This window comes from Populus euphratica, unplaced genomic scaffold, assembly GCF_000495115.2.
Source record: "Populus euphratica unplaced genomic scaffold, PopEup_1.0 scaffold98.1, whole genome shotgun sequence".
Taxonomy (NCBI): Eukaryota; Viridiplantae; Streptophyta; class Magnoliopsida; order Malpighiales; family Salicaceae; genus Populus; species Populus euphratica.
Window position 1 is genome coordinate 244836 of NW_011499986.1, and position 51026 is coordinate 295861.

At 33.1% G+C, this 51026-nt stretch overlaps 4 protein-coding genes, 1 long non-coding RNA gene and 1 pseudogene across 18 annotated transcripts; 4 read left to right on the forward strand and 2 right to left on the reverse strand.

The window, feature by feature from the left end:
- The first annotated feature begins 1377 nt into the window (after nt 1–1377).
- On the forward strand, nt 1378–5741 carry LOC105140111 (tRNA (adenine(58)-N(1))-methyltransferase non-catalytic subunit trm6-like; annotated as a pseudogene).
- Nucleotides 5742–6467: 726 nt separating this feature from the next.
- On the forward strand, nt 6468–10964 carry LOC105140110 (uncharacterized). Of its 13 annotated transcripts, XR_845131.1 has the most exons (8): nt 6468–6936; nt 7188–7385; nt 7488–7524; nt 7898–8070; nt 8247–8995; nt 9107–9157; nt 9236–9284; nt 9716–10964. It is a non-coding gene; the product is annotated as an uncharacterized LOC105140110 (long non-coding RNA). The 13 variants fall into 13 exon arrangements; XR_845133.1 differs by lacking the exon at nt 9716–10964 and having other exon boundaries at nt 8247–8877; nt 8943–8995; nt 9107–9427; XR_845130.1 differs by lacking the exon at nt 9716–10964 and having other exon boundaries at nt 6469–6936; nt 8247–8304; nt 8728–8995; nt 9107–9427.
- Nucleotides 10965–12694: 1730 nt separating this feature from the next.
- Nucleotides 12695–15337, reverse strand: HVA22G (HVA22-like protein G). 2 transcript variants are annotated; one of them, XM_011046808.1, is made up of 8 exons: nt 14982–15337; nt 14740–14794; nt 14611–14651; nt 14429–14527; nt 14287–14343; nt 14127–14190; nt 13823–14032; nt 12695–13356 (listed from the first exon to the last, which is right to left on the reverse strand). In XM_011046808.1, the coding sequence occupies exons 3-8, from the start codon at nt 14640–14642 to the stop codon at nt 12937–12939; spliced, it is 882 nt and encodes a 293-aa protein (XP_011045110.1). In that variant the 5' UTR covers nt 14643–14651; nt 14740–14794; nt 14982–15337; the 3' UTR covers nt 12695–12936. The 2 variants fall into 2 exon arrangements, with proteins under 2 accessions (XP_011045110.1, XP_011045109.1); XM_011046807.1 differs by lacking the exon at nt 14740–14794 and having other exon boundaries at nt 14982–15336.
- A 4409-nt stretch (nt 15338–19746) lies between these two features.
- On the forward strand, nt 19747–21308 carry LQY1 (DnaJ/Hsp40 cysteine-rich domain superfamily protein). The gene is made up of 5 exons (XM_011046809.1): nt 19747–20009; nt 20107–20190; nt 20277–20328; nt 20552–20708; nt 20969–21308. The coding sequence occupies exons 1-5, from the start codon at nt 19842–19844 to the stop codon at nt 20988–20990; spliced, it is 483 nt and encodes a 160-aa protein (XP_011045111.1). The 5' UTR covers nt 19747–19841; the 3' UTR covers nt 20991–21308.
- A 2173-nt stretch (nt 21309–23481) lies between these two features.
- On the forward strand, nt 23482–26725 carry GH9B7 (glycosyl hydrolase 9B7). Its single transcript, XM_011046810.1, has 6 exons — nt 23482–23896; nt 24219–24502; nt 24869–25303; nt 25627–25765; nt 25887–26053; nt 26145–26725. The coding sequence occupies exons 1-6, from the start codon at nt 23686–23688 to the stop codon at nt 26478–26480; spliced, it is 1572 nt and encodes a 523-aa protein (XP_011045112.1). The 5' UTR covers nt 23482–23685; the 3' UTR covers nt 26481–26725.
- Nucleotides 26726–36284: 9559 nt separating this feature from the next.
- On the reverse strand, nt 36285–38747 carry LOC105140116 (cytokinin riboside 5'-monophosphate phosphoribohydrolase LOG7-like). Its single transcript, XM_011046811.1, has 7 exons — nt 38461–38747; nt 37951–38048; nt 37838–37868; nt 37618–37717; nt 37303–37373; nt 36858–37001; nt 36285–36764 (listed from the first exon to the last, which is right to left on the reverse strand). Exons 1-7 carry the CDS (start codon nt 38587–38589, stop codon nt 36669–36671), a joined length of 669 nt encoding a protein of 222 aa, XP_011045113.1. The 5' UTR covers nt 38590–38747; the 3' UTR covers nt 36285–36668.
- Between the last annotated feature and the right edge of the window lie 12279 nt (nt 38748–51026).

Here is a 51026-nt window from a genome sequence, read left to right on the forward strand (position 1 = left end):
GTGCAATGTGGGTGTAATTTAAAAATATATATATATAAATATTTTAAATTAAAATTAATTTTAAAAAATATATATTTGATTAAAACTATTATTGAAATTAAGGTTGAATAAAAATAATTTAATTTGTTTGGTTAAAAAAATATTTTTTTAAAATTATAAAATAATTAAATATATATATATATTAATGGTTTTTAATTTAAATATGATAAATTTAATTATAGTTATTATATTATAAATATTATTTGATAAAATTTTGTAAATATTATATCATTAAGTGATTTCATTTTAATTTTTTAAATAAAATATAATTAAAAAAATTATTTTTTTTAATTAAATCAAACCTAATTTAATATATTTAATTTTAAACCGAACATAATCTGCCCAGAACAATAAAGAGAAAAGCCAAGCTTTTTCCCCTGTTAACACGCCCCCCTCCCCTCCACAAGCATATTATATATCTCTTTTTATCTCTTATCTTTCGTTAATCATATCTCATATAGATCTGGGTTTTATTTCATATGATTTTTATAAATATAGATGAGTGATATTAATGTTCAACACGGTGGTTGTTTTTCTTTCTTGTGTACATTGATAATGATGACACCAAGCATTCAATATTCGCAGGTGGCGGGAGGAAACTTGACTATGGCACCCATATAACTGTTTTTTTAAATTACTAATACAGAACAAAACGCAACAAGAAGTATGAAAAAGTTGTTTTATCAAAACCTACGGTCAAATCTTTTTTTAGTGGGTTCCATAAACCAAACCACAACTACTTATTTATAACCAAATATTAGTTTTGTTGAGTTTTTAAAAAATACAGCAGACATTACTTAGCCAAACACCCTTTTATTCTAAAAAAATACTTCAAAAATATATATGATATTTGTAGCTTATAAGTCATTGATTTTTAGCTAATATGAAATATTGGTATTATCATTTAACTTAATTCTGTTATATCTTATTTCTCAAAAAATATTGTTTTATATTTGGATTTATAATCTCACGATGAGTTTTATCATAAAAATACATATTTTATAAATTATCTTGGATGATATGATATAAAAACCGTGGGATTTAGGACAGAAATCTTGGTCCAAATTTGTTTAGAGAGGGCCGATGACTTAACGTGACCATAACTGTACAAGCCCATACCATGAAACTTGAAATTAGTCCGGGCCGATAAATAAAAGTTTAAAAAAGCCTTTTTTATTTTTTTTAAGATGAAGGGCCGGCTTGTTATTATTTTCTTAAAGTGTTTTTATAAAAAAATTGATTTTTTTTATTTTTAAATATTTAAATATAACAATATCAAAAATAATTATTAAATGATAAAAATACTTATATTCGAGAAAACAATAACTCTCATCACCCCCCGAACGCAGTCCTTTCCTAACTAGCTTTGAACCTTCCAACGGTTAATAACGAAAACCCTGAAACCCCAATACTCTGGGTTTTATGCCGTTTTTGGAAAGTTCGAAGAAATCAGTTACCACCACTTCAGTGCTCCATTGCAGAAAATTCTAGCCATAGAGAGTAACAATAAGGGCCAAACATGTCCCAAAATAACATTCAACCAGATTCAGTTCAAAACGCTAGAGTAACCTGGGAAGGTTGCAGTGTCTTCTCGACATCAACGCTAGAGTAACCTGGGAAGGTTGCAGTCTCGACATTAACGATGGCGACCGTCTGGTGTTTGCCCGATTAACGGCTGGCTCGTAAGTTTCCTGTACTTTTATTTTTTTTGCTCCATTGTTAAAATTAATGAATGCTTAAGTTTTTATTTTTTTCTCAATTTGTAGGACCTTGAAAATTGGAAATAAGAATTACTCTTCACGGCCCTTGATTGGATGCCCATTTGGCTCTTCTTTTTAAATCGAGAATGGAACTGAAGGGCCCTATTCATCTAGGTTTATTACCTCCACGGAAGGTATTGTGCTTGACCCTGTGTTTAATTGCTTTATCATTGGTTAATAAGAGCTTTGTTTGGTTTACTGATGTCTTTGATGAACATTTGTTGGTGGGTAATAATGATCAAGAAAGAGAAGGATGTCAAATAGTGGACGAATGTAGGGATGATCGAGCTATTGTTGATAATAATGAAGCCCAAACCCTTACTAGTGAAGACATGGACGAAATGCGAGGTGAATTGCGTAAAAAAGTTTATGATTTTATTTTGAATACGGGTTAAAACATCGATGCTGTAGCCTACAGTTCTATACAGCATCAATGTTTCTTTAAGATAGAAATTATAAACTTTGTTTGGTGCAGGCAGGGTGTGAAAGGTGACGAGATTATTGAAGCTCTCATTGCCAACAGTGCAACATTTGAGAAGAAAACAGCATTTTCTCAAGTAAGTTTGCTGTTTAATAAATGAAATTTTGGTCGGCCAAAAAGTCATTAATTGATATGCTGTGTCTCGTGTGGTTGCAGGAGGAATATAGGATTAAGAAGCAAAAAAAATATGCCCCTAGAGTGCTTTTGAGGCGACCTTCTGCTAGAAGGTAATCTCTTGCTTCATCGCTTATGAGTTTATTTTTTTCATCACCTTGTTGGAATCGGCTGAATTGCTCTTAACTTGAGTCCTGTTCTGTACTTCCATGATAAGCTTCATCATGAAAGAAGTGGCCTTAAAATTTGATGAATATTGTGTGAAAATGTTCGGTCACCTGACCTGATTCTATACGCTGACATATTATCATTCCTGTTTATTTCAGCATCTGCGAGGCTTACCTCAAGAAATGCCCAAATAGAATCGGGTACTTTTATATTCTATTTAACTACATGATTTATTTTATTTGATTTTGGTATATAAAAATATTCTTTATTCAGGATTTTGTTAGTTAGTTTGATATCATTTTGAAGCATTTTATTTTATCATGCTATATTTATTCTCTTGAAGTTGAACATTGCAAGAGAGATTATCTAGCTTAGGGTTTTTAAGTAGTTATATGACATGGTTCAAGCAAAAATAAAATTACATCATAAGTGATGGAAGAGTGAAAGATCACGGCAACAAATACCAGCATGACCATTTGGGTATCTTAGATCAATTACCTTAATAATGTTTTCTATAAAAAAAGAGGATTGAAGGGCTGAACAGGTGTCTAATTATGTAAATAGGAAATAGCTTTATGAATATCAGTAGGATTAAGTGATGGTTTTTGGTTGTTCTCATTTAAATAGATGCAGTCTTTACTCTTTAGTTGGTATCTGAATTCTCTGCCTTCGATTCAGATTCCTGCGAGTATATGCATTATCCTTATTGCTTTCACTTCCTAATGTTTCTGCGAACTCTGATATCCTGTTAGTGGATATGGTTGGTGGCTTACTGGTGCTGTGGCGGAGTGTTTAGGAGGTATGATCTCTGTTTTAGTCTCAAAAGCCCTTAGAATTCTGTAGCTTTATATGCTGTTAGCTTTATTTTGTAAAAGAAAAATGCCAACACAAAAGGGAAGATCATGTTTGCTTTAATTACGTTTTGGTTACCCTTTCTTTAGGTTTCAGTATATTATACCTTTTTAATCTAAAAAAAAAAAACCCACTAATCATGAATAATTTTATCAAAGGAATGTATCTTCTTATAAGTGTTTTCTTGGCTTAAACCTCTGTATTTTGTTAGCTGTGATTTTTTACTGTGAATGATGTTATTTGTTTAACAGGTACAGGTTGTGTTTGCAATACTTATCTTGGAAGCACACCATCTCCTGTGGAAATAGTTAGAACATTCAACTTCAATAATGAAATTTGCAAAAGGTGCTTCATGTTCTGAGTTTCATTATAGATTCTGCAAGTGGAAAAACTTTACTCACTTATGAAAAAAAATTGATCTATTTGATTGCCTCATTGTTCAGAAATAGTTGAGAAAGCATATTATTTGCATCTGAAAAATTAGTAATTTGTCATACTGATTCCTTCAGGGGTTGTGACTCCTGTGTAGAATTGTTTGATTTCATAGCCCTTCCTGACCTGTGACAGGTAATTTAGTATGCATAGGATCAGCATACTCTTGCTAAGCCTTTTCCAAATCAGAGAACTCATGGATTCAAAGTTCCTTCTCATCTTTTGTTTTTGGTGTATTCTGTTGATTGGTCTTGTTTTTAAATTTAATCCCCCACCTGGCCACCGCCCATCCATTTCTCATTATTTTATTCTTCTATTTAAACACATTAATTTCATTTAAGGGAATTAATATGTTCTGTCCAGAATTGTGCGGGATCCTCTGCGTGACCTTTGTTCAGACCAAACTGGAACAACTAAGAAAATTGACTCCTGTAATGCAGAATTAAATGCAAGCAAGATTTTGCTTATTGCCATGGTATATTTTTATCTTGCACTCCAGTAACTGTTTTGGAGAATCAATACTTGTAGGTCCAAATTTCATCTATCAGCATGGAAGAAATGCCACTTCCATCCAAGCATGAGGCTGCAGATTCACAGACTATTGTCTCTCCACAAAGCAAAATGGGCAAAGCCCCTAAAGCTGGAGAAAAGGCATCGCAAGAGGCACTTATGTTGTGGAAGGAAAATGGGTTCTCTAGGTAGCTGGATATGAATGATTGGTTTATTAGTCAATAGAATCTGTAATTAGATTAAAAAATATATATAATTAAAGCTCAATGGGGTTTTTTCCTGGATAGCTGATAATTCTTGTTCAATCTGTGTGCAGTCTAGTAATTGCTGCTCCGGATGCAGATGCTTGGAACTTAGTTAAGGTTCTCCTGCCACTTCGATCGTATTCGGCACTGTTTGCTATCTACCACCAGTATCTTCAGGTCATTTGATTCAAATTCTTGAATTTTCTCCAACTTAATACTTGCTTATACACATTCATTTCTATTTTAGATGTCAGTTTATTAATAATAATTTTTCAGCCAACTGTTTGTTAGTTAAAATGCAGTTTTTGTTACTGGATATTTTTTATAGCATTACATTAATAGGCTTTCAATCATAGTGGAGTAACAACTTAACTGCTTTTCCTGTTTGAATACAGCCTCTTGCAACATGCATGCACAATTTACAGCAAAGTAAAATGGCAATTGGTATGCAAATTTCAGAACCTTGGCTACGTGAATATAAGGTTTGTTGGCTACATTTGTGATAATTTTCAAAAACATTTCGGTCTTTTGTTGGCTTAGTGTTGTGGGTATCTGTTAGCGTTTTAGTTTCAAGTTCGGAATTTCTGGGAGCAATAGAAGTGGAAGTTTTCAAACAGTATATTTATTATATGTGCTTCTTTCCTTTGATATCTGTTCTTGAGGGGTGAAAGCAGACAGTCTAATTCTTGACGGGGATTATTAAGATGCATTGGTTTGATATTCCCTTGTGTTTTCTGATGCAAATGCAGGTTCTTCCATCGATGCAGGTGAGTTCCTTTGGGGGTTACATATCCTTAGTGGGACCAAGATATGTAGCTGCTAATCCCTACTCAAAAAGAATAAAGGGATCAAGCCAAGCTCCTTCGTGCATGTTAGCAAGCAAATAATTGCCTGCCTACCCGAAGGTACTTGCATTGTATTCATTATTCGCAATCTCTTCCCATTTCTGGGTGCAATTTTGTGAAGTTACCTGAAATGAAATTCTGCAACCCTGCATTCTGAGTTTTTACAAGGAGGGGTAGCAATGTGGTTGCTGTGACCCATTTTTTTCTGCCCGATCTTGGTCTTCCAAGATGTGGCAACTTGATGTTTCATGCAATTTATGCTTTGTAAGATAAAGCGGGAACAAATCCTACTTTTGGAGCTAAATTTAATTTCTCGGAGTAGTAACTAGTTAGCGTCGCGATCCCTCTTCTGCCTTCCTTTCGTGCCAGCATGACAAGTGGTTAGTGTCAGCGTGTCACGATCCAAAGTTCATGGAACAAGATAGAGAAAGTGACAGCACGGATAAAGGTGAATTTGCATCTGTTTTGGGCTGCAAAAAATCTACAAGAGAAAATATGCGGCCCATGATCTTGGGCTTCTCAGATTCTAATTTAGTTTCTTCACCTAAAATAGAATGATTTTTGTTGGTGGTTGATCAGTGTCCCACCAATACACAAGGAGCGTTTATAGAAGAGATTAAAATGTATTTTGCTGGCGGGATATAGAAAGTTTATAAAGTAAATTAATCCTTGAAATAGTTACTCTGTTTTTCTTGTCTATAAATATTACAGTGAAATCTGGTCCTATAACAAAAAACAATACTAGGATTAGTGTGTTTGATGTTGTTGTGGTTTTTTGTGTTTGTTGTTTAAAAATAGTAAATTTTAAAAAAATAATTTGAATTTCTGTCTTAAAAAATATATATCTAATTAAAATTATGGAAAAATAAATTTTTATAAACAAAATAAATATAAATCAAGATTTTATATAAAAAAAAAAAATTATTTTAATTTCTACCAAGTCATAAAACATAAACAAAAGCTAGTTGATATCCCAATGGTAATTTCTTCGTGGTTCAAAAGAAACAGAAGCAACTATAATAACCTAATCAAACAGAATAGAAATAGAAAAAAAAAAAAAATGAGGAAGATGGGGCAACAAAAAGGCGGGCGTACACGCATTCGGAGCTCCCTTGCTCAGCGCTGCTTCTTCTCTACGATTCTAAATCCTTCTATCCGGTCCACTACCGTATTCTAATCTTCCCCTTCACTAATCCTTCCTTTCCTAGATAAACCAATCTTCTTTCATGGCGAATAGTGGCGAAGATCCGACCCGGACAATTAACCCTTCGCAATTTCACTTTCAGTTGCTTCACTCTCATTCTCACTTTCATAATCAGAATTTATTTTCTTCTTCACATAATTCAACGCCTTCAAATCGACACTTCCTTCCTCTTTCCGTAAACCTCACCACTCGCCTGTCCCTCCTCCTCCTCCTCCTGTTAACAATAACACTTTTCTCGGCTTTCAATTCCAGTTCCAACACGCACTCTGCATTCCGTGAAGTCGCGGTCAGTTCTTTTTACTCTCTTTTTTTCACTATATTTTGTTGATTGATCTTGATTTAATTTGTTTTTATTTTTTATATATTTAATCTTGAAATAATTACGTGTTGCGCTATGTTCTTTGATGAATTTGAGACAACTGCTATGTTTTAATGAAGCTGTATTAGAATTTGTTGGTCACAGATCATGCAATCTTTTGAATTTTCTTTTTAATTAGGTTGTAATTATAATCTGAATTTGTATGATAATTATTACAGTTGGGGACGAAAAGTGAAGGTGATAATCCTTAGTTTCAGACTGCTAGAGATACAGCCATGAACCATCCGTGCGCAAAGTGATATAGTTACTGATCAAACACTTGTTACTTGCTCTCTAGTCATCTTCTGGGGGTAAGCGTAGAAGTAAGTCAAGGGTTCCGAAACATGGCGAATCAATGACTGAAAGATTGAATGCTGGTAATGTGTCACATTTTCAATTGGTAAATTAATGCTTGTTATATTATCGAGCCGTCTCGTTGGGGATGCTGAATGTTTGGTTAAATTGATATTTACTTTCAGATTCTCTGAATTCAGCTACGACGTAAAAGCTCTCTACGTATGTCAAAAAAACATTTCAACCTAAAAGCTCCAGCTAATTAGGCTCTAAAATATAGTTTATATTATTTTTTAACATACCCCTCCTTCAAGTGAGCAAAAGACTACACTACCTTGTGTTTAATTATATCAAATAGAATGGGATAGTAAAATTCAAACTTGTGACCACTTGATTAATAAGGCTCTATACCATTTTAAAGAATCATCTTAAGCTGTTAGATGAGACCTTAAATATGATTTATGTTATAACAAGGCAAGTTGGGATTGATTAGCTTTTACCATCTTTGTTAGTTTAGAATATTCCTAGGTTTATTCTATTTGAACACATCTCTACTTGCTGTTAATTTGGATGGCTTTAAATCTGTTTCGGTGAGGCTTGTTTACCAAGAAATTTGTCAAGTTGATCTAGGAGGCTCAGGATGGGACACTTGATCTGAAAAAGACTGTAGGAGTGTTGGGGGTTATGGAAAAGGAAAATGTTATGTGCCATGCACACATGCTGCTAAATAAGAAAATTGAATTGCTCACGCTGGAGGGTTCACATAAGGTTTCTTTTTTCCCCCATTGTAGTAGCGTGTCTCCTTTTATCTTATCACAACTAGTTAGAATGTGAAATCACATGTGATGTTTATTCTGTGGGTAGCATGAATATCTTTGCTATTAGCATTTTCTTTGTTGTTTGCTTTTGATAGCTTGCAGTCGACTGATGGACCTTATAAACAGGGGATATGTTGATTTTGAGCAAAAGATAATGGATAATCATGCTGGAATAAAGGTATTTATGCTGCCATTATATGTTTTTCATAAGTTGGATGCTTTATGTTGGTTTCATTCTTGCTGCACTGATGACTTGTACACATACAAAATGGATCGGTAGCATTGTTGCAAACAAGCAGGCATAGCATTTGTTTGAATTTCACAAAATTCAAGATTCAAATTCAACTTTTTTTATGTGCTCTAGATATGGGTGTTGCTACAGTTTTCTTAGTTTTTAGGTTGTCAATTTGAATTTAAAACCAAGTTTTTGCAGCTGAAAAGTTGCTGGAGAATGTTATGATTTAAGTGGTCATATTTCTAGGAAGTGAAAACTGGTTGTTGGCTTTTATGGGCTGGATGCTTTCATTGTGCTGTATGATTTAAGTGGTTACATATTTCAGGGAATAATGAGCTGACATTAAATGACCTGAAATTTCACTCATTAGGATTGAATGTTGTGGATTCCTGATGAATTGTCAGTGTGTGGAAGATGCAGTGAGCATGTAATGATCTGTATATACAACATAAAAGATAAGTGATACTCTGTAGTAAAAGGACCATCCATCAGTTGACTTTTCAGCTTTCCAATGTTTAAGAGGTAACACTATAACATGTACTAAATCATTGGTCTTCATACCTGTTTATCTTTTGAGATGATTACAGGCTGAAGTTGAAAGTTTATATACTGAAGAGTTCAGACTCTATTAATCTATAAGGTTAGTTGAGTTAATTTCAGTTTGAGTTTTACACCCCCCCGGCCCCCCATTTTCCATATGGTTGACTTTACCTCTGTGGTGAGTTTAGCTGTTATCATGTTCTCTTTTCAGGGATAGATGAGAACTTCTGGGAGGCCTGAAGGAAGATGTGTGTCGTGAAAAGTATGCTATTTCTCCCTCAGATTTTATGGTGTCAATATGAATTGGTTCTTGATTTATCTGCCCACTTGGTTTTGTTAGTTATCTCGTTGTAATGGAAGAAGATATTAGCAGCCTTTCATGCTTCCAGGTACACAAATCTGGGAATTTCTTTGAAATCTCTGTGGTATCCTTTCCCAAATTCGGTGACACTTTCCAGGTGGTTACTTCGTGCGTGTTTGATATGGTGATGCAAAGTGATTTTCACTTAAAAATATATCAAATGAATTTTTTTTAATTTTTTTATATTATTTTTTACAACAACATATCAAAACCATCGGAAAGCACCGAAAAAATAATTAATATGATGCCATTTCAAGTCAGACACATTTTTTAAACGCACCCAAGCGCAAAAACAAGTAGTGTGTTGGCTGCAAAACCAAACACTTCTGCAATGAAAGCTCCTGAAGCTAGTTATCTGGAAGTTCCTGATCCTGATGATGTATCAAGTGTGGACGCGTGGAGCTTTAAAAGTTGTTGAAATGTATTGATATCTGACGTAATGCTTTTTCACACGAGCAGGATATTGGTTCCCCTCGATACAAAATGACTGTTGGAAACACCGATGGATCCATTGATGTGTATTCACAACAGATACGCAGTTTCTTAACGCCCACTTATTGATGCTTTTAGCAAATCCAAACAAGGCAAGGATGTAACTGTTGAGCATGTTGAATCAATGGATCCAACTGCTCGGAACAGTATTCAATGCAGAGAGCAAGATGCAGTGTTGTCTTCAGAGTGTCAGGGTAGCAAAAACAGTCGTGAGACATTCAGCTCACTAACTTTAGAAGCATCTGGGATTTATAAGTTAATTCCTAGACCATGCAAATTAAGCATTGGAAGCTTCAAATTTGCTTCATAACAGTTCACTAATATTTAGTTTTGCTCCTGCACATAGACTTCTATACGCGTTTTTTGGCGTTTGGTTATATGGGAGGGAAACTTGACTAACCTGTTTGCATGGGATCCATACTGTTGCAGGCTATTGATTATTATTGGTTCCCAACAGATGATTCAGTCAGCGTTTCAGAATTGTGGTTTTATAGGTTCTCTTAACACTTTGTTTGATTCATTAAGTTCTGGTTTTTGAAATATCTGGATCTGCCATGAGGAATCTGGGGGCGTAACTTTATCATTGCTGACCTTCATATTGTTTATCACATGCTATACCACTGACATCGAGGATTTTTTTCCTCTTGGATGGCCTCTTTGTCGCTTCTGCAATGAACGTCAAGAGAAGTTCATTGTAAATGAAAATCAGGCAGTAGGCCGTTCAAGATGCCCGGAAGGCTAATTTTATATCCCCTCCACTTTTGCAAGTCTAAATTTTACAGCTGGATTTTTTTTCTCCCTTTAATGGCAATGATATTAATTTTTTAAAAGATTAGTGACTATGTTGGCGCTGCCCAACAGAATCTAATCATCATGCAACGCCATGTGAAGGACCGTATCTCGGCCTTGGAGATTCAAGAGCCAGTGGGCGTTTAAACATCTAGCTGCTCGTGTTGATCAGCTACCAATCCTTGTTGCAAATATGGGCCATTTTCTCCACGGCTCTGGTGTTGATGGGTCATAATTTAATAGCTGAGGGTGTGGCTCCTGGGCTCTCGCATCCGTCAGCAGCCTCACCTTTGTAATTATCACTGAATTGCGCAAAAATTCATTTAGTTTTCATGCCATATTCTGAAGAATTTCCATATCCTGATTACTCCTCTTCTGGGGTAACAATTGAGAGCAGATTATTCTTATCAAGATTAAAGCTTACATCGCAGCAGAGCAGCTTGCAGAAGCTGTCCTCATCACCGAGAGTGAGTGTGCTCAACATTCTCTGGATAAACAGCAGTCGCACTGCAAAATATCATTGCCCCAAATGAAGGCTTTTAGCTTCCTAGGTCGCTTAACAATACCTCCCCGAAGAGGAAACTTTACTGTAAATGCTGAGCCCTGTTAAAGAACGTTTAGGAATGCAGTGACTGTTTTTTTTTAAGAAAAAATTATATGTTTGGATTGTTTTAATGTTTTAATTTAAAAAATAATTTAAAAAAAATATTATTTTAATATATTTTATGACAAAAATTCTTTAAAAACCACAGCTGATTATTTAAATGCCAGGGAAGTTCCATCCCAGATACTGACTCTACTAGCAGACCAATGAACTGTAGGCAGTACCTAGCGAGGCACGCTCGAAGTTTATTGAATAAAAATTATTAAAGTACGAAATCAAGCCCGTGCTTATACTAAAATTACCCAGTAATCACAAGCCACGCCATTTACAAATCGTACCTTGTGCACTGTGCATGTCAAAAGTTTTTCAAATTCATGAAAGTTCTTCCTTTAGGTATTGTTACCGTTATAATTATTTTCGATATGCTTTGGAGGAAAAGTCAATGGCATGTTAGAAAATTTTGATTTACTGTTATGAATCAGGGAAAGTTAAATTTATAATAGCCCTTCCTTTTACACTAAATTATTTTTGGAAGATCCTGTGTTTGTCGTCCTTACCTTTCAAGGAACCGGCCTTCACCTAGCTTGTTATTTTTCTACTTTTGATATTAAATTGCTTAAGCAGACAGCATCATCAAATAGCATGATCAGGCATTTCACTTTAGTTGAGCCTAAAATAGACATTGGAACTGCAATCTTTCAAGATTCTTGATGCCTTTGCTTTATGTTTAGAATTTGTGGTTGTGCCATCATCCAAATTTCCGTCGAGCATGCCCCATCATGGGACATCAAAATCTCACCATGTTTACTGAGGTCGATGCCAATCCATAGCTCTAATTCTTGTCATAGATAGGTCCATATGGCATGTAGCCTCCACCAAAACGCAGACTATACTGGTCCATATAAAGTTTTGGGGGTGTGGTTGTATTATATTTTTTAAAAGCTTTCATATTAATATATTTTTTTAGTAAATTTTTTTATCATTTTAATATATTAATGTTAAAAATAAAAAAAAATAATATTAAAATAATATTTTAATATATTTTTAAATAAAAAAAATATTTTTTAAAACAACTTATATCAATATCAATAAACCAAAATCAAATTTTAATAATAAACCCTAATCAAATCATCAACAGTGAAATTTGTTAGCCACATCAACAACCGGATCTCTAACCCGCCACCATACCTAAAGAAAAACCGACCAGCTTAGAATATTCTTTAACATGAAAAAATTCATAGCAATTCTCTTTGGTAACCTGGTATGCGTGCACTCTCTTTAAAGTGTTAATAGCTTGATTGTAGTGTAGTTATTTTTTATGTTAAAATATATATTAATAATTTTTTTATTTTTTAAAAATTATTTTTAATATCAATACATCAAACCAATTTAAAAATATATTAATTTAAAATAAAAAATAAAAAAAATTAATTTTTTTAAAAATATTTTTAAAATGCAATAAGAAATATAGTGAATAGGTGAATTGCCGACAACCATATGAGTTCATCACAGGTGTCATGCAATTATTTGAACTTGCTTTATTTACCATTTTCAACAGCTTAAATTTTCGTAATTATTTCATCACTTTTTAGGGTTGCATCAATCAGCTCTTAATTAACCCAAGACCCTTAAATTTGCCAACTTGAGTTCAAAAAAATAAAGCAAATGGAATTAGTAAACAGAAGGTGACAAATTTACAGCAATGTCACAAAGGATCCAATACCCATCAACATCAACCAACTGATTAAATGCTAGTTCTGAGGGCTAAATTGGAGGAGGAAACGGACAGCGCTCTTCAACGGCTTGTTCCAGAACGGGTTTTCCTCAATCTGCCACGTGTAACCCGCATTGTTTGCTCCATCACAGTCTCCTTTGGTGCAGGGTTTTCATTTTCATTTGCTGAAGATGATGGCGGCGCTTCTCCGGTCTCCACCGCTTCTTCCTCGGTTGGTTTAGGCTGGCTGGAAACCTCAGACGCAGCAGCATTTTCTTTTTGGGCATTTGAAGAAGCTGTTGCAGGAACTGCTGCTTCAAGTACTTTTGAAGGACCTGCTGCCACCTCTGCCACTTCCATTTGGTTTTGACTTGAAGACGTGCTAGAAGTGGGAGATGGAGGTTCCTTGGCATCTGCTTGTGCAGGAGTTGCCTGGCGGTTGGTAGAAGGTTGACGACTGGGAGCAGGAGGCTGGCGAGCCCTAGCACCTTGCTGTTGTGGCTGTGATTTAAACAGTCAAAATAAGTACAAAACTGATAGTGTAACAGCATGTATAACTCAACAAGACAACATGGATCATTTCAATCACCACTCCACAATTGCAGCTTCCCATCTCCTACATGCAAGGTTCAAAAAGGACAAAAGTTCATATTTAATTCCACGTTATTTACTAGCCGCGCAGCGATTCATCAATTGATGCTGATAGATCCTTGTCAAACCTCAAAGAGAAGTAGAGGTGGTCATGCCACGAAAGGCAGCTACATGATTGCATCTTATAAACCAGAGAGAGAACACCTTTCAACTATAATTTACATGCCCCTATAAGAAGTCCATATTTGAATACATCTATTGGATTGCACGTTACCTCGGTTGGCTAGTTTAATTTACATGCCCCTATAAGCACAATGAAACTGTATATAAGAGATAATGGCAAGAGTATAACATCATATACTCCTAATTACATTACCTGAGCAGCGCGAGGCCTTGGTGTTGACTGTGCAGCAATATACTGCAAAACATCGAAAACTCTCGTCTGACCGTAACTTGCAGCTCTTTGCCAATATACAACTGCCATATCTCCAGCCCTTGTTCTCAGTTCCAACAAGCTGCGATCTATTTCATTCTCATGCTTCGCAACATATGGTCTGAAGAAGGAATCATACACGTAGCTAGTTCCCTGAAACAGAGAAAACAGGAGGGGCAATTAAAATGAAGATTAGGATTTAAATACATGAGCTAAACATTCTTATTAGCACTTTATAAATACATACCTTAGTTTTAGGGTACCACAAGTATATGTAAAACGCCAACTTAGCTTCACTGTACATTGGAACCCTTCAAGACACCACCAAGACAGAAAAACAAAATGAAAATGCCAATTGACATGTTGAACACAGAAATTGCAAATAGATTCAAGCTAAGAATCAATACCATGAAATAAAAGCATCTCCAAATTTCTCACAAACTGTCAAAACAGCCACCAAAATCCTGCAACCATAGAGAAAATCAAACCTAATCCTAGCACTGAAAAATACACTCAAACATTCACAAACATCAAATTACAGTGTAATACCAATACTGGCACCAGAAGCGAAGTTGCTCAATCTCCGGTTTATTCAATTCAACAGTTTTATAGCACTCATAAGCTGGATAAGCATAGCCAAAAACCATCCTGCCAATACATTATAACCATTTTAGTTCTCATATCTAAAGTCCAAATGCGAAAATGAATTAATTAGGTCGCCGGAAACATACACAAGCCCTCTTGTTAGAAATGATCCAATCATCTTGTATACCTATCACGCACAAAAAAGATTACATTGCTTAAAACACAATGCAGAAAATAGATATATCAAAGATTCAATTTTAGCAAAAAATTAATACCTTTTTATGACGATTAAAACCCTGAAATTCAATTATCTAAAACTACACTTGATCTCTATCAAAATCGAAAACAAAAACAGAATTATACTAAAAATGGCTACAAAAATTAGGCTAAAATCCAACCGCAATGCCGATATCCTCTCCAAAACAAAACTTAAAACCGCAACGATCTATCTAGTATAAAAATACAATTCCATTCAGATAATATTAAAAAATAATGATAAAATATGAATATTCAATACCTTTTTAAGACGATTCTTATTATCACGAATTTAATTTGAGGCGCACACAGAAAAAAGAGTGATATCAACAAATGTGAGTTAGTAAAGAGAACAGAACGAGTTCAAGAGATCGAGAAATGGAAAAGGATGTTGAGACTCCTCCGTAGGGAAATACCGTCGCCGCCGTTTTACGACAGCGAACCGTTAGGATGTCGGCTTGGCGATAGAGATAGAGAGCGAGAGAAAAAAAATATAGGAGGGGGAAGCGAGAGAGTGAGAGACCAGCGGAGTCGTTTTTAAAAAATTTCACTTGCTTTTGATTTTAGCCGCAGAGAGAGAGAGAGAGAGATATGTTTTTGTGTGATCGAGATACACGAGGATGGTGTAGCTGTTAGGGCTCGATCACCGTTGAATATGAACGGATTGGTTACGTGTTCTAGAATCTGAGAGGGTTTAACAAGTGTAAAGTAACGTTGTTGTATGCTATAGCTTCTCTTTTAAGTTTGAATTGTTTTTAATCTTTTTTGGAGTGTAGGGACGACGAGACCGTCATCTAGGGGTATATAGCAAAATTAAGTTTAAGGTAGATTTTATTTTAGCCCCTGTAGATTTCTCATAATTTCACTTTGACCTCTTTAATTAAACTTCGTCATATAATCCTTTCTTCCTTGTAGTTTCGAGAAGGTTTCACCTTGTTCTTCTATAGTTAATGGAAATAAATTGCGAGACCATTATTTGATTTTATATATTTTAGTGGTTTTGAATTTTAAGATTTTTTTTGCAAAGCATTACCATAAACATAAATCAAGTGTGGAAAATGAATTTTTGTAAATGTTGCTGTCACATCTATAAATATAAATAATTTTTTTTTTTAGGTTTTCATCGCTTATTTAGTATAAAGTATTACTCTAAAGGCATCCACATCTATATTTTTTAATTCTTAACTTTTTTTTGTTAGAATAACTAAAAATTTATTTTAAAAAACTATCACATTCATACTAGTTACAATAAAAAATAATAAATATTATCTTATTATTTTTATAAACATTTTAGTGATTCACTGTACTAGTCTTCTTTTACTAGAAACACGGTTATATTAAACTAATCATTTCTTATTTATTTTCATATGAGAATATAAAATATATCAACATTATTAATAATAGAAGAATAACATGAGTAATGTTATTAGAATTGAATTTTGATAAGTACAGCAATATTTATTATATTTAGCAAGCACTCTTCACATATCGAACGCTCCAGGTAAAATATATTTATGTTATCTATGATAGCTAAAGGGCTTTACTAGAGAGCACGGATGTGGACGCAGACTTGTTGATATTAAGGAATTTCAATTTATAGGAACCAAAATGTAACATGCATGGAATTACAGGGACTAAACAATAGTTTATCCATTGCAAAAAAGAGGTGTGTTGACTTTAGTCAGACGGCACTTGCTTCCGGATCTGAACCATAAATAATCTAATCGTGAGCCACGTGACCCAAGACAATCACCAGCCAGTGATTTTATTTTTAGTATAAGCAAAAGTGTTAGAGAATAAATTGCCCAAGACAATCCCCAGCCAGTGATTTTATTTTTAGTATAAGCAAAAGTGTTAGAGAATAAATTGCCTATTAATGAGTAAAGTATTTTATCGTTTATGGATAAGAGAAAAACTCTAGAAGATTACAAAGTGGGGTCTATAGAATAACGTTAGCCTCCCCTATTATTTTAAAAATGCTATTGTGCCCTCCTTTCTTGAGGTGAAGGTTCAATTCAATCCTATTCTTTTCACTCTTTTTGGCTCCTTGCTTTCCCTTTACTCACACATGAAAAATGCTAAAGTGCATTGCCTCCTATCAAGAATCTTGCATATTTTAATTAGATCTGTCGCATTAACTTTACGGCTAATTACATAATTAAAAATACAATTATAATTGTAGTGTAATTTGTATTCACGAAACACTGTTGATCTAAAAACATAAATTGTATCATAGTTGAGTTTGCGTTTTAAAATAAACTCTAAATATACATAATATAATTTTATTTTTTTCCATGCTTTATGGGACTGCCTATTCAGAAATGGCATTGAATTATAGTCCCTGAGGGTGGTTTGGGTAGAATTTCTTCCCCGTGGAGTAAATAGTAATTCTCCCTCTTTTATTTCCATCATTTAATTGGCAAGGGAACCAGTCACTGCACCAGCTGACATCAAACTAATCTCTTGTTAATTTATTTCTTAATTGCTTTCTTGTCGATACAGATTATCAAGCCCACTATTTCATATATAGTATTGTGCAATAATTTGAAGCATGACATGTAAAGCACCTGCAATGATACTATGGCACCAAGTTTAGTTTTTTTTCTTTGGCCGGCCCGTGAGGGAAGCGCTTTAAATCTTGCTCATGGAATTTTACTTGCCCGCATTCATTTTTGTTGAGTGCCCGTTAATTTGCCATCTACCAAGAACGTCTAGAGGTTCTTGATGCCTGCTTGATGATGTGAGTTTGGAGATGGCATTCAATGGCTAGTTAAATACTAAGATATAGTTATTAAATTTAGTCTTGTTTTAATGATTAACCTGAAAAACTTATGATTTAAAATCTGATTTGAACTGTATTTTAATTGAAATTAAAAAATAATAATCTAGATAAGTAGTGTATATTAAATTCAATAAAGTAACATTGTTTTAACTAAAAATTTATTCACCACTATGTGACCTCTATCCTTTAAGGCTCCCAGCCGGCATATGACTTTTGCTTTGCCTCTTTTACCTGGATATGATCCATGATCTCCAGACACAGCTTTAATTGGTTCCTATCTTTTAATTTTCAAGCCCTAACTGTACTGAAAGGTGATATCTGTTTATCTATCGCATATGATATCTGTTTATCTATCACATATTGGCAGATAGATAGTCATTTACTTATCTGTAGTGTTGTGAGGGTGGTTGGATTGACTAGCTAGTGCCTTTATTCACCTTAAGCACCTACCAGGGCCATATGGTCCCTTGGACAAGAGCCACTGTGCGCCTTTAATGGAACGTCACGGGCAAAGTTCGGTCCATATTCCACCAAAAACAGGGTAGGAAGCAAACCGACATGGTCATGTGTTTGGGCACTGAGGATTAGCTAACCAAGGAAAATGTTCTATGATGAACACAGTCTACACCAATTTAATTCTTGAAATACCAAGAAATGGCATCGATGACTATGTACCAGCTAAGACAGTGGTGCTACTGTATGGGAAATATGCAAGACTTCTGACACGAGTCCTCATCTTTGCACAACGCCGCTGTCCCTCAAGGCATGGGAGATCGATGGCGTGTCAACTACAAGCAAACTAAAAGAACAACTCATAAAAGTAGCCATTGTTGAGTGGTGAAGAACCAGATGAAAAGCCAGAAGAGACCTCAGGGACGATAGAGGAAAGGGAAACCGAGGATAAAAGGAAGCATGTGGGGAGGGAAGCTTCCAAGGCCTTGGATTCTACGTTTCTCAAAGTAAATATGCTGGTCCATCACCACGTCCATTTTCAAGGGACAAGGGTCCAATGCCATGAGACCCAATTCAACATCATGGTCATTCTCTCATGTGCGTCTAATTATTTCTGCTTGGTGGTCTGTCTCTGTCACTCTCATTTCTCACCCTTTCCCAGCTCTCTCTCCCCCTGCACGCACGCAATGATAACGGTAAAATAAAATGAATGCTCTGTGCTTCCCTAGCGTATCCACGAGCGTTGAATTCATAACTCATGAGACCATTATTTTTTTTATTGTTTTTGAGTTGTTTTGCGGTAATATAAAAAATAATTTTAAAAAATAAAAAATAATTTTAATATATTTTTAAATAAAAATATTCTGAAAAGCTAAACATCATACTCGTACAAGTATTCTTCTACTCCGTGCCAAGGTCAAAATAAGACGACCCATTGCGTTTATTTTTATGGCCGTTGGTCGTGGGATTGCCAACAATCTCCCCGTGATGTGTTCAACAACTATTCAACGTCAACTATTAGTGGCCTTAAAAAAATCACTCTCCACTAAAAGAGTGTGAGGAATTATTACAAATAAACCAAACCACCCAACTACAGGCATCTGCTTGAGCAGCTAGCGGTAAGGCTAGATTTTGCTACACCAATCAAACTATTTTTCTCCTCGAGAATCTAGTTCATATAATAATTTTCGGGTAACCCATTGATTCTCAGTGAGATAGTTTAATGATTAATATTTAGGTCTTATATTTAACCAATTAGTCGAATTTAAAAAAATATAATTTTTTTATAATATTATTAAATTCGGTTTGATTGATAGATGAAGATATAATTTAAGTTTTAAATTAAATTACTCCAAACATATTTTTTAAATAAAATTTTTAAAATAATATTTTATTTTTTTAAAAAAAAACCTGAAACGGTGTAATCTTGAGTTAACTTGTTGACTTGCCCTGTAGACCTAATAACTTCACACCGTTTGTTTGGGTCTCCTAATAAATAAACAAATAAAATCGCACTCATCGAGCTGGGTTGCGAAAGATCGGCCTCACTATAATTGTTGAAACTCTGATTTGAAATCCACATGTTGCAATCACAGGGCTCTGGGCCGTTGAGCACTGCAGTCACAAGCTCATGGGCTCTGAGAAATAGTCCAAAAGTCAAAAAAGAAAAAGAAAAATAATATCCTCCATAGAATGAATTCCACGTGGACAGCGTGTCTGATGGACAACTCACTCCACTCACAACCGTCTGGTGCTTCATGCTTAAGGCAGTTCCCACGTATCCAAAATTCCTCAGAGGCACGTGCCAGGCTGCAATTGACGAAGCTTTAGCATGCTATCCACAGAGCAAGCCAGTCCATTGAAAAATGGAGAAAACAAGAAACAAAAATGCCAGTAGCACCTTCAATCCCTCGTCTTCATTCACCATTTTTATGTTTCCCTCTTCAAGAGATTTCTTCTTCTTCATTGTCATCCTTCAAGTCTCCAAGAAACAATCATCAACGGTCACCAGTATCTCATCCATGCACTAGAGCTGTTGATCTTGATCAGAATACGGTTCTTTCTCTATCCTTACCCCCTCCTAATTTTTTTAACATGTTGTAGCAATGTTATGAAGAATGTTAATTCTGGAAAAAACAAAAAACAAAACCAGATAGTTGCAATTTCTGTCGGGGTCGTGAGCATTGCTGTTGGGATAGGCAGTCCAGTTATCTATGAAAGCCAGATTGATAATGCTGTAAGTTAGTCTTCTTGTAGTTGCCAATACAGCATGATGTCATATTTCAGACACTAAGTCGTACTTATGGTTTTATTTTGTTGCAGGCAAAGCGAGAAAATACTCAGCCATGTTTCCCTTGCAGTGGTAGTGGTGCTCGTGAGTATCAATAATCCAAATTTGAGATATTTTTTATTTATTTATGTGAGCTGTGTTATTAATTAATTTCAATTAGAAGAAATGATGGGATGGTGAAATTCAAAGTTAGATTTAAATTCACATGAGAGTGGAGGCATAGCTGAATTTGGACGATTGTATGCACATGATGTTTTCATGTTCAGATTTTGATTGTTGTTCTTTGTAATTGGATTACTTTTTCCAGAGAAATGCAGATTTTGCCTGGGAACTGGCTCAGTGACAGTGGAGCTAGGTGGGGATGACAAAGAAGTCTCTTCATGCATCAATCGTGAAGGTGTAGGTTCTTTGACATGCACAACATGTCAAGGCTCCGGCATTCAACTCCGGTCTCTAGATCGCAGGTACGAGTCTAGCAATCACGTCCCTTGTACACAGAAAAAAAAGCACTAATGGCTGCTTTGAATATTTAAATTACTCTAATTAATCCCATCCTTGCAAACATCGGCAAGGAAAAATCAGACATTGTTCTATAAAATTCTTTGTTGGAAGTGACAAGAAAACTCTGTCTAAACTAGTTTATACTATCCCAAGTCAGTAAGTTTGCGAATGCTGTAAGTCTGCATTGTGTTACTAACATAATTGTGTATTTTATTTCGAACAGAGAATTCAAGGATGATGATTGAAGCTCTGAAGGAGCAGTAGTTTTGAAGTTGATCCAATCAGCTTGTAATGAGAAAGACTAGATGATCAACATTCTTTGTATCAAACCTGGCTAAAGTAATGCCAATAGGCCCAATGCATGGCTTCCGAGAAGTTAAAAGCAGCAAAAAGAACGAAAACAACTAGCCAAACGTCCAGCTGCCCAGAATGACACATCACGCTGTTCTTCACATGTAGTAGGTGAATAGGAAGAGGATAGTCAGTGATGGAAAGGACAGAGGATAGTCAGTGATGGAAAGGACAGCATAGCAACACTGCAGCTATATTAGACGGCGATTCTTGAAAAATTATCAAACTAGCAACAGCATAGATGCTTGGAATGATAAAACAATGCACAAAGTCACAACCCTTCGAGTTTTCAAATTATTGGTATCTGATGATGTAGGAAAAACTTCAAGGACGATGAGTCTTCTTTCACATGGGATTCCTCGTGCTGCTGTGCAGGTCTGTTCATGTCTGTGGCTTTGAGGATAATCCTCTACAATTCTGTTATTGCTAGAGTGCTGATTATTACTTTTCATCTATGGCTCAGAGGAAAGAGGCAACATGAAGCACCTACTGGAGATTTGAGCAAAATCGTGGAGAATCTGGTGAGGCTCACAATTACTTCACTCTCTTCAGGATCAAGTGATATACAAATTCATATTCTTTGTTTATGGACGTCATACTTTTATCCGCTATAGTAGGAAATAGCTTAGGACAGTGTGTTACATGCGCATGGACAGATCTCAGATCCTGAACTGTGTCCGCCGTATAATGCAAGCACCGTCTGTCATTTTCCTCCCACCCAACACATGGTCTCGTGATACCCCACGTCCTCAAATGCGAGAATACACGCTGTCTTTTACCAACCAACTTATCTGTATTTTGCATAGGTGGTAAATCAAACCCAGTCGGATGGTTGGCTAAGAAAATCCAAGATTTAGACTCTAATTTAGACTGCGTTTTAAGTTAAATTAATGTAATCAAAATCTACTCAACTGGTTAAACTTGATTTGATTTGGACCGGTTGGATAAACACCGATAATGTTTTTTGAAAAATTAAAGTGATGTCGTTTTAACTAAAAACGAAAAGTCAGGATCTTTTTACGTGCTAGATCCTGGGCCAGGTAGCTATGTATGTTGTGGGGGCTCAAATCGGACAACACAACGGGCTTTTCAGAGTATATACACAAAGCCCATGGGATATTACATTTGGGCCAAACATCTCTACATAACTTCAATAGAACCATGCTAATCTTCCTGGACTTCATCATTCACCACCAAGCAGAGGGTCACACTTTACCAACTCTAATAATAATAATAATAAAAAGAAGGCTCCAATCTTGTGTCTCTTTCACTGAAATGGACACCACAACATCTGACCCCAGCTTCTTGCATTGAAGCCTATAGCCAGGTCTGGTGGTTGGCTGGTTGCTTCGAGAACACAGATCATCCACCAATCAGCTTCGAAGAATAAACAGATCGACGGTCTCTCTCAAAAACCAGTTGTCGGTGACCCATTTGAACGGTTCATATCAAACCGTCCCAATGGTTCAACGGCAGATATGAGTCCGTACTCCATTGACCAAGTCAGCCTCCATCTCTTGCGCAAATCCGGCCCTTACGATCAGTCCATATTTGTGACTCGCAATGCAGAAACTTTCTTTTAAAAAAAGAAAAAAACATATTCTTTGGTCCTTGTACATTCAGTAAAGTCTCATTTCAGTCTGTACAGTTTATAATTTATCAATATTCATTTTCTATTATTAAAAAGCCAATAAAATAAAAATTATGATATAAAATTTTCATCAATTATTAATTAAATAACATTCACAAATTAACTCCATCCAAATTATGAAATAAAATCTATGTTGTGTCTTATCACAAGCATAGGAGTATATAAGAGAACATTAGAGAAAATAATGAAAAAGAAGGAAGTGTTTAACAAATCAAATTTTTTATTAATTTTGTAATTTTTCAGTATATTAATAGCTAAATTAGGACTGGAATTGAAAAATATTAAACTACGGGTCGAAATGAAACATGGTCGAATCATAGTTTTAATGAAAAACAACAATAATATTGTCACATGTGTAAAAGCAAGGAAGACAGTAAGAGAGAATCGGATGAAAAAGAAGGCCGTGTTTCATAGTAATAATGTTTTGGTTAATCTCGTAAACTACTCAATAGTAAATAGCTAGATTAGGATTGGTATTGAGAAATACTAAACTATGGGGACCGAAATGTACATGGTTGAATCATAGGATTAATCAGAAACAGTAATCTTGTTGTCGGTGTCTCGTTTTGAGCCAACGATTACAAACAAAACGCTCTGATTGGGCCAAATGGCTAATATACCCTAATCAGACCTAGATCTACCTTAACCGTACCTTAATTAGGATTGCTGGGGCCTAAAGCAAGCATTTCTAGCACTAAAGTTTCGCTTCCATGTAATAACAAACACCCTTGAACACCCAAAAGCCAGCAAAAGGAAAAAAAAAAAAAAAAGGAAACAAGTTGCAGAGTCATTTCTGCTCTCTCTTTCTCTCAAAACCCCAGATTTATTCCTGGCATTGCTCAATGCAAGCACATTGGGAGTGCCCTATATCTTAGAATTTCATTTTCTTCAGATCTGGACGTTAAAGATTTGATCTTGATTGATTGATTTGTGTTAAAATGGGAGTGAAGCCAAGTTCTAGAGGGTGCTTTGGGTGGTTTATCGTGGCAGTAATATTGGCATTGATTATTGGTGCCATTGTTTATACAGTTAAGAAGAAAAGTGAGAAGTCTGAAGGGCCTGCACCTATTCCAGGGCCTCCTGGCGCTCCTGATAAGAAATATGCTGATGCTCTCAAGATTGCTACGCAATTTTTTGACATTCAAAAATGTAAGTTCTCCCCCTCTGTTTTTTTTTTCATTCAATATAGTATAAAAGTAATTTATTTCTTGAACACGAGTTCAATTTTGATTCTTTAAAATTAAGATGCAATGTAAGGAAGGAAGGAAGGAAATCGACTTGGGTTCAGTTTTGATTGTTGTTGTTTCAAATTGATAACACTAGTTAAGATATTTTCTTGAGCTTATTCTTTGAATTTTTTAGTCTTGATAACTCCGGTCATGTCTATTTTTATTGCATTGCAAATTTCGTACCTTGTAGTTATCTTTTTTGTTATGATTGTTGGCACTAAGATGATATTTGATTAATCCAGCTGGGAAGTTGGTAGACAACAAGATCAGTTGGAGAGGGGATTCAGCTCTTAGAGATGGAAGTCAAGCAAAATTAGATCTTTCAAAAGGCATGTATGATGCTGGGGATCATATGAAGTTTGGTTTGCCAATGGCTTTTACTGCTACAGTATTGTCATGGACCATCCTTGAGTATGGAGATCAGATGGATGTAGTAAATCAGTTGGAACCGGCGAAGGATTCGCTCAAGTGGATCACTGACTACCTTATCAATGCGCATCCTGAAGCGAATGTGCTCTACATTCAAGTTTGTTCATATACCATGGCCTCTAAATGTTTCTATTTTAAGTCATGATGCCATTTGCAAGCCTTAATAAGCTATACCCAGAACCCTTAAAGTGGAATAAAATTTAAGCTGATTGTCTGGAGTTATTTGAGCTCCAAAGTTTTGGCATTCTTTCATGCCATTGTCAAGGTCTTTCCCTGAAATAGGACCCTTGCTGAAAAAAGATTAAACCAATGTAGTTATGTTATTTGATTAAGGTAGTAGTGATGAATCATGACGTGGCCTGCAAACTTTCCCAGAGCTATGTTAGTATACTTTATTTTTTATATGCAGAATCCGACCTGTGAACTAATTTAATATATATGATTAGTTATCATTTTGTAACAGGTTGGTGACCCTGATACTGATCATGGTTGTTGGGACAGACCTGAAGACATGACCGAGAAAAGGCCACTTACTCAGGTTAATACATCTTTTCCAGGGACAGATGTTGCAGCTGAAACTGCAGCAGCTATGGCTTCAGCATCTTTGGTGTTTAAATCCGACTCCACATATTCGAGCGCACTTCTTAGGCATGCTAAAGAGTTGTTTACGTTTGCCGACAAATATAGAGGTTTATATAGTGAAAGTATCCCTGAAGTTGCCACATATTACAACTCAACAGGATATGGAGATGAGCTCTTGTGGGCAGCTTGTTGGCTCTATCATGCAACGGGAGATAAATCATATCTTCAATACGTGACTGGGCAAAATGGTAAACTCTTTGCTCAATGGGGAAGTCCGACATGGTTCAGTTGGGATAACAAACTTGCGGGAGCGCAGGTACATTCATACGAATGTTTGTATCATACTAATTTCATTCCAAGACAGAGTTATTTTCTTTTCCTTATAAAGCATGCCAAAATTTACAAAATTATTGGTGTAATTTGAGTTCAATGAGTTTTCTTTCCAGAAGATACCATCTCTAAAATGTCTCAAGTCAAGATTTTCTTTTGCTTGGAATGCTTTCAGATACATATCACTGTCTAATTTCTTGGGAAACTAAGACGTGTTACACTTGGCCTTGAACTGTGAATTAGAATTCTTCAGCAACATTTGAAATCCATGTCTTTCTTAAGAGAATGATTCATTTATTTTGGATGCAGGTTTTGTTGTCCAGACTAACTTTCCTTGGCAACAAAGACACCTCAAACTCAGGCCTTCAAATGTATAAGAAAACGGCTGAGGCAGTTATGTGTGGTCTCATCCCAGATTCTCCAACAGCCACAAAGAGCAGAACAGATGGTAATGTTCTTTTTCAGAGCCATCAACTTTTCTTCAGATACAAAATGGGTGGCACATGTTAAAAATTTTAATAAAATTTTATACCCAATTATTGTGGCCTCATTTCCAGTTATTGGTACAGGTGGTCTTATATGGGTCAGTGAATGGAATGCTTTGCAGCATCCCGTTGCTTCTGCATTTTTAGCTGTTCTTTACAGCGATTACATGCTTAGTTCAGGAACTGCAAAGATATCCTGCAATGGAGATTCATATAAACCTTCAGATCTTCGGAAATTTGCGAAATCTCAGGTACGATGCCCATGTTCTATCTGTTTTTACACATATTATAGACTACCATGATACCTTGCAAGCATAATAATGCAGCATTTTTCTCTTCCAGGCTGATTATGTCTTGGGAAATAATCCTATGAAAATGAGCTATCTTGTCGGTTATGGTGAGAAATATCCACAATATGTGCATCATAGGGGAGCTTCAATTCCAACTGATGCAACAACTGGTTGCAAGGATGGCTGGACATGGCTTAAAAGTAAGGAACCGAATCCCAACGAAGCAACTGGAGCACTTGTTGGTGGTCCCTTCTTAAATGAAACATTTGTCAGTAATGATCGCAACAACTCAATGCAGGCGGAACCAAGCACATATAACAGTGCTCTAATTGTTGGCCTGCTGTCAGGTCTTGTCACCACTTCTTCTGTGGTTCAATCTTTCACCTGAATCAATCCTAGTATATAATTAGGTACACACTGTTTGTGTCATATTAGCCGTGATTGTGAGCTGTTCAACACAAAATAAGTGTCCATTAATTTGTTTCATTATCATAGAATGAGGTTTGAGATCAGGTTCTAGGGCTTGGAGCTCGTTTTCCTTGTTGAGGGAGTGCCTTGAATATAAATGTTATTCTTGCAGTTGTTTTCTGCCAATTTTGTTGGAATCATATGGTATTCTGCTTTTATGCTGTATATTTTGTTTCAATTTGTTGCTCCTTTCTAGTTGAAACTTCTGCTGTCGAAATTGAAACACAAGACAAGATGTTTAAAGAGCAGGGCAGCACAGCATGTTCATTATTATTATTTTATTTTTGATAAAACGAGATGAATAAAAAAAACAGAACAAAAGGAAACTTACTCACAAATTAGAAACTAAAATTAAGTGCTGAAACATGTGGGGGAATCCCTTGGTGTTTAGATCAAGGGTGGCGTTTGGTTCATGTAAAGGAGCACGCCATGCATCAGCAGGAGAGAACCATTCTAGTTTCCCTTTTGAGAATTACGTAGGACAAATATTTGTTACATGTTAATGTCCCTCCACCCTCCTCGACGAAAGCAAGCTTGAAATCCAAGTTTGTTTTTCTGTTCTATATATATATATAAAATAAATTCAATTAAAAAACATTTTAATATATATATATATATATTAATGTTTTTTAATTGAATTTATTTTATATATATATATAGAACAGAAAAACAAACTTGGATTTCAAGCTTGCTTTCGTCGAGGAGGGTGGAGGGACATTTTTATTTTTTTATATATTTTCAGATAATTTTTATATACTAATATTAAAAATAAATTTTAAAAATAAAAAATATTATTTTAATATATTTTCAAACCTTTACAAAACTATTAAAAAATAAACCGTGCATTTTATTCAATAACAAGTTTTGAAGCAAGAATCTTAGCTAGGAGAAAAGTTGCGTCTTCTTGAGAGATTCGGTGATATTTTTTGGTACCAAGCCCATGACTCATGTACATGTATTGATGTAGACTCCCTACGATCATGAATACAAAACTCCGACATGACTATCAAGTACATGCTTGTCCGAAACCAGAAGGAAAAAGAAGTTGAAATGGATACTCAAGTGAGCTGATTGAAAAGAAATGTCTGCAGCTAGAGATCTATTGACAAGTATTTTATTATTAATGGCTAACAGCTACCATCGCCACCAAGAATCATGACCCGCCATTAAAACTGGTGGTAACTATGGACTACAAAAAGGTTCTCTCCACAGCAACTGTAAATGTCATTTCCACGTGCACTAACAAGTACATTGTCCCCAGGCCTTAATCTAATTATAGCAACACAAACAGAACCATCACCGAGCTTAAAGGACAAAGTAACAATACTCGGCACCATTCCTTTCCTCCTTCCTCCTTTACTCGAGTCACTAGTCCATGGCCCTTCTTGGTACGGTCCAGGACAGATGTCTTTGTGCCTTCAATTACTCAATTAAACAACTTGTTCTTCCGAATCCTTTGACTCCGAAACACCCCACCTAGCCCGATTCCTGTGTGAAGCCACCATCTTGATGAAAAAAAAGTCTCATCTGTGAACCCACATCTGTTTTACTTTATCACAACCCTTACGTTCGTTGGGGCTTAACATCCAAGATGTCCTCGAAAAGTGGTTCTGCGTAAAAAATGAAAATCCAATTTAAACCCTTTGCTGCCTCAGAAAAATAGCAATTGCAATTACATGGCGTTTGAAGGCTACCTTAGTCTCAGCATCTCATGGAAAAAAGTTTATCAGTGTATTAATTTGGATTTGCATACTAATATCCCTTTATAAATTGTGAAGATTGCAAAAATTGAAATGTCTGCTTAAAATATAAAAACTGCACACCAATGATTTGTACAGAGAAGAGAAATGTGAAGCTTAAGATAAAAAAATATATTTTCTGCTTGAAAAGGAAATTTTTTATTCTTTTAATATATATTTTGTACCTCAACTTTACAAGATGGTGCCAATATATATAAACTTAATTTTAATATGTTACAACTAACTTTAATCTATTACAGCTAATCTTTAACTAGTATAATTAATTAAGTTGAATTACTAACCAACAACAACAAACTTTAACTCTATCATATTTATAGTATTATGTATATTCCAACATTCTCTCTTGAAGATGAGAATGAATATTCATCATTCCTATCTTATTGAGAAGATCATGAAAATTGAGACAACTGAGAGGTTTGGTGAGAACATCAGCCAACCAAGAAATATGAATGATTTTAATCAAGCCCTCCTGCAATTTCTCCCTAGCAAGATGACAATCTAGTTGTAAATGTTTGGTTCTTTCATGGTGTACTAGATTGGAGGCAATTTCTGAAGCAAGTTTGCTATCAGTATATAACAATGCTAAAACAGCCAACAAAATAATTAACCATTGAAGCTCACACATGATAGTTGCTAAAACTCTATATTCAGCTTTTGTTGAGGACTTACTGATAGTAAGTTGCTTTTTTGATTTTCGAGATATTAGAGAATCCTCAAGAAAAACTGAAAAACTAATGACACCCCTTCTAGTGTCAATGCAACCACCCCAATCATTATCATAATGTCTTTAAATGCAAAGCAGAACTAGTTTTGAGAAATAATCCTTGACCTGAGGTTGCCTTAAGATATCAAAAAACTCTCTTTATGGCTTGTAAGTGCATTGCACAAGGATTTGACATAAATTGATCGAGATCTTGGACTGCATATGACAAGTCTGGTCGTGTGATTATGAGATAAAAAAAAGTTTGCCAAAAAGTCTTTGATAGGATGCAGGATTAGATAATAAAGAACTAGGATCATTAGTAGTGAGTTTCAAAGTTGATTCCATGAGAAAACTAGCTGGTTTAACACCAGAAAAACCACTACCTACCAACATATCTAAAGCATACTTTATTTGACAAAGAACAATACCTTTAGCAAATCTAACTACTTCAATGCCTAGAAAGTACTTCAGCTCTCCCAAATCTTTTATAGGAAAAGATGCATGAAGAAACTGTTTCATATAGATATTTCTGTAAGATCATTGAAAGCTATGATCATATCATCAACATATATTAACAATGCTATAAAGTTGATTGAAGTTTGTCTAATGAAAAGATTGGGATTTGAATTTTCTTGTCTGAAACGATAGTGCAGTAAAGAGGAAGACATCTTGGAGAACCATTATCTAGAAGCTTGTTTAAGACCATATAAGGTCCTTTTGAGTTTGCAAACCCAAAAGTCATTTGGATTGTAGAAACCTAATGTCAATTGTATGTATACCTCCTCATTTAAGTCTTCATGCAAGAAAGCATTACCGACATCAAATTGATGTAAATGCTATTTTTTAACAACAACAATAGTAATAAGAACTCTAATTATTGTCATTTTTGTAATAGGAGAATAGGTATAAAAAAAAATCAATTCCTTCTAGTTAAGTATTGCCTTTAGCTACCAATCTAGTATTGTACCTCTCAACCCTGCTATCAGCCTAAAATTTCATACTGTATACCCACTTACAACCAATAGCAGATTTGTTTTGAGTTAAAATTACTAGATCCCAAGTTTAGTTTTTCACAAGAGCTTTAATTTCATTTGTTATGGCATTTTGCCAATAAGGAATTAAGCTGGTTTGTTTATAAGATGTTGATTCAAAAATAGATGAAATAGCAAAAGTGAAAGCTTTATGTTTAAAAGACAATCTGGAACTAGATAGGAAAGAGAATATATACTAGGGCTTACTAGAGAAAGAGTAACCAGAAGATGTCGAATTTGCTGAAGGAATCTAAGCCGCATTACCACAATAATATTGCTTTAAGTAATTAGGTAAATGGTTAGTTCTTTCATACCTTCTGAGATTACAAAATTATTATTGTCAAAAAAAGAAAGTTCAGGAACAGAATTCACTAAAGGTATATTTACAAGAGGAATAGAGTTTTGAGAAACTGATTTAGTTAGGATACAAGAGATGGAATCATAAGTTTGAGGAAAATCTGGAAATATAAAAAATATATGAACTGTGTCTAGAATAGATGGGAATATAGATTCATAAAAAACTATATTTTGATAGACAAAAGATTTTGAGAGTTGATAAGTCAAGGAGCTTGTATCCTTTGATATGTGAAGGATAACCAAGAAAAATGCATTTCATGGCTTATGGCTGAAATTTGCCTTGGTTGCTTGTGATTATACTAACAAAGTATAAACAATCAAAGACCTTGAAATAGTCATGGATTTGTGGTTTCTAAAACAAAAGATGATATGGTGTTTGATTGTTGAGAATGGATGAAGAGTGCGATTTATCAAATGAATGGCTATGAGAATGCAATTTGTCCAGTAGGGTAAAGAAAGTTTGGATTGAAACATGAAAGATCTAGCTACATTCAATAGGTGTTAATGTTTTCTTTTAACCCTTCCATTTTGTATATGTGTTTTAACACAAGATAATTAATGAATGATGCCATGCTCTTGATAAAAGACAGGCATATTAAACTCTTGTCCATTGTCTAATCTAAAAGTCTGAATATTAGTGTTGAAATGAGTATGAACATTAGATAGAAAGCTAGTAAGAATAACTCTAGTTTCATATTAGGATTTTATTAAAAATAACTAAGTGAATATAGTGTAATCATTAATAATAGTAAGGAAGAATCTATAACCAAAGAAAAAAAAAAAGGTGAAAAGCTTGACTGGATTTATTAGTTGATAGAGGAAAAGACAGTCTTTTTTGTTTAGTTAAAAGGCAAATCTCATAGACAGAATTGCTAGTAGCCATTACAGAAGAATCAGAACTACTTAGGAGATTAATTTTTCATGGTGGAATATAGCTTAATTGAAAATGCTAAAGATCAGAGACAACGATACATGATTTAACTAATGAACTAGGAGGCAAGCATTTGTTATTAGATTGAGTGAAAGGTCTGTGAAGATGGTATAGGCCAGATTGAACTTCAGCAAGCCCAATCATCTTCCATTTGCTTAGATCCTGTAAGATACATTTTGTTTGAAGAAAAAATAATCCAATAGAATTATCAGAAGTTATTTTTAAGACAAAAATAAGATTAACATTGAAGGATGGAACATAAAAAGCATTGTGTAAAATGATATCAAGAGAAAATTTAACAGTTTCAGTAAAAATAATTAGAACTGTTTAACCATTTAAAAAATAAACCTTGGACTAGGTTCTAGAAAAAATAATTAAATAAAAAAAACTACAGATCATATGATCTATTACTCCTGTATCTAGAATTCAAGTGAATTGAATATGTGATGCAGAAATTGTATGACAAGAAAAGGACATACATGATGTGGACACATCCTTAGCAATAGAGTTTAAGTTTGAGTTGGAAATGCTATTTGCAAGAGTGAGCAAATTTTAGATGTTAGGAGTGCTAGAATTTTGCCCAAAAATAGCAGTATTGTTTGCAGTGGATAACCGTTAAAAATTCTTGCTAATATTTGGTGTGGTAACAATTATTTTTCCTCTTAGCCTTTTCCATCCTAGAGGGTATCCAATTAGCTTAAAACATTTATCAACATGGTGTCCTGAATAACCGCAATGAGAGCATATTACATCAAACTTTCCTTTTTGTTCAGTAAATCAATTGGCGTATGTTGAACCTGGTCTGGAGGATTGATTCATATATTCTTCACAATTATTGTTTGTTGTCAAAGACCTCTGACTCTCTTCTTGCAAAAGTAAAGAAAAAACTCTACCCATAAATAATAAAAGAGATTGAAGTAACAATTGGCTCTTGACTGCATAATAAGAATCATGAAGACACACAAAAGATTTCATAACATAATCTGACTGTTGTCAATTTGTCAGATGTTCAAAATATTACATGAGCAAAGATCAAGATTTACACATTTGCAATTGAGAATTGGGCGATAACTGATGTATTCATCTTACAAAGTCTTGAATTCACTAAAATACTTGGTGACAGATTTGGAGCTCTAAGAAATAGAAGTTAAAGATTTCTCCAAATAGAAAACCCTTGGTCCATCACTTCTAAGATATCTAATTCTTAATTCTTTTCAAATATCAAAAGTTGTTGTGAAGTAAAGAAGACTATTATGGATATCTTTGGCAATTGAATTCATTAGCCAAGACAGAACAAAATTGTTAGATCTTAGCCAGGCAACACAAAGTGATTGATCAATGGTGATAGATTGAACTAGATAACCATCAATAAATGCAATTTTATTTTTCACTACTAATGCAATTGACATGGATTGATTCTATGCAATGTAATTCTCACCAACAAAGATCTTAGAGATTAGAAGAGCACCATGATTATCAGAAGGAAGCAAGTAGTAGCAACTAGATAAATCATCAGAAAGATTCTAAATAGAGATATTGGATGAATCATTGTGTGCCGTAAAACCATTATCCTCAAGATGATCAGATATTGTGAAGTTTTAGAAAGATCAAGCAAATGGTGAAAAGAAATGTGCATAAAAATATCTGATTATCAAAAAATTTACATTGATATCATGTTAAAACTGCATAACAATGATTTATGTAGATAAGAGAAATGTGAAGCTTGAGAGAAGAAATATGTGTTCTGCTTGAAAAGGAATTCCCCTTTTCTTTTAATATACTTTCTGTATCTCAACTTTACAAGACGGTGTGAATATATATATAGACTTGACTTTGATCCGTTACAACTAACTTTGATATGTTGTAACTAACTTTAACTGCTATAACTAACTTAACTAACTTAAACTACTAATCAGCAACTATAGACTTTAACTTCATCGTATCTATAGTATTATGTATATTCCAACATAAAATCCAGTTATTTTTCCAAACTAAAACTGGTAAAAAAAGAATTTGAAAAATAGCACAACCATTGAAAAACCAGAATTAAGAAATACTCGATTCAAATAAGGTTGTGCTATCTTTTTTTATATACCATATTTCTCAATTGTTATTTTTCTAGCCTTCTTATTTTCTAAATCTTTTTGATGATTTTAGTTTTTCTTTATTTTTGAAAAAACTAAGTTTTCAAAAAATATCTTAAAATTCAACTAAAATAAGATTAATTCTCACCTATTTAGGAGTACGATAGCTTTTGTTCGTGGATGCCTTTTAAGAGTATGTTTGTCTTGAAAAAGCATAATATTAATATTTTTTAGTATTTTTATAACCCATTTTTTGATCCCTGTATAAAAAAGAAGAAAATACAAAAAAACCAAAAAATATATGTTAAAAAAAACCAAAAAAGAATAACAATGAAAAAAAGAATGACAAAATAACTAGAAAATGACTAAAATTGGTTAAGGAAGTTTAAAAATACAAGGATTAAAATTTAACCATATATCGTTGATTGATGAGGGCTCAACTGACAAAGAAAATTTAATTTAAGGAAGAAAAGTTTAAAATCATATGTTTATGGACTCAATTAAATGTTATTGGAGGTTTAATTAAATTTATGGAGGTTTTGATTGTAAGAAAAACTAATCTTGAAGTCAATTTAGGCTTTAATTGAAAAAAAATAAAGTTCTAGGGTCAAATTATAATTTTTAAAAGTTAATTTGATCAAATCAGGGGCTTAATTGCATAAACATTAAAATTTGATGGCCAATTAGAAATTCAATTGAAGAAATCCTAAACTAAAGACCAAAATAAAAAACATGTGTAAATATAAGGGATGTATTAAACCGAATCAAGAGCCCAATTAAATAAATTAGAAGTTTATTGATCAATTTAGGGTCAAATTGCATAAATTCAAGACCAAAGATCAAAATGAAAAAGGAAGTTAACTTCAGGGTCGCTATTTGATTTGTAGCAGGGATGCAATTGCATTGAATTTTAAATCAAAATTGCAATTTAGAACTTAATTGAATAAATTATAAATTAAAGACTGATTTGGACTTTGACATAAGTTTGATGTCGTTTTTATTTAAATAAAACAGCGTGTTTTGGCTAAAACAACTCTGTTTCATACATTGTTAAAAAAAAAGCCTAAAATGGTGCTATTTTGAACGACAATATAGCCTTTGTTCTTCCCCTGGATGCATGAAACAAGGGAAGAAGAAGATTTTTCTTCCTCTATTTTTTCACCGACTTTCTTCCTCTGAAAAGCATAAAAAAAACTCTAACCAAGGATACCCACTTGTTAAGATGACTCGTGACCTCTCACGTGTTGGAGAAATGGAGGAGACGTGCCTCCTCGGGCAGTCATGAGATGGCTACACAATGGTCGCCCCGTCCACATCTCTCTTTTTTTTTACCTATAAATACAGGGGAGATAATGACAGGGAAACTGGGGAGTTGAAAAGGAAAAAAAAAGAGAGAGACTGAAAGAAAGTAAGGAGGATGGAAGAAAAAGAGAGGAAAAAACATAAGAAGAGAATAAAAAAAAGAAGAGAACAGAGAGAGAGAGAGAGAGAGTAAGGAAAAAAACAGAGGAAAAGAAAAAAAGAAAGAAGGGAGAAAGAAAGGAAAAAACAAAGAAAAAATAGAGAGAGGAAGAGAGAAGGAAAACAAGAAAAACAAGAAGAAAAATATAGAGAGAAAAAGAAGAAGCAAAAACAGAGAAGGAGTTGCCACCAATACTGTCTCAGCTGAAACCATTGTCACCGTTAGCCATCACTGACAACTGACGTTGCGTTACTTGTCCAGGTAAAGAAACTCTGCCTTTCTTTTTCTTTGGCTTTCATTTTTTCCCTTGCCTTATAGGACGTGCACGGGGCACGTCTCTACAGGTAAGGTAAAGCTAGTTACTGTACTCTTGCACAATAACCAACTAATGTGGGTTGGGCTCATGGTTCTTGGGCAAAGTTCGGTCCAGCCTAGCAAAAAAAATAATACGTTTAAAATTTTATGATTTCCATGCATTTTGTTTTACGCTATTATGTTTAATACTAGTCTATATTTTATGTCATAAAACTACAAAAATTTAGTATTAAAATACCTGATTTTCATCAAAAAAAAAATTTATGCATACAACCAAGTGTCTCAAAGCTAAAAAATTCATATTGTGTTTTTCACACACACACACACACAAAAAACAAACAATGTTTTAGCATCTATTTTGGCTTTAATAACCAGTTTATTAAAATCAAAAGAACATTGACCAAAATTTCAAAAATAAAAAAAATTATTTTATTTGTCTTTTAGTATCTAGAGTATGACATTACAAGTAATACGTATTCCAGATTTTTTTTTTCAAATGCTAAAACAGTTAGGTTTTATTATATTAAGATAAAAACCTCCTTCCATAAAAGGGTTTTTCTTAAATTTTAGATAAATAGAACCAACAATTAGAAACAACAATAAGATCTTAAATTTTATTAGACAATAAAACAATACAATTTACCTTAAATAGAGCATATTTAGGGTGTTAAAATCTTCCATTTAAGCAACCAGTCTTCGAACCTTATCTCTAAGACCAATTAAGATTTCTAATTACCAAAATATTAGGTGACGACTCTTAGTTTATATTTTACTGATAAGAAATAAGAATTTATTATCTCTTCATATTTTGCCAGATAGATTTACACATATTTATGAGTAGTAGACAATCACAATGTTTATAATTTTGATATGCTAATGTTAAAAATAAACTAAAAAATAATTATGTAGATATATTTTAAAATAAAAAATATTTTTTAAAAAATATTCTGCATTATCATTTGTGTGTGTATATTTGGAGAAGTTTTTATGGGCTCATTCCCTTATTTATCCTTGTCTTGATTATGTCTTGAACATCCCTTTCAATCTCCATCCATGAAAGTGATTAATAACAACCAATCAATTCAAGATATAACAACAATCTACTCTCTCCTCATCTTTTTCTTTTTTATTAAGCTTAACAACAAATATATAGAATTACACAATTGGTAACACCGACATAGGAAACTAGCAATATTAAAATCACTGTTGTTGTTTATCCAGGCCAGATTCTACTTGACAAATGAAACAAACAATGACAAGAACAGGAAAGATTTTTTAAGATAAATAAATAAATAAAAATAGCTAGCATCATGATCTGATCCACACAGCTAACTAAAAGAAGCCGTGGTGGCACTTCGAGCTCACAATCGCATCTGCATGGTTGTGTGTATCCTAGAAAGATTTGCTAGAATCTATGGTCAACAATTCTCCATCATGTCTAGGAGTATATATCTATCTGATCAGGTCAACGAGAGATATCAGACTTTACTGTGTAACCCAAAGGCTGCCCCATCTCCCCACTTAGCTTTGATGCCACCCCAGGACGCTCAGCTTCATAATCCTGTTATCATAGGAATGGACGGTTGAGATCGTTTGACTGCTCTGATGAATACAAACAATGGTGTTGCACGAGTCACGCTAAGAAAATTTGTACCTCGAGCAGGCACATGAGTTCCTGGGCAGTGTGGGCAGAAACAATAATGTGACGGGCAGCTGGTGTGATGAATCCTTCGTCGACAGCCTTGTCTATGAATGATAGCAGTGAGTTGTAGTATCCATCAACGTTCAACAACCCCACCTGAATTCAAAAAAAGTAATGTCTCTTTTACTATTTTTAGCCCTCTTTCCTTAGTGAATTTGAAAGGTTTTTTTGTTTTGTTTATTCCTGTCCATGCTTGATATTCTTGGTGCTTTTTACCACAACTCCAGAGTAATTGTTCGTGAGTAATGTTAATTTGTTAAATTCTTTTCGCTTGACAGGATAATTCGGCCAGATTGATCAAAATTGAGTTTCAATTTTAATTTTTTCTTTAAAAAAAATCTGGAAATAATATTGTTATAATTCATAAATATATCATGTAAGAGAAACTTTTCAATACCGGTTTGTCATGGATTCCCAACTGAGCCCAAGTGATGACCTCCAAGAGTTCCTCCAAGGTTCCATACCCACCTGTCAGAGAATTTTGAGTTAAATTTTCTATGATGTCTGATATCCAACATGTCTTAACAGCCCACAGTTATATCTTGGGAATTGTAAAATCTATGAGCTCAATGATTGGCCTTCATCATGTAATAAGAAGAACACGGAAACAAGAAATCGTGGTGCACGTGAATCAGTGCGAGATAATTTAACATCAACATAATTATAGCTTGAAATTAATGTTGATTAATGTCTGTTAGTATGGTTAAGTTACCTGGTAAGGCTATAAATGCATCTGCTTGACGAGCCATTTCAGCTTTGCGTTGGTGCATACCTGATACGGCTTTTACTTCTCCTACAGTCTCTCCTGTAATCTGAGATTATAACACCACTTAAGTAAGATTCTGTGCTTAAATGGTCTGAATACATAGACTTAGACTTAACCCTCCCTGTTCTTCAAGTGATTTCAAGCTGAATAATTTTAAAGCAATTACCTCTCTTGGCATCAGAGTCTTGGGAATAACTCTGCAACAAAAAAAGGGAAAGTGAGAACTCAAAATGAAGAGGAATGAAAGAGGGAGAGGGAGACCAGATGCAAAAGAATTACCCCAACACATGGCGGCCACCATCATAGACAGCTTGAGAGACCAAACCCATGAGACCGATGCTTCCTCCTCCATAAACCAAGTCAATTTTCCTTTCAACCTGAAAATGTTTATTATTATCATTTTTAATTGGTCTAAAATCTACCTGTCCATTATAAGACAATATAATTACAACCATACTCGATTATTATTTAGATAAAATTGTTAAGTTTCCTTCCACTCTAGCAAAGCAGAACAAGCAGAGGACTCCTCTTCCTCCTGAAAGGAGGAGCCCTGATCATCTTATTCTGCTTCACTGTGCTTCTCAGCTTCTTTTATCAAACTTCAAGCAGCTTGCTCAATAGGAAAATAACAAAATATCAAATTAATTTCAAGTTCTCGACACAGGACTAGGCTCTTGAGAAGGTCAGGCCCAGGTTGAAGCCCTGAGAGAAACATGAGCCGAGGCTTTATTTCTGCAGAGGGTAAGGACTGAGGTAGCAAGTACTAGGTAGTAGTATACTGTAGCATACCAGTTGTTTGCCAAGCTGAATAGCAGCATGCTGGTAATTAGGATTCTTGCCCGGGCTGCTGCCACAGAAGACACAGACACGTCTGAATCTTGATTTCATCGAAGGCTGACGTTGTTGTTGATTTTCCATAGGGGAAAAACACTAATCGGCGATAATATGTGTTGCTGGGACAAAGAGATTGAAAGAAAGACGACGGGCTCAAGTGAACGCGTTTTGTATTGCTGGACAAAAGGGTAGTCTGCCGCTATGTATTGAAAACAAGGACCAAAAGCAAGGGAAAGAAAAACGGTGCCATTGCTCTCTTTTTATATCAAAAAATCGATGGCGCCACACTTACACGCTTCAAACGTCACTCACTCAATTTCTCATCATATCGTGATATATTTATATAGCAATCCATTTCATAACGAAATTCAATTTGAATTTTTAAGATGGAGGTTTCATAATAATAATAATAATAATAATAATAATAATGGTTTACCTTGATGTTATTATTTACATACACGTGAATCTCGAGTGAATATTAAGGGAAAAAGACACTAGGGCCTCGTGATCTCATGTGCCATAATTTGCCTATCAAGCCAAGTGGTGGTGCTTAATTATAACATGTGGTTTTTATTACTAATTTAGAAGAATTCTTGGACTTAATTATTGAATTGTAAGACTTAAAAAACAATATTGAGGAAAATCAAAGGTATTACACTTGATTGATAAGATATATAACCTCCATAAACTTCAATTATTATTATAATATATTATTATTACATAATCATACAATTTCAAAAAATCCTTCCATGAAAATAACCACCCCATCATAAATCACTAAAGACCTATAAACTCAAAACCCTAGTTAATTACACTGATATTCCTGGTGATAAAAATATAAATAAAATCTCTCAATTTTCTCTCCACGAAAAAAAAACTCACAGCCACAAGCTTTTATCGTTCCTTCTGGTTGGCAAAACCAGCACTGCCATGTTCTTTATATAATCGCTGCAGGACCTCACGTACTAGAAAAATAAATTGAGGCCGAAAAGGGACCAAAAAAAATAAAGGAAAAGGCTGTGCTTCTTTTGGCAAACGGATGTCCACCAGGACATGGATAATGGTAGGTCAAGGTGTAGCCAGGAATATATATCTTAAAATCATGAAATCAACCCCTAATTAAAGCTATCTAACCTATAAATTATGGGTGTGATTTGGTGTGGTGGAAATTGGAATCTGCCATAACTTCATACGTTCTTCCCTTCAAGAGATGCCACTTGTATTCTAATTTATGCCATTTATTTCTGCTCCTTGGAACTTGAATCATCACTAATCCATTAACAAATTAATGGGCATAAACACATCACAAAGACGGCAATTTTTATGTCTAGTTTTTTTTTAAAAAAATATAAAAACATTTATATATACTTAAATCTATATTTAAGTAGTCATCATTAGTTTTATCACCAACCATATCGTTGTTGATAGAATTATAAGTGAATTTTTTAACATAATAAAAGAAAGAATGTGTTCATGTTATGGATATATTTTAAAATATTATTATTTTTTAAATTGGAAACACAAACATATTGTTTACGCCACGAGTAGAATTTCAAATCAGTTTCTAACATGAAGAAAAATGAGTACATTATGAATATATTTTTATGTACCATATTTAAAAAAAAATAAAATAAAAGGATGTTGTTTATTCTTTATAAAATAAACTAAGAAATATATGAAGTGACAAAATAAAAAATAGCTGTCAATAATAATTAAATATTAAAGCAAAACGTTAATCTTTATAGTAGAAATAAAAGATAAATGCACCCACAAATATTAGTTCCTTATATTTTAATCATTTTAATTCATTTTATCTTAGCATCTAAAAGTTGTTGCTAATAAAAACTATTTTCTATTCTTATAAAAATAAGAGGAAAAAAATAAATATAAATAAAAGTAATTTCTTTGAAATATCATGCAATTAAAAATATATAAAATAAATCAATCCCTATTAAAAAAAAATTCAATTTATTTAAGAAATAAGAGAGAGGACATAAATCAATATCTAAATGAAAATAATGAATGAGAATGGGTACAAAAAAAAACACAAAAAAATTAGGTGTTGATGTGCTAGACTCACATGTACGCATTACTGAAAATGCTTGTGTATCTTTTTGTTCCCTTTAAATACCCTCCCATATTTTTTTCAAAAAAAACTAGATGTCATCTCAAATGATTGAAAAATTAGGATTTATATTTTTGGACTCTAAAAACTCAATTTCATCTAATTTTTATTTGAAAACACTTTTAAAACACTATATAAACAGCAAAAAAACACTATAAAAAATAAAAATTAATTAAATTAGAATAGACAAGCATAACCCGATCTATATGAAATAAGGACTAGCTACAGCCCCTGGTTAAAATTTTAAAGGTAAGATATCAACTCTAAATAGAAGAGTCTTGAAGGCTTTATCATGTTGTTGTTTTGTGTATGCTCACTCGAGCTCTTATGCTACCAGAGAAAAAAAAAAAAAAAAGGAAAATGGATGAAGAAAGACTTAGTGTATTTTTTTTTGTCACACTTCTTGTTCCAAACGTGACCACACTATATATATTACATTGCATATGATATTCTATTGACTTTCCATGGCTATAGGATTTCTCGTTTAATTAACTATCTATAGTTGCAGGATCCTTTATTTATGGAGGCTGATTTGTCTCTAATGTATCAATACTATAAGGAGACTTTATTCCTATATTCAAGGCTGCAGAGGATGTAATCGCTGTGGTGTTATTGTTGTTGTCTGCTGAAGCTGTTCTTCATAGGCTTCTGGTGTTGTTGTTGTGTGGCTGCTAATGTCAATTTGCTATGGAAAAAAAAAAATCGGTTGCAAAATCTCTATTTTTTCTTTATTATAGTTGTAGAAAACTGCCAAGCAGACAAGTAATCACCATTTCTGTGGGAAAGCTCATGGAGTGCACGTGAAAATGTGAAGCTGAGGCTGTCCCACTTCAAGTAACGACCAGGTATATGCACATCACATGAACTCTTCTTGAACTCGAAGCTTAGCTAGCCAATAGCCATCTCAATTCTCAAGCTTGAAAGGATTTTTTTTAGCCAATAGCCATCTCAATTCTCAAGCTTGAAAGGAAGAGGTATCGGAATGTTATGTCCGTACGAGCTGGACCTACCGATTTAAACTCTACTACCCATCACAGCTGTAACGGTGGTTGCATAGCTGCCATTGTCCAAGGGTTGAATAGACACAGAATGGGCCTTCCCTTCCCTTAATTTCATTTTTCAACTGTTTTTGCCGGTTTGATTTTACATTTTAATAGTATTTTTAAAAAAAATTAATTTTTTTATTGATATTTTCAGATCATTTTAATATATTAATATTAAAAATAATTTTTAAAACATAAAAAATATATATTTTTAATATATTTTTAAATAAAAATATTTTAAAAAACAATCAAGGTATATTTTCAAATAAGTCTCTCACTCACATCTCCTTGTTCTTTAATTTCACTCTCAGGATATAAAAAAATCAGGGTTTTCTTTAAAATTTCTTGCCATATTAATGGATTTAAAAAAAAAAACAGTTCGGGAATTCTAAAAACCCGATGATTTTATTCTTAGAAATTATTGATTTTCCATTGAAAATTAAAATACATGGGTGTGAGCTGCAACCATGGCCAAGAATGTGGATGCGGTTTGAAGAGAAAAATAAATTGAGAAAAGCAAGCTGAGGCTATAGAATAATAGTAAATCCCACCATTATAGCTCAAATGCACTGAAGTTTGACGCTTCCATCCAATCACTGGCCATGTCTGGAGATTCCTGACGAAGATGCTTGTGGATGGATTAATAAGATCACAGTGGATTGTTTGCTACTATTTCTGCCCGTTTGAAGGGAATAACAAAAAAGGATATGATTGAGTCAATCTTGACATTCATTTTCGTCGGTCCATGAGCAGGGGCCCCAAATCAGGCAATTCCGAATCCTACCACACCACCAAGGTTTTAAGCCTTTTGTTTGCAATAAAGTTGAAACTCTGTTTTTTTTCAAAAAAAACAATTATTTTACATAATAACATCAAAACCATGGAATCACTCAAAAAAAAAAATCTAATGTTTTTTTTTTAAAAAAATTATGACAAACATGACATGTCTCGATGTTGATGCTGTTGGAGACTGCTTCATAAGGTGTCAGCAGTGTTCTCTTCCTTTAATAACTTAGTTTATTTGGTTAATTTTTTCTCTCTACTCGTGTAAAATTTCTCTTAACTAGTTTGAGACGGGTCTAGTAATTAAATCAAAATAGCTGAAGTCAAAGTCGGTTGGAACAACATGAAAACGATCGAGAGAAGAAAAGCCGACAATCTAACCTCAGCCCTTGTTGGGTAAAAGTTCAAGCCAAATGTAGCTTGAATCATGGAATATGTCTTGTGCATGGTTGCGGGCCAACAGAGATTACTTCCAGATAACATTGTCAAAGGCAATTCCTAGGGTTAAAGATTACACTTTTACTACGTAGCCATTAGTTTTTTTTTTTGAATGCGGCCCTATAACCCTACTTGCAACAAACAGGTGGTGGAAATGTATTTTTGGACAAAAAAACTTACGGACCATTTGACCAGAGAAATGAGAAAGGGATGGACAGAAAATAAAATGAGATCTGTTTCTGATCACGAGTTGTCACGAGTTGCCCTAGAGTTGTGTCCGTGTTTTCATGGAGATTGTTTTTTGTCTAATCACGGCAGAAAAAAAAAATTGTTCGGTTAAATAGATTTTGCTTTTGCATTGAATCTAGTGTATATCTATATTTTTAATATTAATTTTGCAAAAGCTAGAATAATATATTTTTTATTCACAGAATGTGTGTTTTTTATTTATTTCACATGCCTGAACACATATTTTTTAAAATCCATATTTCAAAATTATAATTAAAAATATTTTTCTCAAACCTTTCAACAACTATAATAGCTAATGCAAGGATAAATACACACTTAGGTAACATTTTGAATCAAGATGGTAGTTGTTTTTTAAAGTATTTTTTATTTAAAAATAAATCTAAATAATATTTTTTTATTTTTTAAAATTTATTTTTAACATTAATACATTAAAAAGATCTAAACATATAAATAAAATATAATTTTAAACAAAAATAATTAAATTTTTATGAAACCTTGCGTTCCCAAACAGCTTGTGATACCTATATGTATTATAACCGAGCAAAGCAAAAGGTTGGTTGGTATGGAGAGGCAAATCAGATTTTTAATTAAATAACTAGATTAATTCAAAGTTTGGAGCATTTAATCAGTCAATTTGCACTCACTCACATGGTGTGCCTTTATGGCCATTCTATATATAGATTTGAACCGAATCCTTGTCATGTAATCAGCCAGAAATGAGATAAACAATGTATGATAAAGCAAAGTATGAATAGAAAATGTAGTCTTTTCAAGAACATGATATTGCTATGTGATGATAAAAAAAATTTAAAGAAAGATAGCATAAAGCTATGTGTCCCATGCATGATTAGTGGAGTTAATATCTAATTTAATCCAAATTGATAAGAAAGAATGGCATCGTGGTGCTTGATTATTGGGTACGTAGCTTCCTCGAAAGAGTGGCATCGTGGTGCTTGATTATTGGGTACGTAGCTTCCTCTCCACCACCCATGTACAAAATTTACAGGAACCACGATCCTATTAATTTTCTTACTCTCTATTTTTCACTTTCTAGAAGTTTTGACTGTCTATTATAATTAATTCATCTAAAATAAAATGCCATTAGACCAAAAAGAAAAGGAAATAGTATGCATGCATCACACTAAATAGCGATTGAATAAATAATATATAAATCTTCCTCCTCCTCCTTCGTCTCCAGCTCTTCAATTCCACTCTTCTTATCCAATCAAGAGCTTTCCCCACAAAATTTATCGAGGATGGTTGGTTGTTGCCTCGTGTTTCGCAGCATGTTTGCTAGCTCGTAGCAGTATATTCTATATTGCAGGAGGAGGAGAAGGTTTTTTTTTTTTTTGGGTGGTTGGCTGGGATAATGTTTTTAATTAAAAATATATTAAAATAATATTTTTATATATTGTAATTTTAAATTTAAATTTTTTACATCCCCATATCAAAACTATAAAAAAAAAATTAAAAAAAACATTAATATAATGTTCTTTGAAGAAAATCAATTTAAAAAATACTTAAAACCTACTACAACAGCAAACAGATGCGAAGTGTTGAATAAATTGTTTTCTTTTTTCTTGATACAATCACTCCCTTTTAATTTTAAATATTTCTTTCCTCGCATCTGTTTCTGGAGCCGACCTGCCTTCCGTGGCCTAAAGTCGTGCACACAACCTTGATCAAATTGATATGATCACTCTTTTTTTTTTTTTCCTTTTTTGGATATGAACACTCTTGCTTGGCTGTGTCTACACAGTACAGATCACTCCATCATATTTTAAGCCTATTTCCCTTTAAACAAGAGAGAGAGAGAGAGAGAGAGAGAGAGAGCAGGTGACAAAAAGAATCCCAGTACTTAAAGAGGCCTTTGATGAGTTTTTTTTACCAACCATATTGTAACCTTGACCTTGCTGTGGCTTGGAAATCAGTATATATCCTCCAAAGGGGCTTGATCTTATGGAAGGTAGATGAAGAAGAAGAAAAAACCTAACACCCCCGTAAAGAAGGTATTATTATCCATTAAAATGGCTGAAAGGCGTTGCTGTTGAGATCAAGGGATATCGGTGACAAAGCTTTTTTGGACTTTGGATGACCTTTTGAGCCTAAATATTATGTCTCACATATGGATTTAGTGGTTGGCAAGTCCGATTTCCCAAAATAATATAAATACAAATGTTGACGATGAATTATTAAATGACTGAAAAATTAAGTTATTAAACCTGTTTTGATATAGGACTTGATTCAAGTCTAAGTTGAATAGCTTAATTAGGTTAATTTAAAATAATATTATTTTAATTTTTTTAAAAAATATACGTTTTTTTTAAAACATACGTATAAAGTTGAACCAATTTGTGATGGGTGACACCCAAGTTGCAAGCTGACATGCGAAGGCTACTAGCTTTTAATACCATCGCTGAAAAATTAATACGGGTGACCACGTGGCAATGAAGTCACGGTTTCTGGAAGATGAAATGTAAAATGGGATTTTTATACATGTGGTCTTTTACAGAAGGATTGGAGTTTTATTGGTTTGGAATATTTTTCGTTACAAGAAGATGACAAGAGAATATTCCTCTTCGGCCACCTGATTAAGTTGATTTTATTTTAACTATGTGGAATCTCTACCTCTGTAATTTAATTAGTTTTTAGTAGTGATTGTTTTTTTTTTCAAAAAAATTAATCTATAAAAATAATATATATTTTTTATGTATTTTAAAATTTATTTTTGATATTTATGTATTCAAATAATTTTAAAATACTAAAATAATTATTTTAAAATAAAAAATAAATATAATTTAAAAAAAACATATAATGCCCTGAAAAAACAAACACTTGGGAAGAAAATAAAAAAGAAAAATCCAATTGTGCCATGTCATCTGCTTTTGAATGGACAGGCATTTTCAATATTTCATGGATGTCACGGCTTGGAATCACGGGATCTCATTAAAAAAAATATTAATATTTTAATAATTATCACAGTTTTAATTTAATATTATATTTTGAAATCACAATAACCACAAATTATATTATTATTATTATAAATGCGGGTATTTGCATCAGCTTATATATATATTAACTAATCATATAAATCTTGAAATTCATAATATAAATCTTTAATAGCTCTGAGGTTTACAAGAATATATTTGGTATTGCGATAGCTGTTTTGATTGTCGTTTAAAAAAAATTATTTTATAAAAAGTATTTTTAGTCGAGGCTGGTTTGAAAAAATAGATATTTGGTTAAAACTGTGATTGAAATTGAGGTTGAAGAAAAAATAATTTATTGTGTTTGGTTAAAAATACTTTTGAAATTGAGGTTGTAAAATAATTTTAAAAATATATATTAATATTGATAGTTTTAAATTTAAATATTACAAAATTAATTACTTCTATTACATCATGAAATAAATAATACTTTATATAAAATATTTTTTATTATTATATAAAATATTTTTTATTATTCCATTAAACTATTTATAATTCCACTGCGTACAAAAATCATCCGATAAGAACTACAGTTTTTATAATTTTTTGTGCGTATAATAAAATTAGATAAAATATTATTAGGTATAAAATTAATATTACAATGCGAATGAATTTAATTTACTCTATACTAGTTTTTCGAGAAAAATATATTGTTCACATCATAGTACGAGTGAATTTAATTTACTCTACATTAATTTTTTTAGAAAAAAAATATTATTCGTGTCACAGTGCGAGTGAATTTAATTCACTCTAAATTAATTTTTTTAAAAAATATTAATAAAATTAACACATTAAAAAAAAATTCACCTAAATAGTGCAAGTAAATTGCACTAATAATTTTTTTTAAGTGAACAATGTATTTTTCTTGCATTGTTGACATGAACAGTGTATCAATATATATACACTGTTCATGATAATTGCATTGTTCAGTGAACAATGCAATTAGTATGTACAGTGCATGAAAATCAAGAATTTCTTGCTTTTAATTACGTGTGTTTTGGATGCAAAAATTATATAAGATACATAAATAGTAAATTATTTTTTTTTATTACCAAACAATTACAAATTATATTTTAATTAAAACACAGCTGCAACTGTGTAAACAAATACCCACTATGATTTCAACTGTTTATTTTTTAAAAAAAGAAAATTAAACTGTGTCTGAAAAAAATTAAATGCTACAGATAAAAATGTAACAAACCGCAGATTTCAATCCTACAAAATAATAAACTGAGCATACAAATGCACTCCTAACCCCTCTCCAGCAAGGGCTCATACAAATGAAAGGCTAGCCCACAGAACATGAATCTTAGAGAATGTCTTCACGGGTTTACAAGAATTGAATAATTATATTTTTCATAATTAAATTATATTATTTTATTATAAATTTATATGGTTATGTTATTTTATTAAATTTTAAAAATTTATGTGATGATATTCAAAAATAGCCATTATAGCATGTATAATCATGCATATGCAGAAAACATCATCCTGACTACTATTTACATGCTTGGATGTATTTAGATGTGTTTTGGTGTTTGGAATGATGTTCATAAAAATTTAATTTTTTATGTCTTGAGATGGTTTTAATATGCTAGTATTAAAAGTTGTTTTTTAAAATATAAAAAATTATTTTAATATATTTTTAAAAAAATTGAAAAAATAATTTATATTATACTAATTAAACATCCCATCAATGTCTTCATGTCACACATGAAAGGTAAGAGATGATGGTGGTTGGCTCTAAAATGGTCATGATTACAGGGGCCTGAAACAAGAAGACACCTCCAAAAATATAAATATTCAAACACAAATGTGGTGGGTGCAACTTTTGTCCCCATATGTCCATCACATTCACCATACTTTCTCACCAGGAAAAGAAGAACTTCTTCTAATTACAGACAAACAATCCCTGTCTCGAAACAGCATGGTGTCGTTATAGGCATTTTCTAAGTGAAATTTACACTAACCACTTCCCATTAACTAAAATTTATGCAAACCAGAATTGATTACTTCACATAACGCATCGATTTCTAAATTTGCCTCTCAAGTTATTGCGTTCATTATTTAGTTGAAGACTCCCCGCTGTATTTGACAATATAATAAAGATTCAAGGTTCATCCATGGAGGACATAAAATATATATATAAAACAAACTAGCTTTTATGAATAAAGTTTGGGTATGATGAGTAGTTATACAAAATTTATGCATGGTGTCATTGATTACTTCACATAACGCATCGATTTCTAAATTTGCCTCTCAAGTTATTGCGTTCATTATTTAGTTGAAGACTCCCCGCTGTATTTGACAATATAATAAAGATTCAAGGTTCATCCATGGAGGACATAAAATATATATATATAAAACAAACTAGCTTTTATGAATAAAGTTTGGGTATGATGAGTAGTTATACTTAATATTAATCTCATCTTCTACCATAATTTTAAATAGGTTCTATGCTTAACTATAAAAAACTACTTGTTTCAAATTAAAATTATAAAAATTTATTTTAAAATTATTTTGAAAATAAATTTGTTTTATATTTATATTTTTATCCTTACGTTCTGTCCCTTGGAACTAGATTCAAGGTGGCTGGCACTCTATTATGAATTACATCCGAGCTCAAGTAATAGACTCTCGATAGTTTTTGCTGTCAAATCTTGATTGACATGCAGTCCCATTTACGCAAATACTGTTTGTAAACTCTAGCCATCACTCTCTATATGCAGTAACCATGTTTTTTTATTCCGGGTTAACTTGTTCCTCTCTTCTATTTACTTTGTAGCGGGGATGCGCTCCAGCATATGCCTGTTGATTTACAAGATTGATATATAAATCTACATAAAAGACCAGGAGACAGTATGAGTATTAATTAGATTAATACTTTGAGAATATTAATACAAAAATATTAGTAAACTTTTGAGGGGAAGTTGCAGTCTTCTTGTCAACGACATCTGTAAAGTTCCCTCAGCAACCGGCATGACATGCGTGCTAGCTTGTTCGTGCGCTGTGTTTCTTGAAACCCAGAAGAGAAAAGGCAAACAAAATCAAGATATTGTAGCAGTGGAGGCGTGCCACTACTCCCCCTTGCTGATACACGTTATGTCGTTATCTGGGCATCGGCTAGTAGGATTTTGCTAAATAAACAACTCTTGTAAGTTAAATGTTGTTTTTTAAATATTTTTTTGTTTAAAAATACATTGAAATTTTATTTTTAATAACAAATAAAAACAATATTAAAATATTAAAAAAATAAATAAATTAAAAAAATACAAATAACAGTACAACCGCAAAAATCAACGTTGACATTGGACTAGCTACCTAATCTCGTAGACGTGTAACTCGTAAAATCAGACTCCTGACTGCAGACCGTGTGAAGAGAACCGAATTGAATCTCAACATTCCAAAACCTGAGGCACCTCAAGTCAGCGATCTGCCAATCTGTCCCTTCATTATTCAGTATCACCCCTTAATAAAATATTAAGATGACGTTTCACTGGTATATCAAAATAAATAAATAAATAAAACATATTTTATATCCTTATTATTTTACTGTTTTAAAATAACATAAATTCATTTTAAAATTATAAAAATATTTTATATCTCTGTATAAGTTATTTTAATCAAACACATTTTTATTATTTTTATATATATCCGAAACAATCATCAAACAGAACGCAAGGACATATAAAGCAATTTCAAAAAATTGTACTAAGTATTAAACAAATTAATATATGTCTAACAGCCCCGCCAAGCAAGCTGTAACTGTGCTGCACACGTGCGGTTGATAAAGGCCCAAATATAAGTGATTGTATTATAAGTGCCCTATTGTTATCTTGCTTTTAGCCCCTCGGCAACAATATTTTCTCTGTAAATTTATTTTGCAGACTCCCGCATTATTCATCTATTAAAATAGGGTGAAAAGTATAGTTATTAAATTAGGATAAGTGTGGATTTATTAAAAAAATAGTTTGTGTAATGATTTAGCTAAATTCAGTTGATTTAACAAGTCGATCCAGGTAAATGCAGGCGAAACATAGTATTTTTTTCCTTTCAAATGTGTTTTTTTTTCTATATTTTGTTTTTCATATTTTTTTAATTGATTAGTAAAATTTTATAAAGCTCACTATATAAATATTATATAAATATTTTATTTTTTCAATATGAGATTTGAAATATTTTAATATATATAATCTATGTTGCTGAGAAAAAAGTTATATTTTTTCAATGTAAAATTTGAAATCCTTTACTATATATACATTATACTTTAAGTTTTCAAGAAAAAGTTATTTTTTCAAAGTAAAAAAGTTTTTTTGTCAATATAAGATTTGAAATCCTTTTATATGTATATTTTATATTCATAAAAAAAAAGTTATGTTTTATCAATGTGAAATAAAAAAATTTGGTTTAAATACTTCAACTTAGAAAGATAATATAATATTTTTTTTAATATAAGATTTGAAGTTTTTTAATATATATACTTTGTGTTCAAAAAAAAAAAGTTATGTTTTTTCAATATAGTATTTGAAACCTATTAGTATATATACTCCTATATTCCCAAGAAAAAGTTATTTTTTCGATGTGAAATTTGAAGTCATTTCATATATATACTCTATGTTCACAATAAAAAAGTTAGGTTTTTTTCAATGTGGTATAAAAAATTTTAATTTAAATACTTCAACTTAAAAGAATAATATAATATTTTTCATGTGAGATTTGAAATCTTTTAGTATATATAATCTATATTCACAAGAAAAAGGTTATATTTTTTTAATGTAGGATAAAAAAAATTTTGTTTAAATTTTCAACTTAAAAGTATAATATAATATCTTTTTAATATAAAATAAAAGAATTTTAAAATATTTTTTAAAATTTCATTATTTACAATATATATAT

What these genes read in the sequence shown, in the direction of transcription:
- LOC105140116 (XM_011046811.1), bottom strand. Translation starts at nt 38,589, where the DNA reads ATGGAAAATCAACAACAACGTCAGCCTTCGATGAAATCAAGATTCAGA. An exon ending in AGACTCTGATGCCAAGAGAG is followed by an intron (nt 37,718 to 37,837) that starts GTAATTGCTTTA and finishes TTATAATCTCAG; the next exon opens with ATTACAGGAGAGACTGTAGG. An exon ending in TGGGAATCCATGACAAACCG is followed by an intron (nt 37,002 to 37,302) that starts GTATTGAAAAGT and finishes TTTTGAATTCAG; the next exon opens with GTGGGGTTGTTGAACGTTGA.
- HVA22G (XM_011046808.1), bottom strand. Translation starts at nt 14,642, where the DNA reads ATGATTGGATCATTTCTAACAAGAGGGCTTGT. An exon ending in CGCTTCTGGTGCCAGTATTG is followed by an intron (nt 14,344 to 14,428) that starts GTATTACACTGT and finishes CTATGGTTGCAG; the next exon opens with GATTTTGGTGGCTGTTTTGA. An exon ending in GGAGATGCTTTTATTTCATG is followed by an intron (nt 14,191 to 14,286) that starts GTATTGATTCTT and finishes GGTGTCTTGAAG; the next exon opens with GGTTCCAATGTACAGTGAAG.
- LQY1 (XM_011046809.1), top strand. Translation starts at nt 19,842, where the DNA reads ATGCCAGTAGCACCTTCAATCCCTCGTCTTCATTCACCATTTTTATGT. An exon ending in AAAGCCAGATTGATAATGCT is followed by an intron (nt 20,191 to 20,276) that starts GTAAGTTAGTCT and finishes ATTTTGTTGCAG; the next exon opens with GCAAAGCGAGAAAATACTCA. An exon ending in CTCCGGTCTCTAGATCGCAG is followed by an intron (nt 20,709 to 20,968) that starts GTACGAGTCTAG and finishes TATTTCGAACAG; the next exon opens with AGAATTCAAGGATGATGATT.
- GH9B7 (XM_011046810.1), top strand. Translation starts at nt 23,686, where the DNA reads ATGGGAGTGAAGCCAAGTTCTAGAGGGTGCTTTGGGTGGTTTATCGTG. An exon ending in CGAATGTGCTCTACATTCAA is followed by an intron (nt 24,503 to 24,868) that starts GTTTGTTCATAT and finishes ATTTTGTAACAG; the next exon opens with GTTGGTGACCCTGATACTGA. An exon ending in ACAAACTTGCGGGAGCGCAG is followed by an intron (nt 25,304 to 25,626) that starts GTACATTCATAC and finishes TTTTGGATGCAG; the next exon opens with GTTTTGTTGTCCAGACTAAC.